Source organism: Gopherus evgoodei, chromosome 23 (assembly GCF_007399415.2).
Source record: "Gopherus evgoodei ecotype Sinaloan lineage chromosome 23, rGopEvg1_v1.p, whole genome shotgun sequence".
Lineage (NCBI taxonomy): Eukaryota > Metazoa > Chordata > Testudines > Testudinidae > Gopherus > Gopherus evgoodei.
In genome coordinates, this window is record NC_044344.1 from 2316812 (window position 1) to 2388900 (window position 72089).

General features: G+C 42.6%; 3 protein-coding genes across 3 annotated transcripts; all 3 read left to right on the plus strand.

Moving 5' to 3' along the window:
• The first annotated feature begins 2931 nt into the window (after positions 1 to 2931).
• Positions 2932 to 8935, plus strand: LOC115638871 (keratin, type I cytoskeletal 19-like). The gene is given in 10 exon segments (XM_030540893.1): positions 2932 to 3510; positions 4657 to 4739; positions 5618 to 5774; positions 6105 to 6266; positions 6730 to 6855; positions 7082 to 7238; positions 7241 to 7307; positions 7912 to 7991; positions 7994 to 8041; positions 8910 to 8935. Coding segments are annotated over 10 exon segments (1485 nt in total).
• Positions 8936 to 17186: 8251 nt separating this feature from the next.
• LOC115638869 (keratin, type I cytoskeletal 19-like) lies at positions 17187 to 24077 on the plus strand. The gene is made up of 8 exons (XM_030540890.1): positions 17187 to 17765; positions 18914 to 18996; positions 19884 to 20040; positions 21239 to 21400; positions 21862 to 21987; positions 22216 to 22442; positions 23051 to 23181; positions 24052 to 24077. The coding sequence occupies exons 1-8, from the start codon at positions 17187 to 17189 to the stop codon at positions 24075 to 24077; spliced, it is 1491 nt and encodes a 496-aa protein (XP_030396750.1).
• A 24770-nt stretch (positions 24078 to 48847) lies between these two features.
• LOC115638865 (keratin, type I cytoskeletal 15-like) lies at positions 48848 to 57840 on the plus strand. The gene is made up of 8 exons (XM_030540883.1): positions 48848 to 49468; positions 51929 to 52011; positions 52810 to 52966; positions 53664 to 53825; positions 55300 to 55425; positions 55641 to 55867; positions 56701 to 57089; positions 57815 to 57840. The coding sequence occupies exons 1-8, from the start codon at positions 48848 to 48850 to the stop codon at positions 57838 to 57840; spliced, it is 1791 nt and encodes a 596-aa protein (XP_030396743.1).
• The last annotated feature ends 14249 nt before the right edge of the window (positions 57841 to 72089 follow it).

Sequence of the window (72089 nt, forward strand, 5' to 3'; positions counted from 1 at the left end):
GGTGCAGCAGGAAATTAATCATTTTGGTAACACATGATGCTGCAAGTTTTGAAGCAAAAGGACAGTTTGCTGTCACAGAGAGCAGGAGAGAGTCGGAGCTGGGAGTGACCAGACAGCAAATGTGAAAAACTGGGATGGAGGTTGAGGGTAATAGGAGCCTATCTAAGAAAAAGACCCAAATATCAAGACTGTTCCTATAAAATCGGGACGTCTGGTCACCCTACGAGTAGCAAACGTAAATGCATTTCCCTCTCGGATCCATGGCAGGGCCTGTACGTCAAGCAACGGAGTCTTTAGCTAACTACAAATGTACAAAAATCTCCCTAAAATACTGAAGGTGGAATTGACAATGAACCTCTGTTTGTGCTGCATGTAATTCAGGCAAGGTTTGCTGTGCTGGCAAGAAAGTGGAGCTCTGCTGTGGTAAAATGATACCTCTGAAAGAGGGTTCAGAATGTTACCCCATCCACAAAAGCTGCTTACCGAGGACAGCTATTGGCTAATTTCTTCAGAGATCCTATACAGCAGAACCAAAGCTTCAAGCAATAAAAGCATTATATTAATTTCTGTTTGTTCTCGGAGCCTCACCCTGACTCCAGTTATACTCCAGAGTACAAACAATGAAAATCAGGTTTTCCTCCCTGCAATCTTCCTCATGACTGTGTCTTTGCTGACTTGCATTTGGGGAGTGAGTGGGGCACATTTCTGAAGGGAGGACTGGTTTGTGTTTGTAGCACCGTAGCCGAATTCAGGACCCCTGCATGTAATTCTTGGCTCTGCCACAGTTTCATTCTCTGACCTTCAGGCAGTCACTTCCTCTCTCTGTGGAATGATTATTTTAATACAGTTGGGGGTTTCCATGTATCGCATAATTAATGAATGTGGCATCTACAGCCTTGTGACAGGCATCCTCTTTATCATTTGAAATCTAAATAAATAAATCAGTCACTTAAATGGGGATCATAGTACCCTAATTTACATGAATGGGATGCTGATAAACCCATCAAGATTTGGGAGGCACTTGGATATTACGGGATGAGAGCCATATAACTGTGTAATACAGAGAGCTATTCCTACCAGTAAACAGGAGATGGTTTGGGAGGCATGAATTTGGAGGGATTATCTTTCAAATCCCAGAGGAGAAGGACTTGGAGAATTAGATGCTCACAACAGCAAGTAGTTTTTCAATAAGCCTTTATTCTCTATATTGAATCCCTTTCTCTGTCTCATTCAGCGCAACACAATATAGGAATTTAGCTTCTCCTTATACAGAGAGATCCTGATTGCTCCTAATCTCTAGGTTAGGGCTTCCGATCCCTGGCACAATATCTCATGCTAGTGAAGTCTCAGCTGTTCACAGATGACTGGTTCCAGCTGGGTGTGAATAGTCTAATCATTTTGCAAAGAAGTCCCTCTCTTCTGGAGTGGCAGCTGACACCCTCTCGCCTTCTTCTCTGACAGCACACAGTCCAGCTAAATGAGGTTCACCACAACTTCTCCCTTAATGAGCTAACTGTGGGGAGGAGGAGGGGGAGACTGACCCCAATTACTACTAATAGTTGTTTGTAAATTGCGATGTTAGGGAAAGTTGTGCCTTTGTGCACTTGAAGAGAAAAGCATCCAATCATTAAGATGCCCTCTTGGCAAATGTTACTGGCCTTTTCGGTAGTATGCCAGTTCTGTGAATTCTCTTCTAGTTCCCACCTGTATCTCATAGCGGTAGCGGTGTCCAAACTCTCAGAGCAAATCAGAAAGTTTTAACACCAATTACTGTGCAGTTCAGAAATGAGAACAGCTCTTCTCACTTTCATTTCCCTGCACAGTATAGATTCTTAGACATTAGCAATGGAAATGACCTATTCAGTCACACCTAGTCCACCCCCTTGAAGGCAGCCCAGTTGTTCCTCCAGTACTATTAGAGGTCCAGCTTTACATTCTCTATTTCATGATTTCCCAAGAGTTTTTTCAGACACACAACAATATTAACAGGGAAATTGTCCATGGACAACCCCACCCCCATTCACCACTGCATGGACCATCTCCCCTTTCACTCACCGTCACAAAACGTCCATCTGGCATCTACAGCAATCACTTTACATGGGAAAAGTAACATTAGGAAAGCATTTAATGTATTTTTTGCTTATTTTAATGCAGTTTTCAGCTGAATACAAGCAGGAGGGGAACCAGTTAACCAGCCAACTCTCCACAGACCTCCAGCAAGTACTCCTTGTGGATCGTCAGTGATCCACAGACTACAGTTTGGGAATTCCGTGCCTACTTCCACAGCCTAACAATTCTCTTTGTTAGGCGTGTACTGGACCTAGCATCTATCACAGTATGAGGAGGAGACCGGAATATTTATATCATGATATCTCAGATCTTTCCACTGAGAGGTTCATCACTATTTTCACTTTACTAAAGCATGACTCCATGTTTATTCATTCATTCACTTGATCTTCATATCTACACCCCAGCATCTGATGTGAAAAACATGCTTATTAAAGAGAAAATAAAAATTAAATAAAATAATAACATATAAAGAGCTATCTGTTGCAATAAGTTGTGTTATTTCTCCCTGTATATAATTTAGGGCAGAGTTTTTTCCTGGCTTCTTCTTGCAAAATTTTCATCATAAGAAATCTGATGATTCATGAAACATCATTGTGGGTGTATATTTGAAACTAGCTACTAAAGTGTAAATTAAACTTCCTTGTGTACTTGGATTTCTGGAGGGAAACTCTTTGGGAAATTATTCTTGGCATGAACAGCAAGACTAGCCAACCCCATGGGAAGAAGAAACACCCTATTGGTGACACCCACTGTGGAAGGTATAAATAGAGATCTGTGCGGAGAGAAAATGTGCAGTCTGATTTTATATCAAGCTGTGCCTCTTGCTTTGGGCTTTGGGTTGGATTCTTAATCGCTGTCGCTATGAGCTACAGCACCAAGCAGACTGTTACTCTCTCTACCAAAGGGAGGAGTAGTGGTGGTGGCTGTGTGGCTGGAGGTGGTGGTGGAGGAAGGACCTCTTCAGTCTCTTCTGGAAGATATAGCTCTTGTGGGTTAGGCAGCAGTAGAGGCTTTTCGGGTAGGAGTTACAGTGGTGGAGCGACTTGTGGAGCGGGACTGAGTGCTGGTAGCTTTTCTGGAGGTAGCTATGGAGGTGTCTTACCAGGAGGTTTCCCAGGATATGGCTATGGAAGTTGTTCCAGCATTGGGTTCGGTGGTGGCACTCCCTGTGGATATGGAGGTGGCTTTGGTGGTGCAGTTGGTGGTGGCTTTGGTGGTGGTGTTTATGGAGATGGCGCATTTGTCACCTGTGATGAAAAGCTGACCATGCAGAACCTTAATGACCGCCTGGCTTCTTACCTGGACAAGGTGCGATGCCTGGAGGAAGAAAACGCTGCCCTAGAGTGCAAAATCAGGGAATGGTATGCCCATCATGGACACACCGGTGTACCAAAGGATTACAGCTGCTACCACAAGGAAATAGAGGATCTTCAAAATCAGGTGACATTTTTTGGCTGTATTCCCCATTCTAAGAGCTTCCCTCTGAGTCTCTGTTCAGATCCTATTTCACTTCTGTAAAATGTTCTTTGCAGACATAAATTAAGGCAACTCCTTCTCTGAACTACGAGTGAGGGTGTGAAAACTTATGAGTCCATTTACAATTTGCCTGTTCTTGACCAGATTTTTACAAAGAGAGAAAGGTTACATAGGCAGGAGACAATCTGGGCCTGGTCAGTACTCCTCCTGAATGAAGTTTGTAACAGGATGTTTTAATGTATTTATACCCAAAAGGGAGATGGGAAGAGAAATTCATTCATTAATCCACTGACTTATCTGCATTATTAGATAGTGTCCTGTCCTCAGTTTTCCCAGTTTCTAGTTAAAATCCCATTTCTATTTCAACTAACTTTGGGTTCCTATCCAGAGGTGGGGTAGGAAAGGGAAATATTCCCTTAAAGAACAATAAGAGAAAAAGAATACTTTGTTACCACTAGTTTTGAACGGGCAATTAAATTTTTGTAAAAAATATTTTCCAAGTATATTCTGAAGAAGGATTAGTCAGATAGGAAAAACAAAGCAGACAGATTCATAGGGTGCAGGAGAGAGATACATGCCAAATGCTGAGCTGTAATGTAAGTCTTGCAATGAAAAAATATAAACTCGTAGTTACGAACTCTAGACCAAGTTTGAAAATGTGAGGTTTGTTATAGCAGGCCCCAGGGAGCACTAATTATAATTGCAAAACTGTTAGCATCTTAACTGTGTGTTTTTACATATTCATTCATTTCACCTATTTCACTACATACACTTGGGCATTTCCCCATAGAGCAGAAATTTCTGGGGCGGCAAGCCATGGGGGGTGCTCTGCCGGTCGCCGTGAGGGCGGCAAGCAGGTTTCCTTTGGTGGCATGCCTGTGGAGGGTCCACTGGTCCCGCGGCTTCGTGCCGCCGAACCCGCGGGACCGGGGACCTCCCGCAAGCAAGCCGCCGAAAGCAACCTGCCTGCCGTCCCTGGGGCAGCAAAATACCTAGGGCCTCCCCTGATACTGGGAGAGTAAAAAGACTGAAATTTGCAACGTGACATTGAGTATAACAGAGTGAAGAGACTTCAGGGCTGAAAATCCCCCGGACTCTCTTCTTTTCCAGATTGTTTGCGCTACCCTAGACAACAACAAGATCATTCTGAACATTGATAACAGCAGGATGGCAGCTGATGACTTCAGACTGAAGTGAGTACCTCTCTGTACCAGACAAACCTGTCATTCTCCTCTTGTTCCCTTGTATCCTAGTCCCAAATTGACAAATGAAGAAATCCCCCAACCAAGAATTACTGGATTCCTGATTCATAACAGGTTGTATTTTTGTGAGATTTTATTCTTATTAATTATCTGTATTAGAGTAGCAGCTATGAAGCTCAGTCATGGACCAGGACCCCATTGTGCTAGGCACTGCACAAACACAGAACAAAATGACACTCACCGCCCCCAAAGAGCCAACAATCCCATTAGAAGACAAAGACAACAATGTATACAGACAGACCAAGGGGGGAGCACTCGGTGAACAATGACACAGAAGTGGGGGTCGCAGATTTTGAGATGGCCTTTGGTTTTTGACCTATAGTGCTAGAATAGGGGCATTTCCAGGACAGAGTGTTTGAGTCAACAAAGAGTTTGCTTGTGGGTTTAGGGGGCTAAAATATAGGGACAATGGATGCATGTTGGCAGGAGTCCATTGAAGGTAATGGGCTATGCAGATTTATACACACTGAGATCTGGCCCATGATTTTTAATAAAGAAAAGAGTTTTAGATTATTTCCAGGGGAAGTGCAGAAAAATTGGGGCGTGACATCTTTGTAGTAGTTCCATTAGAGAGGAGAGGGGCAAAAAAAGCTGAAGAAGAAGGTATTTGGTGAACCAAACCCCAGCCTTTGAACACACAGATAGACTAGGCAGCAGACCTCGTGTGTTATACTTCATGCACAGCTATAAAGGTAAAGATGAAAGAAGTGAAACTCAGATCCATCCATAACCAAAGTGCAGATGCCAGGAATCTTCAGTGGTGGGTTCTGCCAGGGTCTGACTTTTCTGTCATTCTGTCCATGGCTTAGGTATGAGACTGAGCTGGCCCTTCGCCAGAGTGTGGAGGCCGATATTAATGGCTTACGCCAACTTCTGGATGAACTGACCCTGTGCAGGTCTGACCTGGAGGCGCAGCTTGAGTGCCTGAAGGAAGAGCTGTGTTGTCTGAAGAAGAACCATGAGGAGGTAGGAACTCATTCCCGTATATAAAAAATTTAATTTTGTACATTACTTACTACAGGAGTCAGGAATTCCTTAATTTGCTGTGAATAACCATCACACATCCCAGTAAACACCCACTGTTTCTTTACCTCAGGAGTGCTCACTGTGGAGTTTGCTTGGAAATCATCTGTGGTTTCCCCATTGGGCTGGGTCTATACTGGAGAAGATGCATCAGAGACAGTTGTTGTGACTGTCAGAAATGGGCCCCAGGATGTAGAGCCTCACGGACAGTGGCTTGCTGCTCTCAACTCATTTTTTCCTTTTTAAACAAGCTGATCTGCGTTATCTTTGCAGGAAATCAATTGTCTGAGAAGCCAGACCACTGGTGATGTCAGCGTGGAGGTCAATTCTTCTCCTGGCCCAGATCTGAAGAAAATCCTAGAGGAGATGAGATGCCAGTATGAAACAATGATTGCGCAAAATCGCAAAGAAGTTGAGGATTGGTATGAATGCAAGGTAAATTCATCACAAACTGTAACTCTCTCAAGCAAAAATACAGGAGCTATTTCAGAATCATACAGTCACACCATGGGGAGAATTTATTCCTGTATCATAAGTTCCAAACATGATCAGCACAGGGGTATAGTGACCTGGTGCACAGGGGATGGAGGCCCTGTGCATGTACGGTGCGTGTGTCTCATGGAAGAATAGGGTTTGCTACATGTCATTATTGAGGGGTGTTGGTGGAACAATGGGCAAGCCTGTCAGTTAGGACAGAGGAGAATTGCTGGTGAAGTTGTGAGGGGTCTTAGCATTGGAATAGCAAGGGGAGTTACAAGCGATAGATGAGATCGATTCCAGTGTGCAGAAAACTTGCCCAGGAACTACCCATCTTACATCTTTTGTTACCCACTCCTAGACCCACCTGACAATTAAAAAACCCTTCTGAAGCTCTTTATTCTGTGTTTCTGGTTTTCAGATTGAGGAGCTGAATCATGAGGTCATCACAAGCAGTCAGGAGGTTGAGTCGTGCAACAACCAGGTCTCTGAACTTAGACGTCAGTTGCAGACCCTGGAGATTGATCTGCAAGCCCATCTTAGCCAGGTATGTGATGTCGTCACCATTGATATCTCACCTGTGACACACTGACATCTGCATTTCTGGACTGATGGGGACCAGCCCAGCTGGCACTCTACGTAGCCGTGACGATATCGCTGACAAAACCGATCGTTAGCACGATTTGCTTTTATTATCCTCAACTTCCTGCATCCAAATGTTTTAGTTTAGTGCATGGCTATAGTACATGTGGTTTTTTTGCTTCAATTCTTAGAGAGACAACCTGGAAGCCTCTTTGGCTGAAACCGAAAGTCGCTACAACAGCCACCTGTGCCAGTTACAGCAACAGATCACCTGTGTGGAGCAGCAACTGGCTGACCTGCGAGCAGAAATTGAGTCCCAGAACCACGAGTACAAGGTCCTCCTGGATGTCAATGTCGACTGGAGCAAGAGATTCACACTTACCGCTGCCTGCTGGAAGGGGGACAGCGTGACATTGTGTACGTAGACTACAGACACAGCGGGGCATAAAGCAAACACCTATGCTGTGATCTGTGCAATGTGTGAGATCTAAAATCACAGAGAGTGTGGAGATTCAGGGGGTGCAGAGGCAGTTGTGAAAAGGAGAGAGAATTGTAACAAGAGATTAACCTAAGTATTTCAAACCTGCATAAAAGACCAGTCTGAGATTTTGGCCAAAAGTCCAGGTCATTCCTTCTTTTATCCCAAGCATCTGGCATGTCCCCAACTCCACTTCGTTGTGAAACAAGTGCTATAAATAATTAGGCAAAGATTTTTCCTGATTTGGAAACAAGGGATACAGCAGACCCTGTTTAAAAAGCCCATTGGCAATGGCAGCCTATGACTAATTTATCCTTTGTGGCAAAGTTTGTGGGCAGAATGACTGGCCTGTAGTGATGTGGTTTTGCTTTTCTGCTTGGATGAGGTGAGTGAGGGTGCTGGGGAGCTGTGCCGGCCAGGTCCTGGCTCTTTGCTGGATGGGGAGTGATTGATGACAGGCAAAGTCACATAGCTCCACTGAACCTACAATCCATTGTAAGGTTGGTTTCTGTTTCATTCACCAAACATTCTTTCTTGTCATAGTGGCCCGGAAGGAGGGATTGGCGTAGCAGGTGGAATAGGAGGAGGAACGGTCATTAAAACTTCCCACTCCTACTCTTCATCTTCCATTCTCACCCCCATGTCACGTCTTGCCACCCTGGTGATCTAAAAGGTAAGAACTGACTTACCGTATAAGGGAAACTGTTTCTTTAGTCCTCTTCTTATCATAGGGCAAGAGAGAAGACTGTCAAACCCACTCTCTGTTAGGTGGTTCTGAGGTGCTGTGGCTCACCTTTCAGGACCCCGTTGTAAGGCAACCGGAGAGCCTGGTAGGACATGGTGACACAAGAGTGGTATGGTGTGGGGGAGTGTTGGCAAGAACAGGACCCAATGCAGCTGTGACTCTTCACTATGAATTATGAATGGTGCAAGTGAGGGAGAAGAGAGCTAAAAGAGAGGGAGGGAGGAAAGAGGGAAGAGAAAGAAGTAGCCTGAAGTGGAAGCAGGGAGAGAGAGGGAGAGAGTCTAGAGAACTTGGAGAAAGAGGCTGGAAATGGAGGCTGGTGTTTTGTAGGGAGAAGGATGAGGCAAAACGTCTTAAAACAGAGAGACGGAACCAACGAGGTGTTGGTGGGGGATGGGAAAAATGGCTCCAAGGCCACAAACAGTATCTCCGGGAGGTCCATCCAGCTGATGGGGGAGCACAACAATGTACATTTGCAATCTAGGAAAAATAAAACACCCTTGGGGGTGGAGGTGAGCTGGGTGTCTAGGGACGGACGTGGCCAGGGGAGGGCAGAAGGAGCTGTGCTCGTGCATTCCCAGCACAGCGGCTGGCTCGCCCGTGGGATTTATATTCTTTTCTTGTATTCTAAACACATAAACAATTTGAGGGAAGTTCTGGAGCTCATCAGAATTTATAGTCAGCAGAGTGTCTGTGTGAAGCCCCCACCCTCAGGGTATATCTCAAGCCTAATGCTGCAGGGAAGGTTTTACTTCCTTTCTAAGCAAAATGACGGTTTCTATTTCTCTCTTTCCAGGACATGGCAGAAAGGTTTGTGACTAAGAAGAGAACCCAGCATCTTCCAGTGCAAGACCCAGCGAGCAAAGACCCACCCACGGACAAAGCGAGAGCTCAGCCCGCACATTCACTGTGCACCTCTGCAAAGAGCATGGAGAAGAGCTCTTCCGAATTACTCAATGCTGCTAATGCCAACACTACTGTCCTAAGAGGCCCATGTGAGCTTTGGTCCACCTTCCTGCCTATCATGCTATTTGCTTCTTCCATTCTGTGATGTTCTGTGTGTCCAATCACAAGAATTATTTACTTGAGATAATCTGTACAACTCTAATAAAATTTTGCTTCTGCCTGATGCAATAAGAAACCTGTGTCTGGGAAATGAATTCCTCTATCAAACTTTCCAGTGGTCTCTGGTACCAAAAACACAAAGCCATGTGCTTTGACTTACGAGGAAAGCGTGTGAAACTGGGTTTATTTAGTCTGGTGAAGAAATGAGTGAGAGGGGATTTGATAGCAGCCATCAACTCCCTGAAGGGGGGTTCCAAAAAGGATGGTGCTTGGCTGTTCTCCGTGGTACCTGATGAGAGACGAAGGAGCAATGGTCTCAAGTTGCAGTGGGGGAGGTTTAGGTTGGATAGCAGGAAAACCTTTTTCACTCAGAGAGTGGTGAAGCACTGGAATGGGTTACCTAGAGAAGTGGTGGAATCTCCTTCCTTAGAGATTTTTAAGCCTGGCTTGACAAAACCCTGGCTGGGATGATTTAGTTGGGGTTGGTCCTGCTTTGAGCAGGGGGCTGGACTAGATAACCTCCTGAGGTCTCTTCCAACCCTAATCTTCTATGATTCTATGCTCAGATAGGTCTCTTAGACTGTGCCATAGTCTCCAAAGGGAAGTGGTGGAAACCTCATCCCTATAAATTAAGGAGAACAACTTTGCGTTGGCCAACGGGGCTGAGGGAATGGACTAGCTAACTGGGCGCGTCTTTTCCAGTCCTAACTTCTATGTCAGAAACTGCCTGTTACTGTATAAACTGCTATTGTTCCCAGTCTATATGTACAGCCCATACGGGCAGGTTCATGTGAGTTTGTGGATTTCTTTCGGGATACTATGCTACACATTAGGTTTTTTAAAAAAAAAAAAAACGGGGGAATTGAGCACAGCAGAAAGAATCGGGCTGACAGCTGTGGAGACTGAATGCCGCAGTATAATACGAGAAGACAGGCCTGGTGACTTCTAGGCTGTCCCCTAAGAATGGACTAAAGTAACCAATTCCCTTCCTAGAGGTCATTGGGCTATTCCTCTGAACTAAGCTGATTTCAGCCAACTGAACTCAGCTTAGTAATCTAAAGGTGGAAGATTATGTAAGCCATTACCAACCCACGAACAATCCAGTCCCACTCTGAGCCACACACTGGGTTGGGTTCTCAATGGGTTTGTGACAGCTTCTGTCAGAACCTGATCATCTGTGTTTGTGCCCCTGGGGACTCAGTGGAACCAGACACATTTTCTCAAATTCTAAGATTTTGTAAAACTAAAGATTCATATGTCCCTTGATGCTTCAACCACCATTCTAGGGGACATGTGTCCATGCTGATGACGGGTTCTGCTCGATAATATTCCAAAGATTGACACATGTTCATTTTCATCATATCAGTCACATGTCACCAGCAGAAAGCTGTTTTTCCTTTTTGGTGGTTTGAGTTCTGTAGTTTCCACATAGGATTGTTGCTCTTTTAAGACTTCTGAAAGCATGCTTTACACCTAGTCTCTCTCAGATTTTGGAAGGCATTTCAGATACTTAAACCTTGGGTCAAGTGCTGTAGCTATCTTTCGAAATCTCACATTGGTAACTTCTTTGCATTTTGTCAAATCTGCATGAAAGTGTTCTTAAAATGGACAACATGTGCTGGGTCAGGTCATCATCCGAGACTGCTATAACATGAAATATAGGGCAGAATGCAGGTAAAACAGAGAAGGTGACGTACAATTCTCCCTGAAGGAGTTCAGTCATAAATTTAGTGAATGCATAATTTTTTTAACAAGTGTCATCAGCATGGAAGCATGTCCTCTGGAATGGTGGCTGAAGCATGAAGGGGCATACGAGTGTTTAGCGTATCAGACACGTAAATACTATGCAATGCCAGCTAGAAAAGTCCCATTAGCTCTTCCTCTGCCTACATTTCCGTGGGTCCTGGCCAGACAGGCATTCTGACCCTGGAGGTATCTACTTAGACCCTGGTCTTGAGTTGCTGGGAATATAGCCTGCATGTCCCTGCCAAAGAAAGCCAGGCGGAAGAAACCATAGGTGCTTGAACTACCAGTGCTGGGAGTGCTACTTCACCTCCTGACTTGAAATAGTTTTCATTAGATCCAGGGTTTACAGTTTAGTTCAATGGCCCTCAGCACCCCCACAACAAAAATTGTTCCAGCACCTCTGGCAGGAACCACCGAGTGAGAGAAGTGTCTCCTGGTAGTGTCCCTCAGGAAGCAGGTAGGAGAATTGCAAGAGGAGGTGGCTGGTCTGAGTAGCATCCACAAGCATGAGGACTTCATCAACAGGACACATGTGAAGACATCAAGATGGAGGATGCTAGCTGACTAGAAAAGACTACCGCAGCACTAGAAAAGAAAGGAAAACCAGGTGCTCTGCAGGGAGGAAACTTAGCTGCTGGCCAGCTTGGGCAGTAGGGCAAAGATCCACCCCTCCACCCAAGTCCCCCACTCATTGAGGTCAAGAACTGGTATGCTGTACTACCAACAGTAAGAGAGGAGCAGGTCCCAAAGGCTGAGGAAGAGGAGCCATCTGCCCCAAGGCTGGGTGTTCACAGTCCCCACAAGATGTAGGGTGGTGGTGGCTGAGGACTCCCTTCTGAGGGGAACAAAAACATCCATCTGCTGACCTGACCTGATGTCCTGGGAGGTGTGCAGCATGCCTGGAGCCCTGATCTGAGACAGTACACAAAGTTTACTGAGGCTCATCTGTCCCTCTGATCACTAACCCATGCTGCTCATCAGCGCTAAGTGTGCAAAATGCTTTACAGAAATAAAAGAAGACACAGTCCTTGCCTCAACAAGTTTCTAATCTAAATCAGACAGTCAGAGGAAATGATGACAACAGACTAAGATGAAGGAGGGAAGGGATGAAGGAAAGTGACAACAAATAGAGGAGACGTGATTCGTGTTATGTGAGGAATGCTGTTTATAAGCGTTGATTTTTTTTTCTTTTCTCACTGCAAACAATTACAGCAAGAGATGACGAGCAGCTGACTGAGGCACAGGCTTAGGCTGAAAACCATAAATTTTGAAGAGGAATTTAAAGGTGGAGTGAAGATGTTCAGTGCGCTGGGACAGGGAGGCTGTTCCATGAGTAGGAGGCAGCATGAGCAAGGCACTAAGACGCAAGTAGGAGAAGGCAAAGAGAACAACAAGGAAGAAGTGTGGGCTGAGCACAAGGAAGGAGTCTCAAGGCTCAGTGTGGAATGGATCTTGGGAAGCTGTCAGCACTGATGCCAGCAGTTGTGATTAAAATGATTTGTGCTCTCACTGAGAGGCAGAATCCCCAGCCCATTCACAGGGGAGCAGAAACGAATACGCATTACAGCATCAGCAAAAAGAGATCTCTGTAGGGACAAATGAACAGATGCTACAAGGTGTGAATGAGGAGATCAAGAGGAGACCGCTAGTCACACAGAGTGCAAAGTGTTTGCAAAGAGCATCTATTAAATACTGGGTGCTGAAAATAATTATACAAGAATACGTGGAGTCTAGATTTTGTTGAATACTCGTATATTTTATGGTACGATGTAGATACTCTAACTTCTCCAGATAAGTCTGTTTGTAATGTAGATCTGTTTTTTCTGTATTTATTTATTATACAATTTGTAACATTTCTAAAGATATATGTAAGTGTAAACTGATGATTACCAACCCTGAGGCTGTGAGCTCTCAAGACTGGGACTGTTTGTTTGTTTGGCCAGTGCCTAGTACAGTACGGCTGTTCCGCTGGTGTGGGATCTGTACATGCTACTGCAATAGAAATAACAATAAATAATAGTTATAATTCACACCTCTTCTTGTCTATTGTCTCCACCTAGTCTAACACTGTGTTAGTATCAATGGCTGGAAATGTTCTATGCTGTAAAGTGGTCACATGAATGACAAATCGTAAATGTATTGTACAATATTTCAAAACTATTAAATACAAATAGAAGAATCATTTCAGAATCTATCTATCTATCTACCTGGCTGTCTGCTTGCATTGGACTGACCACCTAATGTCTGGTGTTTGAAGCACTTAAAATAGTCCAGCTCTGTTGCTCACTTCCCATATTCACACAGTGCTCTACCAGTACATTTCCGTGTTCAGCTGCAGGCTCCGGCATTGCCTCCTATTCCAATCCATCAGTGCACACACAACCCAGCAAGAAAATATAAAAGGAGGGTGAACTGGCTTTGCCTTCGCTCCCATTTCATTCTTCCTGATATTCCCTAATGTAAGTTTCTTTGGATTCTTCTTTGCCATGATGATCGATCGACGATGATGCCCCCAGTATGTAAATGCCAGGATTCTTTATTGCATCATGAAATATCAGCAGACTCTGCAAGCAGATTAAAGCCTCCAGACAAGAAATCGAGGAGGTTAGGGATAAGATTCTATGAGTAGATGATTCTGTTCTTGTTGCACACGCTTTACCACACCTGCACTTCATCACTAACAAATGTGCTGAGATAACTCAAAGCTACGAACTAACCACCTGTGTGAGAGAAACTGAAGTAATGTACAATATGGGCACCTTGGAAGGCATATTTAAGACCTAGGACCACAATCAATGTTGCCACATTCAGCATGGTAATGATTTCATTTACCTGCTTGGTATTTTGTCAGACATGGTCATTACTGACCTGTGAATCATTAGCCCGATAAAAAGGCATAGTCTGAATTTGAAAGGTTGCAACAGTAAAACTGCAGTCAGCACAGTATCCCACACCCACCCACATGCAAAAATCAAAGTCCACAGTTACTGTAGAGTCCTGATTTCCAACTTACTCTCTGTCACACATCAAAGAACTGGAAAAATTTAATAGATGACGCCTGGCAGCAATTATGCAAATTGTAGAAGGTAATTCTGACAAGTGACAAGATAAAATCATGTCTAACAAGGTTGCACAAACATCAAGGAAGCAATGCTTACGAAAGAAAGCTCTGCTGCTTTGGACACACCCTCCTCACGGAGCACCCAGGGCTCGGAGAGAAAATATTCTATAGTGGACTTTTGATGAACAAAAGAACCAGACAGAGAAAGAGAGAGAGATGTCCTGAAAATTAACTCTGCCCATTGTTATAAAAAGCCATCGGTGCGAAGGTGCAGCAGGAAATTAATCATTTTGGTAACACATGATGCTGCAAGTTTTGAAGCAAAAGGACAGTTTGCTGTCACAGAGAGCAGGAGAGAGTCGGAGCTGGGAGTGACCAGACAGCAAATGTGAAAAACTGGGATGGAGGTTGAGGGTAATAGGAGCCTATCTAAGAAAAAGACCCAAATATCAAGACTGTTCCTATAAAATCGGGACGTCTGGTCACCCTACGAGTAGCAAACGTAAATGCATTTCCCTCTCGGATCCATGGCAGGGCCTGTACGTCAAGCAACGGAGTCTTTAGCTAACTACAAATGTACAAAAATCTCCCTAAAATACTGAAGGTGGAATTGACAATGAACCTCTGTTTGTGCTGCATGTAATTCAGGCAAGGTTTGCTGTGCTGGCAAGAAAGTGGAGCTCTGCTGTGGTAAAATGATACCTCTGAAAGAGGGTTCAGAATGTTACCCCATCCACAAAAGCTGCTTACCGAGGACAGCTATTGGCTAATTTCTTCAGAGATCCTATACAGCAGAACCAAAGCTTCAAGCAATAAAAGCATTATATTAATTTCTGTTTGTTCTCGGAGCCTCACCCTGACTCCAGTTATACTCCAGAGTACAAACAATGAAAATCAGGTTTTCCTCCCTGCAATCTTCCTCATGACTGTGTCTTTGCTGACTTGCATTTGGGGAGTGAGTGGGGCACATTTCTGAAGGGAGGACTGGTTTGTGTTTGTAGCACCGTAGCCGAATTCAGGACCCCTGCATGTAATTCTTGGCTCTGCCACAGTTTCATTCTCTGACCTTCAGGCAGTCACTTCCTCTCTCTGTGGAATGATTATTTTAATACAGTTGGGGGTTTCCATGTATCGCATAATTAATGAATGTGGCATCTACAGCCTTGTGACAGGCATCCTCTTTATCATTTGAAGTCTAAATAAATAAATCAGTCACTTAAATGGGGATCATAGGACCCTAATTTACATGAATGGGATGCTGATAAACCCATCAAGATTTGGGAGGCACTTGGATATTATGGGATGAGGGCCATATAACTGTGTAATACAGAGAGCTATTCCTACCAGTAAACAGGAGATGGTTTGGGAGGCATGAATTTGGAGGGATTATCTTTCAAATCCCAGAGGAGAAGGACTTGGAGAATTAGATGCTCACAACAGCAAGTAGTTTTTCAATAAGCCTTTATTCTCTAATATGGAATCCCTTTCTCTGTCTCATTCAGGCAACACAATATAGGAATTTAGCTTCTCCTTATACAGAGAGATTCTGATTGCTCCTAAATCTCTAGGTTAGTGCTTCCAGATCCCTGGCACAATATCTCATGCTAGTGAATCTCAGCTGTTCACAGATGACTGGTTCCAGCTGGGTGTGAATAGTTCTAATCATTTTGCAAAGAAGTCCCTCTCTTCTGGAGTGGCAGCTGACACCCTCTCTGTCTTCTCTGACAGCACCACAGTCCAGCTAAATGAAGGTTCACCACAACTTCTCCCTTAATGAGCTAACTGTGGGGAGGGAGGAGGTGAGACTGACCCCAATTACTACTAATAGTTGCTTGTAAATTGCGATGTTAGGGAAAGTGTGCCTTTGTGCACTTGAAGAGAAAAGCATCCAATCATTAAGATGCCCTCTTGGCAAATGTTACTGGCCTTTTCGGTAGTATGCCAGTTCTGTGAATTCTCTTCTAGTTCCCACCTGTATCTCATAGCGGTAGCGGTGTCCAAACTCTCAGAGCAAATCAGAAAGTTTTAACACCAATTACTGTGCAGTTCAGAAATGAGAACAGCTCTTCTCACTTTCATTTCCCTGCACAGTATAGATTCTTAGACATTAGCAATGGAAATGACCTATTCAGTCACACCTAGTCCACCCCCTTGAAGGCAGCCAGTTGTTCCTCCAGTACTATTAGAGGTCCAGCTTTACATTCTCTATTTCATGAGTTCCCAAGAGTTTTTCACACACACAACAAATATTAACAGGGAAATTGTCCATGGACAACCCCACCCCCATTCACCACTGCATGGACCATCTCCCCTTTCACTCACCGTCACATAACGTCCATCTGGCATCTACAGCAATCATTTTACATGGGTAAAGTAAATTAGGAAAGCATTTAATGTATTTTTTGCTTATTTTAATGCAGTTTTCAGCTGAATACAAGGAGGAGGGGAACCAGTTAACCAGCCAAATCTCCACAGACCTCCAGCAAGTACTCCTTGTGGATCGTCAGTGATCCACAGACTACAGTTTGGGAATTCCTGCTCTACTTCCACAGCCCAACAATTCTCTTTGTTAGGCGTGTACTGGACCTAGCATCTGTCACAGTATGAGGAGGAGACCGGAATATTTATATCATGATATCTCAGATCTTTCCACTGAGAGGTTCATCACTATTTTCACTTTACTAAAGCATGACTCCATGTTTATTCATTCATTCACTTTGATCTTCAATATCTACACCCCAGCATCTCATGTGAAAAACATGCTTATTAAAGAGAAAATAAAAATTTAAATAAAATAATAACATATAAAGAGCTATCTGTTGCAATAAGTTGTGTTATTTCTTCCCTGTATATAATTTAGGGCAGCGTTTTTCCTGGCTTCTTCTTGCAAAATTTTCATCATAAAGAAAATCTGATGATTCATGAAACATCATTGTGAGTGTATATTTGAAACTAGCTACTAAAGTGTAAATTAACTTCCTTGTGTACTTGGATTTCTGGAGGGAAACTCTTTGGGAAATTATTCTTGGCATGAACAGCAAGACTAGCCAGCCCCATGGGAAGAAGAAACACCCTATTGGTGACACCCACTGTGGAAGGTATAAATAGAGATCTGTGCGGAGAGAAAATCTGCAGTCTGAATTTATATCAAGCTGTGCCTCTTGCTTTGGGCTTTGGGTTGGATTCTTAATCGCTGTCGCTATGAGCTACAGCACCAAGCAGACTGTTACTCTCTCTACCAAAGGGAGGAGTAGTGGTGGTAGCTGTGTGGTTGGAGGTGGTGGTGGAGGAAGGACCTCTTCAGTCTCTTCTGGAAGATATAGCTCCTGTGGGATAGGCAGCAGTAGAGGCTTTTCGGGTAGGAGTTACAGTGGTGGAGCGACTTGTGGAGCGGGACTGAGTGCTGGTAGCTTTTCTGGAGGTAGCTATGGAGGTGTCTTACCAGGAGGTTTCCCAGGATATGGCTATGGAAGTTGTTCCAGCATTGGGTTCGGTGGTGGCACTCCCTGTGGATATGGAGGTGGCTTTGGTGGTGCAGTTGGTGGTGGCTTTGGTGGTGGTGTTTATGGAGATGGCGCATTTGTCACCTGTGATGAAAAGCTGACCATGCAGAACCTTAATGACCGCCTGGCTTCTTACCTGGACAAGGTGCGATGCCTGGAGGAAGAAAACGCTGCCCTAGAGTGCAAAATCAGGGAATGGTATGCCCATCATGGACACACCGGTGTACCAAAGGATTACAGCTGCTACCACAAGGAAATAGAGGATCTTCAAAATCAGGTGACATTTTTTGGCTGTATTCCCCATTCTAAGAGCTTCCCTCTGAGTCTCTGTTCAGATGCTATTTCACTTCTGTAAAATGTTCTTTGCAGACATAAATTAAGGCAACTCCTTCTCTGAACTACGAGTGAGGGTGTGAAAACTTATGAGTCCATTTACAATTTGCCTGTTCTTGACCAGATTTGTACAAAGAGAGAAAGGTTACATAGGCAGGAGACAATCTGGGCCTGGTCAGTACTCCTCCTGAATGAAGTTTGTAACGGGATGTTTTAATGTATTTATACCCAAACGGGAGATGGGAAGAGAAATTCATTCATTAATCCACTGACTTATCTGCATTATTAGATAGTGTCCTGTCCTCAGTTTTCCCAGTTTCTAGTTAAAATCTCATTTCTATTTCAACTAACTTTGGGTTCCTATCCAGAGGTGGGGGTGGGAAAGGGAAATATTCCCTTAAAGAACAATAAGAGAAAAAGAATACTTTGTTACCACTAGTTTTGAATGGGCAATTAAATTTTTGTAAAAAATATTTTCCAAGTATATTCTGAAGAAGGATTAGTCAGATAGGAAAAACAAAGCAGACAGATTCATAGGGTGCAGGACAGAGATACATGCCAAATGCTGAGCTGTAATGTAAGTCTTGCAATGAAAAAATATAAACTCGTAGTTACGAACTCTAGACCAAGTTTGAAAATGTGAGGTTTGTTATAGCAGGCCCCAGGGAGCACTAATTATAATTGCAAAACTGTTAGCATCTTAACTGTGTGTTTTTACATATTCATTCATTTCACCTATTTCACTACATACACTTGGGCATTTCTCCATAGAGCAGAAAAATTCTGGGGCGGCAAGCCATGGGGGGCGCTCTGCCGGTCGCCGTGAGGGCGGCAAGCAGATTTCCTTTGGTGGCATGCCTGTGGAGGGTCCACTGGTCCCGCGGCTTCGTGCCGCCGAACCCGCGGGACCGGGGACCTCCCGCAAGCAAGCCGCCGAAAGCAACCTGCCTGCCGTGCCTGGGGCAGCAAAATACCTAGGGCCGCCTATGATACTGGGAGAGTAAAAAGACTGAAATTTGCAACGTGACACTGAGTATAACAGAGTGAAGAGACTTCAGGGCTGAAAATCCCCCGGACTCTCTTCTTTTCCAGATTGTTTGCGCTACCCTAGACAACAACAAGATCATTCTGAACATTGATAACAGCAGGATGGCAGCTGATGACTTCAGACTGAAGTGAGTACTTCTCTGTACCAGACAAACCTGTCATTCTCCTCTTGTTCCCTTGTATCCTAGTCCCAAATTGACAAATGAAGAAATCCCCCAACCAAGAATTACTGGAATTCCTGATTCATAAGAGGTTGTATTTTTGTGAGATTTTATTCTTATTAATTATCTGTATTAGAGTAGCAGCTATGAAGCTCAGTCATGGACCAGGACCCCATTGTGCTAGGCACTGCACAAACACAGAACAAAATGACATTCACCGCCCCCAAAGAGCTGACAATCCCATTAGAAGACAAAAGACAACAATGGATACAGATAGACCAAGGGGGGAGCACTCGGGAACAATGACACAGAAGTGGTGGTCGCAGATTTTGAGATGTGCCTTTGGTTTTTGACTCTATAGGTGCTAGAATAGGGGCATTTCCAAGACAGAGTGTTTGAGGCAACAAAGAGTTTGCTTGTGGGGTTTAGGGGGCTAAAATATAGGGACAATGGATGCATGTTGGCATGAGTCCATTGAAGGTAATGGAGCTATGCAGATTTATACCAACTGAGAGTCTGGCCCATGGATTTTTAGTAAAGAAAAGAGTTTAGATTATTTCCCAGTGGAAGGGCAGAAAAATTGGGGCATGACATCTTTGTAGTAATTCCATTAGAGAGGAGAGGGGCAAAAAAAGCTGAAGAAGAAGGTATTTGGTGAACCAAACCCCAGCCTTTGAACACACAGATAGACTAGGCAGCAGACCTCGTGTGTTATACTTCATGCACAGCTATAAAGGTAAAGATGAAAGAAGTGAAACTCAGACCCATCCATAACCAAAGTGCAGATGCCAGGAATCTTCAGTGGTGGGTTCTGCCAGGGGCTGACTTTTCTGTCATTCTTGTCCATGGCTTAGGTATGAGACTGAGCTGGCCCTTCGCCAGAGTGTGGAGGCCGATATTAATGGCTTACGCCAACTTCTGGATGAACTGACCCTGTGCAGGTCTGACCTGGAGGCGCAGCTTGAGTGCCTGAAGGAAGAGCTGTGTTGTCTGAAGAAGAACCATGAGGAGGTAGGAACTCATTCCCGTATATAAAAAAATTAATTTTGTACATTACTTACTACAGCAGTGGGGACCTGATCCTGATTAAAACACCAGGGCACGAATGCAACTATGACCAAGAGAATATTAATAATAATCTGCATTATTATGATATTGCTCCTTTCACAAATCCTGTTTCCCAATCATATTAATTCTAATTTGAAATATACAAAGGGTGGAACCTGTGCCGGAGTAATTGTCACAAGCAGCCCAAGAGCTCAGGTCCAGCCCTCTAAAGTTTCTGAACAAAGTAGGAGTTGAGTCTTAGGAAGGAATGTCAAGCTTCTGGGAGCTCCTGGGCTCTGCAGAAGGGGAAGGGGAGAGAGCTACCTCAGGCACTAGCAGTGAGTTGGATACATCTTCCACCTGATTTGTCACAGACCGATAAAATTACTTTTCTCTTCTTTGGCATGTTTCATCCAAAGAACTTAACTCAAAACAGTGCAAATGTTTCATTGCAAAAAGGCAATGAATCAGTATTAAAAACTCCACTGTGAGGTTGGTATTATTCTCTCTGTTGTGAAGCCAGGCTATCTAAGGAACAATTAAGAGAAGAGTCTGCCTAAGATCCCTCGGAGACTCTGGAGCAAATCGAGGAATAGTAGGTCAGGAACTCTAACCACTGAACCAAGCTCCCCTCTCTTAAAAGATAATAATGAAAGAGCCAACACATTGAGACTTGCCTAAACTAAGGCAGTGGAAATGGGCTGACTGGATTTGGAATATAGAAGAGACACACACAAAAATGGTAGCTGTTGTGAAAATATAATCTGTTAACAGCACAATGTGGCTATCACAGGAAAACACCTCTTATGCAGGATCCAAGTCACAAAGTGACACACAGACCCATGTGAAGATGAAGTATAAAACATGTCAGTTTGTCCAGCAAAAATAGTCAGGAATTCCTTAATTTGCTGTGAATAACCATCACACATCCCAATAAACACCCACTGTTTCTTTACCTCAGGAGTGCTCACTGTGGAGTTTTGCTTGGAAATCATCTGTGGTTTCCCCATTGGGCTGGGTCTATACTGGAGAAGATGCATCAGAGACAGTTGTTGTGACTGTCAGAAATGGGCCCCAGGATGTAGAGCCTCACGGACAGTGGCTTGATGCTCTCAACTCATTTTTTCCTTTTTAAACAAGCTGATCTGCGTTATCTTTGCAGGAAATCAATTGTCTGAGAAGCCAGACCACTGGTGATGTCAGCGTGGAGGTCAATTCTTCTCCTGGCCCAGATCTGAAGAAAATCCTAGAGGAGATGAGATGCCAGTATGAAACAATGATTGCGCAAAATCGCAAAGAGGTTGAGGATTGGTATGAATGCAAGGTAAACTCATCACAACTGTAACTCTCTCAAGCAAAAATACAGGAGCTATTTCAGAATCACACAGTCACGCCATGGGGAGAATTTATTCCTGTATCATAAGTTCCAAACATGATCAGCACAGGGGTATAGTGACCTGGTGCACAGGGGATGGAGGCCCTGTGCAGGTACGGTCGTGTGTCTCATGGAAGAATAGGGTTTGCTACATGTCATTATTGAGGGGTGTTGGTGGAACAGTGGGCAAGCCTGTCAGTTAGGACAGAGGAGAATTACTGGTGAAGGTGTGAGGGGTCTTAGCATTGGAATAGCAAGGGGAGTTACAAGCGATAGATGAGATCGATTCCAGTGTGCAGAAAACTTGCCCAGCCACTACCCATCTTACATCTTTTGTTACCCACTCCTAGACCCACCTGACAATTAAAACCCCCCTCTGAAGCTCTTTATTCTGTGTTTCTGGTTTTCAGATTGAGGAGCTGAATCGTGAGGTCATCACAAGCAGTCAGGAGGTTGAGTCGTGCAACAACCAGGTCTCTGAACTTAGACGTCAATTGCAGACCCTGGAGATTGATCTGCAAGCCCATCTTAGCCAGGTATGTGATGTCGTCACCATTGATATCTCACCTGTGACACACTGACATCTGCATTTCTGGACTGATGGGGACCAGCCCAGCCTGGCACTCTACGTAGCCGTGACGATATCGCTGACAAACCGATTTTTAGCAACGATTTGCTTTTATTATCCTCAACTTCCTGCATCCAAATGGGTTTAGTTTAGTGCATGGCTACACTACATGTGGGTTTTTTGCTTCAATTCTTAGAGAGACAACCTGGAAGCCTCTTTGGCTGAAACCGAAAGTCGCTACAACAGCCACCTGTGCCAGTTACAGCAACAGATCACCTGTGTGGAGCAGCAACTGGCTGACCTGCGAGCAGAAATTGAGTCCCAGAACCACGAGTACAAGGTCCTCCTGGATGTCAAATGTCGACTGGAGCAGGAGATTCACACTTACCGCTGCCTGCTGGAAGGAGGACAGCGTGACATTGTGTACGTAGACTACAGACACAGCGGGGCATAAAGCAAACACCTATGCTGTGATCTGTGCAATGTGTGAGATCTAAAACCACAGAGAGTGTGGAGATTCAGGGGGTGCAGAGGCAGTTGTGAAAAGGAAAGAGAATTGTAACAAGAGATTAACCTAAGCATTTCAAACCTGCATAAAAGACCCAGTCTGAGATTTTGCCAAAAGTCCAGGTCATTCCTTCTTTTATCCCAAGCATCTGGCATGTCCCCAACTCCACTTCGTTGTGAAACAAGTGCTATAAATAATTAGGCAAAGATTTTTCCTGATTTGGAAACAAGGGATACAGCAGACCCTGTTTAAAAAGCCCATTGGCAATGGCAGCCTATGACTAATTTATCCTTTGTGGGCAAAGTTCGTGGGCAGAATGACTGGCTTGTAGTGATGTGGTTTTGCTTTTCTGCTTGGATGAGGTGGAGTGAGGGTGCTGGGGAGCTGTGCCGGCCAGGTCCTGGCTCTTTGCTGGATGGGGAGTGATTGATGACAGGCAAAGTCACATAGCTCCACTGAACCTACAATCCCATTGTAAGGTTGGTTTCTGTTTCATTCACCAAACATTCTTTCCTTGTCATAGTGGCCTGGAAGGAGGGATTGGCGTAGCAGGTGGAATAGGAGGCGGAACGGTCATTAAAACTTCCCACTCCTACTCTTCATCTTCCCACTCTCACCCCCATGTCACATCTTGCCACCCTGGTGACCTAAAAGGTAAGAACTGACTTACCGTATAAGGGAAACTGTTTCTTTAGTCCTCTTCTTATCAATAGGGCAAGAGAGAAGCTGTCAAACCCACTCTCTGTTAGGTGGTTCTGAGGTGCTGTGGCTCACCTTTCAGGACCCCGTTGTAAGGCAACTGGAGAGCCTGGTAGGACATGGTGACACAAGAGTGGTATGGTGTGGGGAGTGTTGGCAAGAAACAGGACCCAATGCAGCTGTGACTCTCTCACTATGAATTATGAATGGTGCAAGTGAGGGAGAAGAGAGCTAAAAGAGAGGGAGGAGGAAAGAGGGAAGAGAAAGAAGTAGCCTGAAGTGGAAGCAGGGAGAGAGAGGGAGAGAGTCTAGAGAACTTGGAGAAAGAGGCTGGAAATGGAGGCTGGTGTTTTGTAGGGAGAAGGATGAGGCAAAACGTCCTTAAAACAGAGAGACGGAACCAACGAGGTGTTGGTGGGGGATGGGAAAATGGCTCCAAGGCCACAAACAGTATCTCCGGGAGGTCCGTCCAGCTGATGGGGGAGCACAACAATGTACATTTGCAATCTAGGAAAAATAAAACACCTTTGGGGGCAGAGTGAGCTGGGTGTCTAGGGGACGGACGTGGCCAGGGGGAGGGCAGAAGGAGCTGTGCTCGTGCATTCCCAGCACAGCGGCTAGCTCGACCCGTGGGATTTATATTCTTTTCTTGTATTCTAAACACATAAACAATTTGGGGGAAGTTCTGGAGCTCATCAGAATTTATAGTCAGCAGAGTGTCTGTGTGAAGCCCCCACCCTCAGGATATATCTCAAAGCCTAATGCTGCAGGGAAGGTTTTACTTCCTTTCTAAGCAAAATGACGGTTCTATTTCTCTCTTTCCAGGACATGGCAGAAAGGTTTGTGACTAAGAAGAGAAACCCAGCATCTTCCAGTGCAAGACCCAGCGAGCAAAGACCCACCCACGGACAAAGCGAGAGCTCAGCCAGCACATTCACTGTGCACCTCTGCAAAGAGCATGGAGAAGAGCTCTTCCGAATTACTCAATGCTGCTAATGCCAACACTACTGTCCTAAGAGGCCCATGTGAGCTTTGGTCCACCTTCCTGCCTATCATGCTATTTGCTTCTTCCATTCTGTGATGCTGTCTGTGTCCAATCACAAGAATTACTTACTTGAGTTAATCTGTACTTCTGCTGAAAAAGTGTCTCTAATAAAACTTTGCTTCTGCCTGATGCAATCAAGAAACCTGTGTCTGGGAAATGATTTCCTCTATCAAACTTTTCAGTGGTTTCTGGTACTGGGTTAAACACAAAGCCATATGCTGAGATAGGTCTGTTAGATTGTGCCTTAGTCCCCAAGGGGAAGTGGTGGAAGCTCTACAATATGAATCATTTAAAACTGGTCTGGAGAATAAACGATGTAGAACAATCTGGCTTTGGCAAAAGGGCTGTGGAAATGGAAGAGTTGATTTAGCAGGTTTTTCCCTACCCTAATGTCTATGGTTATGTATCAGACACTTCCTGTTACTATCTGAGCGAATATTCATTGGATACAGTCCCATTTTGCAGCTAATGCATGAGGGTCTATGCGAGTTTCTCTGATATGACTATGCGAAATTTTAGTTTTAAGAAGAGGAGAATTAAGTGCAGTTGGAAGTGTCTGAATGACACCTTCGGAGATCTACTGAACAGGCAGCTTCAGTACAAGCTCCCACACACTCACACTAATCACCACCAATATATTGCAGTGACAATCTCTGTTAGGGGTTAGATGAAATGTTGTTCTCTATAAGCCGTTGCATCTCTCCTGAGATCACCAATGAACAGGCCTATTTTGACAATGTTGACACCTTCTCACTAAGAAATGGACTGAAGCAACCGATTCCCTTTGTACAGGTCACCAAAGACTCATGGGACCACTCCTTTGGTCACTACCACTCCAGCCTAAACTGAACTCAGGTTAATAACCTAAAGATGAAAGGTTATGTAACCCATCCCCTGAACAATCCAGTCCTACTCTGAGACACACACTGGGTTTGGTTCTCAATGGGTTTGTGACAATTTCTGTCAGAACCTGGTCATCTGTGTTTGTGCCCATGAGGACTCACTTGAATCAAACACGTTTTCTCAAATTCTAGGACTTTGTGAAACTATAGTTTCAACCCAGAAGTGAAAGTGGGACAGTGGCCATCTTGAAAATGTTCGTTTTATGGGTAGAAATTAGATAGGGAGAAAAGAGGCCGAGAGAGAGAAAGAATGTAAAATGTAGTATGAATGTTTATAGGTGTAGATCTATTCATCATATGCATGTTTTATATAAATAAAATGGAAGCATTTAAAAAGTTAATACAAATTTTAGAGGTATTACTGGTTCCACCAATATTCCATGTTTTAAATAATAGGAATGTTGCTAGAACTGTTAACACCTTTACAACTTTTTAATGTATCCGCTTACAGACCTCTTGGAATAGTGGCAGAGAAGGAGGGCAGAGGCACAAGGAAGGTGCTCTGGCTACAACTGATGATGGTGAGGAGGGCAGAATGTAGTTAAGGCAGTTGGGCCACTTCCTTTAGATGCGGTACACAACAATCAGTGTCCCATGTGCCCACTTTGTGGCAAACAGGAGAGCTGTGCTTGGAGCAAACACAGTATTATGGAAGCATCATAAGTTGTTAGCATTTTGCCAGCACAGTCCAAGAAAGAAAGCCAAAACTGTACCCCATCCCTCAACAAAAACAAAGCCAATACCCCCTCTTGCCCTCCACAACAGCACCACGTAAACACAGCATCCCACAGTTGTACATTGCACACAGGAAGTCACAAATATCATCTGCAGTAGCAAGAACTTTGCTGGCCTTCGTTTTAGAGCAGGGCCCTACAGATGTTTCAGTAATATGTAATGGCACAATGTGGTGAATCAATAAGTATGATACTGTGCCACGTGGAAGTGAATATTACATACACAGAAGTGACAGATGCCAACGAGGCAACTGCACAAACATAAAAAGAAGTGTGTGTGCATAAGCATGCATGTGCACGAGACCTGGGAGACTACTCATATCTGTGAGAATCAGGCCCCTCGTAACTGCCACTTTTAGCTGTCTGCTGTGCTGGGGTACAAACTGGTATCCTCTGAGGACAGTCACTTTATGTTGGAACATGCCTGCTATTGGGGAGCTGCATCAATAACAGCAATGTGGAGAACTGATGGGGAGGAAAAGACTAGTGCAGACAGAGCCCTTTGACGTGCAGAGCTATCCAGACTACTAACCCTTATTTACATGCACATTGGAAAACATAATCCCAAGTAGACATACAAAATGATGGAGTCTAAATTTGCTGTCAAGAAAGAGCTCTTGGAGTCACTGTGGATAGTTATCTGAAAACAGCTGCTCAATATGCAGCAGCAGCCAAAAAAGTGAACAATGTTAGGAACCACTAAGAAAGGGATAGAGAATAAGACATTAAATATCATAATGCCATTATATAAATCCATGGGATGCCCACACCTTGGATACTGCGTGCAATTCTGGTTGCCACATCTCAGAAAAGCTATATTAGAAATGGAAAAAGTAGAGAGAAGGTCAATAAAAATTATTAGGGGAATGGAACAAGCTTCCATATGAGGAGAGATTAAAAAGACTGGGACTATTCAGCTTGGGAACGAGACAGCTTGTCATAAACATACAGTTAAGGGTTAATTCCTCTTGTACCTGTAAAGGATTAAGAAGTTCACCTAGCCCAGCTGACACCTGGCCAAAGGAACCAATGGGGGGACAGGATGTTTTCAAAGAGGGAGGAGGGAAATCAGTCTGTGTCTGTTCAGAAAAGTTTGTGCTGGAGTGAAGGATCCAGGAATCAGCCATCTAACATTTCTTAAAAGTAATAAATATTTAGAGAAGGAATGTATTAGACTATGTTTATTTTCCTTTGTGACTTCGTTTTGCATAAGAGGGAGAATCAAATTGGGTGTCTTCGTGTAACTAAGGTTTTTGTCCAGAGGGACATCTTCTGTGTTTTAAATCTGTTGTCTGTGAGAGTAGCTTGCATGCTAATTTCACGGAGGTATTCCTTTCACCCTCTTCCTTTAATTAAAAGTCTTCTTTTAAAAAACCTGATTATTTTTTCCTTGTTTTAAGATCCAAGGGTTTTTTGGATCTGGGCTCACCAGGAACTGGTGGGAGATGAATCATTCTCAACCCTGCCAGGAAAAAGGGGATAAAGACTGGGGAAATATTTAGGGGGAAGACTGAGTTTCCAAATGACTCTTCCATAAACATTTGTTTAAACTATTTGGTGATGGCAGCTACTAGATCTAAGCTGGTAAATAAGCTTAGGGGTTATCTCATGCAGGTCCCCACATCTGTACCCTAAAGTTCAGAGTGGGGGGTGACACCTTGATATAGCTAAAGGGTGATCTGATGGAGGTCTATAAAATCATGACTGATGTGGAGAAAGCGAATAAGGAAGTGTTATTTACTCCTTGTCATAACACAAGAACCAGAGGTCACCCAACAAATCTAATAGGCAGAGGGTTTAAAACGAACAAAAAGCAGTATTTCTTCACACAACGCACAGTCAACCTGTGGAACTCATTGTCAGAGAATGTTGTGAAGGCCAAAAATATAACTGGGTTCAAATAAGAATTAGATACATTCATGGAGGATAGATCCATCAATGGCCATTAGCCAAGATGGTCAGGGATGCAACTCTATGCTCTGGGTGTCTTAAGTCTCTGGCTACCAGATGTCAGGACTAGATAACAAAGGATGGATCATGCAACAGATGCCTGTTCTATGCATTCCCTTGGAAACATCTGGCATTGGCTACCGCTGGAAGACAGGATACTAGGCTAAATGGACCTTCGACCTGACCCAGTATGGCCACTCATATTCTTATGGCTGTGAAAAAAAATCAAAATGTGTGTGTGAGGGAGGAGGGGGGCAGATGAGCAGTCATGAGACAAAGAAAGATTCTAATGAAAACACAAATTCAAGGAATCCATTTGTGCTTGCCCAATTTTGGCAGGGGCAGGGGTTCTTCTACCCCCATACAGAAAACTCACTTCTCTTTAGCTAGAAAAAACAATTTTATAATTAAAATAGATTGAATCACCTGAGAAAAAAACATGGGTTTAAACCAGAGAAATAAAAGATTAATTCAATCCAACTAGTTTTGTGAGGACCCTTGTGGACTATAGTTTCCATGGATGCTGAAGGCTTGGCCACAAGGTTCCACCATGTGTACCCTTTGCTTTGGGAAATCTGAGTGCCAGTCCAGTTCAGACTTTCTGAGATCCTGAATATCCTGAACAGGACTTTGCAAAGATGTAAAAATCAGCCCAGGGTCAGCCTAATGGACAATACATAAACAGAATGATTTTGCTAAATCTGAGCAGAAATATTATGGCTGCAGTGGCTAAAATCAGGTCTGGAAAACCTACCTTATGGTGAGAGACTCCAGAAGCTCTAACTATTGTATTTATCAAGACAGAAAGTTAAGAGGTGACTTGCTCATGGTCTATAAATACACTGGGAGAAGATTTTGGATAGATTTCTGATTTTTTTTAATCTAGCGGACAGAAACACAACATCCAGAGGCTGAAGGCTAAAGCTAGACAAACGCAGGCTGGAAATAAGATACATTTTTAACAGTGAAGGTAATTAACCATTAGAACAACTTATGTAGGGGTGCAACTGAGTGTTCATCACTTGACGTCTTTAAATCAAGATTGGATATCTTCCTAAAAGACATGCTTTAGCTTAACAATAAGTTATGGGCTCAGGTGGTAAGAGTGGTCTCTTCTGGCAAAACTTTTTGTCCATGATGGTTTTTTTTAAAATAAAAAATGTGAATTCATATCAATTTTGCCTAATTGTTTTGGCCGGGGGAAAAAAAGAGTTGAAATATTTTAGAAAAAAACAAGTTTCATTTTGACATTTCCAAAATGAAGCATTTCTATTTTTTAATTCAAAATGACATTTTGTTTAAAAATTTACTTTAATTTTATTTTAAAAAATTAAAAAAGCTTAAAAATGACAGGAAATATTTTGTTGAACATTTTCTGTTTTACCCGAAATGAATTATCATTTCCCCCCAAAAAAATTTCAAAAAAGTTTCATTTCTGGCCAAGTTGAAATAATTTTTTTCTAATTTTTCAGTACCGCCAGTGAATTTAAAATCAGTTATTTACACATCTCTATGAAAAAACGTGAAAAGCAATTAGACATCAAAGTGATATTTTACACAACTGGCAAATTCACTACACTCACTTAAATCAATATTTGAAAAATTTCAGTCGTATCATAACATCTGGCCTGATCTCCACTCTGTCATGCTGGTCTTACAGCAGGTTAACTCTATGGACTTCAATCAATTTACATGGGCATAAAACTGGTGAAACAAAGCGCAGAATTTGGGCTTTCATTTCTGTGTCTTAATTTAAAAAAATATAGGTGCATAGGAATGGTGAGCACACCCTGGAAACGTTTTCTGAGACATTCTCCCTATCAGCTTTCTGCACAGGGTGGGGAATATGCAAGTACTGCAAGGTCTGATACAATATGTTGGGGTGGGCTGTCTCTCATCGACAATCACCCACAAAGAAAATCATTCAGAGTCAGGTGTCCTGTCACTTTGATCATACAAATTGCATGATGGAACCAGAAATTACCGTTAACAAACACAAGAGAGCCACCTAAAGGGAGGAAATAGGAGGTGTTTGAGGACAGCAAGTTTTTAGCATATATTGCATGTTCCAAAGCATGTCTCTTAGTCCCACAGACAGAGCAGTGTATGGGAATCCTCTGCTTAGAAATTAAGCATTACTTATAATGCAGAAACAGATAAACTCTCCCTAGAGGAACAAAGAAATCATCATATTTGGAAGAGAGCAGTGATCTTTTTGGTCTGGTATCCAGTCTCTGGCAGTGGCTAGTGCTGGATGAATCAGAGGAAAGTGTAAAAATTTCCTGGTATGTCATTATATTGCCTATACCATACCTTAGGAGGGATTGTCTTTCTGACCCCAGCTGGGGATCACTTTGTGCCCTGCAACAACAGGATTAACTGAGGACCTGGGGAGGGATAAGACTTTGGCTCTGACACACCAACAGAGGAAGCAAGACCTACCTCTGGTATATAGGGAGCCAAGAGAAGTCAGGGAGTTAAAAGAATACAAACTTCTTTGGCAAGGGGTGACATACTCTTCAAATGGACAGAAAAGTCTCAGTTCTTGCCAAATAAGAATGTTTCCCAGCTTTTGCCAGACGAAACAGGCTTCCTTAGATCAACAGGCAAAGCAGTGTGCTCAGACAGCGGCCTCTAGTGCTTAGCAAAAGTGCACAGAAAATATTAAACAAAGGCAAGAGACATCTTCTAATACCACTATTCACAGGGCACCTTCTAATTCAAGTGTGGGGAATGGGTAGAAGATACTGTGGAAGAGATACCTGCCTCTTTTAGCATTATACAGCTTCTGGCACTTTGTAATTCTGAGACCATCTATTTATTTTCCTGTGTTCTCATATTAGTACCTATTCTCTGTAGTATTTGAGTGCTTCTCAGTGCCGACCGCTAGTCTGATTTACAAAGCATGAAAAAAATGTGGGAGTATTTTAAAGTTCTGGCTCCTGCTGCTTATTTCTTCACTTAAAGTTATGAGGTCACAAAATGAAGATTCTGACTAAGGAGAATGAAAAAGTTTACAGTAGTGAAAAGTTGGTGAAAAGTTGGAGCCAGTTTTTCACAGGAACAAAGCCTCTGATAGTTTTGCAACTGTTTTTCACTGTTTTACACAAAAATCCAAAGCTCATTTCTGCCATGTGAAATGTAAAAATAGCAAACTAACCTGAAACTTATATTTACAATTTATTCTAGGAAGAAATTTCATTAGATTTTTGCAGGAAAAAAATGTGTTTGCTCAGCTCAGCAGGAAATGCAAAAATATTACCCTTTACTGAATCTGCATCAAAACTTGAAAAATCTTTTTGTTATGACTCAAATATATGTGATTTCAGGCAGGTAAATGTAAATTAAGAGCAGTTATAATCCAGAAACCATCATTATGTTTCCATGCAAATGCCACTAATGATAAATAACAAGAGAAATAGAAGTGCTTGATAGATACCAGGAGGGAAGATCATTTCTGATGTTTTTCAGATTTTTCTTATGATGTCAGAAGCTGTTTAACAGACAAATCTAAATGAATTCCCAGCCTGCCAGTGCTGTGCTTACGTATGCTTGTTTTAGCAGAATGGTTATCCTGCCCTGGTGTCCAACTCACCCAAACACTGACAGCTGTGCACAATCATAAAGAGAGAAAGAGAGGCTGAAAATGCTAGGTAAAGAACTAGAGAACAGTTTACTAAGAGTAGTGAGATGTATAGCAAGATTTTTAATACACCTCTATCCCGATATCACACTGTCCTCGAGAGCCAAAAAATCTTACTGGGTTATAGGTGAAACCATGTTATATTGAACTTGCTTTGATCCACCGGAGTGCACAGCCCTGCCCCCCCGCTCCCCCGCCCCAGGAGCCCTGCTTTACCGGGTTATATCCGAATTCATGTTATATCGGGTCATGTTATATTGGGATAGAGGTGTAGTTCCAAGGGGATAGTGTTTGATTAATAAAAATAATATAATATAATATAATATAATATAAACTGCAACAGCGTCCAGAACCTCATTGTACAAGGCTCTATTCCAACACATATGGAAACACAATCCCTGCCCTCTAATGACACAAAGTATGATTCTCCACAGTCCTGAACCTTATGTCATTGCTTATACCTGTGCAAAAGGGCTATCTAATGCTACCACTGACACAGGTGAGTGGTGAATTCTGATCTGGAGCACTGTACATCACTGGATTCAATTTACGCAGGTGTAAACGACAGCACAAGATTGAAGGTTCAGTTTTGTTGTTCCCATCGTGTTCTCTAGAGGGCACTGTGTTGTTAATGATGCATTGTCTATGTTGTTTCTTCAGGTAGGCAATAAAGCCATATTTTAAACTCCAGCTTTCAGGTGTGTTTGTTTTGCTAATTCTGGGAATTAAGAATCTCTGGCTGTTTAACAGAAATATGCTGGAAAGCAGATAAGGCCGTATCTGTGGAATGTGATAAAATGTAATCCTGTGGAAATCCCATCAACTGAAAATGAGGAAAGTGACTAAGATGATAAGATTCCAACTGCCTGCCTTGGCTGCCGTTGCCCCAGCCCAGTTACCCATCTCGAACAGTCAGGTCCATGAGAACTTTGAGATGAGCCTGACTTCGCCTAGGTTACTTTCTTGGGAGATGGTGTAAATTTATTTCCCACCTTCTGTGGGATTCCTGACCACATTCACCTTTGTGTGGCTAATGGAATTATTGCCGGCTGCTCTGGAGGCTGTGGTAGTGATTACAGCCAGCTGCCAGCAGCCAGAGACCAGATGACATTGGACAGGCCTGCTGGATTTATCGAGCGATAAACCAGTGCACTGTCAGAATGACTTTGGCATTTTTTACCTAGCAGAGATTGTGGCACGTGTTTAGGAATAAGCACAGTGTATTCCTGGCTGTACCAGCTGGGCTGCGTCTACACTGAGCAATTCATTTAATTCTCCAGCTCTTGACCTAGCACTGGTGTAGTTTTTCCCCTCTGTTGAGCAAATTATTGGACTTATTATTTATTCTTCGTGTTACTGTGGGACCTAGGAACCCTCGTCATGGACCATGCCACAACTCCCCTGTGCTGGGTGCTGTACAAACAAAGTAAGAGACGATACCTGCCCTAAAGAACTGGCGTGCTTCGGGGAGCAAAACTCTTTCCCAAAGCTCGGTGCTAGAGCTGGAGTCTGGCAGATACGAGTACTGAATACACCTGCCCACTCATAACCATCAACTCTCTGTTAGGTCGATGCATCTTCAAGAGGCTGCTCTCCAGCATTTTGTGAATACTAGTGTATACTAGATTACACGATTACATAACAAAGTAGTAAACAGATTAAGTCTACTGCATGAAACAATGGTTTATTCTCTAAAGGGAAAATATTTGGTTAGGATAGTGTATTCTTGTCTGCACCTACTAGGGGGCAGCAGCCTGCCTATGAGGGATGACGTGCAAAGCAATTTTTCATTGATGGGTGCCGGATGAATGTTCTATTTGATCTTCATCTTCTGAAACCAGTGAACACAGTGAGTGACTGCCTCCAACTGGGTGTGGGCCAGAAGCAATGGGCGCACAATCTTTTCTTGGAATTTGTATTTTTTATATATTATAAACACAGCAGAATTTTGCTGGTCTCTTAAAATACATTGTTTTAAAATATTAAATAATTAATTTGATATTGTTTTAAACACAGAGAGAGAGAGAGAATGAATAGTACCTTATTTTGCCATTAAATAATCCTAAAACCACCTGCTGTTGAAGTCCCTCTTTGGGAATAAGGGTATATGATCTTTGACCAGCTGCATCTGCAGATAGTGACAGTATTCACAATTTATTTCAAGGTCAGAACTAGAGCTGCTTGGGCATTTTTCAACAAAATGTGTTTTCATGGTAAAATGCTGATTTATTGAAACAAACTTTTCATGGGAATGGGTCAGTTTTGGTTAATTTCTGGATTCAAAACATTTTTGAAAAAAAGTTTTCAGAATGTCAAAATATCCTGTTTTGACCTTTTCAAAATGAAAAAAAAAATCTGGTTTTCCAGTTGAAAATGACTTTTTGTTGAAGCTAATTAGAGGTAAAAATGGTTGAAATTGAAAAAAAAATTCAATGTTATTAAAACAAAACGTTTCCATTGACCCAAACCAACATTTTGTTTGAATTTTCAGTCTTCAAAAATTTTCAAGATTTTGACTTTTTGTCCCAATTTGGGATGGGGAAACTTCCTGAAATCTCGATTTTTTTCACAGGATGGACAAACCATTTCCTGCCCAGCTCTTAGCTGTTTGTTGCTGGTGGAATGAGAGATAGCACAGGTCCTCAGAGGGAGAATAGTGTCTTATCTTCAGCCCCTTATGTGCTTGGAGAACCATGCTGTATCTTTAGCACAGAGAAATGCTTTTAATTCACTGGTGATTATGAGATACTAATAAAATTATATGGTTTTACTAAACAATAGGAGCTGGATTATAATGTGTAATTATGGTGATGAATCATAACCTTCAGGCTGATGAGCCATGGATTTTTTCTGTGTAGCAACACAGGCAAATTGAATTTTCCTGGCAATTATCCAGTCACAGGTGAACAGGAGGGACAAAGTATCACAGGGGCAGCCGTGTTAGTCTGGATCTGTAAAAAGCAACAAAGAGTCCTGTGGCACCTTATAGACTAACGGATATATGCAGGGACAAAATACTCTTATTCACCTGAAAACACAATCAACAGTATTCACCCCAAGATATATTCAGCAGCCAAAATACTTAAGCTGCTCATGCCGATCTTCACTCCAAAACACAATCAGAAGGATTACTTTTCAAAACTTCTTCATAAATGTAGAACTCAGAGAGAGCTGGCTCAAGCCAGGCATAATGCAGGCACGGGCTGCTTCTCACACATAGGTCTGTCAAATCACTGCACTCCTACTCTGTCATACTCGCTAGTCCAGTTCTTAGCTTCCCAACCCCCAGCTTTTCTGATGCACCTGCACTTGGAACTGCAACACTCCCTGCTATTAATGCATAGAACCTGCATTTGTCAAATTGCCAAGGGGATTTTGTGCACAAATGGGGTCTGGGAGGAGGGACTGCTGGACTCATTTTATTTTCACCTGAAACTGGAAATGGAACAGAGTGATGCCACTGTGCCAAGTCACATAGAGCCTGATTCTTCCACCTTTACTTAAATGTTAAATAGTATTTTACTCCACACAAACAAATCTATTGAAATCAGTGGCCCTACTCATGGAGAAAGGTGAGTAAAGGTAGCAGAATTGAGTTAAAGGCAATTGCTGCATTGAAATAAAATGTGTAACATCCAGCTGATCTGGAGATGGCAGAGCTCTTGGCTCTCTCTTCTGTACTTGGTTCTGCAATTGGTAGTAAACAACGAGTGAGTCCAAAATGAAAATTCCATTGATCATCCTCCCAGCCTGCCCAAATGTCCCCCATTCCTGCCCTCACAACATTGACTTCATCAATATCAACCACTCTGCAAAGAAAATCACCTCCTTCCTTCAACTGCCTCCAAGCTCTGGTGTACAATGGAGAAGGCATGTTAGAGAAGCAAGAAGCAGACTTCAGAGACAGGCATCATGAGGGAAAAGTTAATTAACAGCTGAAAGTCATTTTTCAGTCTTTGTTACGGAAGTGAATTCGTCATTCGTTTTTGTTTATTTGTTTTGGGTCTGGGCTTTTCTGCAGGAGATGAGAGGTCAGTGTAGCTCAAGAAGGGGCTCTGATGGCAAACTAAATGAAATGAGATGCAAATATGAATGCCTCATTGAGAACAACCGAAGAAAGGTGGAAAGCTGGTACGAAACCAAGGTAAATTGCAGTACATCTGTTGCCGCCAAAGATTTGCTTTTTTCTATTTGGCCCCAAATCCCAATTTCCTGCATCACAAATGGGTTAAACTTGCCACAGGCCTACAGAGCCTGTATTTCCTTTTCAATTCTCAGGTACGGTCTTTGCAATCCTTCTTGGATGATGCAGAATGCTACTACAACAGGGGTGGGCAAACTTTTTGGCCTGAGGGCCACACTGGGGTTGCCAAATTGTATGGAGGGCTGGGTAGGGAAGGCTGTGCCTCCCCAAACAGCCTGGCCGCTGCCCCCTGTCTGCCTCCTCCCTGTCACACTCAGAACCCCTGACCCATCCAGCTCCCCCTGCTCCTTGTCCCCTAACCGTCCCCTCCTGGGACCCTCTGCCCCAACTGCCCCCCAGGGACCCCACCCCCTAGCAAACCCGCTCTGCTCCCTGACTGCCACGACCCCTATCCACACCCCCACTGCTGACAGGCCCGCTGGGACTCCCACGCCTATCCAACCCCTGTCCCCGTTCCCCATCCCCTGACCACCACCCCCAGAACCTCTGCCCCATCCAACCGCCCCCTGCTCCCTGTCTCGACTGCCCCCAGGGACTCCCTGCTCCCCACCCCCTTACCATGCTGGAGCCAGTCATGCCGCTGTGCTGCCCGGGAGGAGCAGTGGGCCAGAGCGCTGGCTGTGGGGTTGCTGAGGCTGCAGGGGTGGGGGAACAGCAGGGGAGGGGCTAGGGGCTAGCCACCTCAGCTGGGAGCTCAGGAGACAGGCAGGATGGAGTTTGCCCACCTCTGCACTACAACATGCAGCTGCAACAGATCAGGGCATGATTGTCTCTGTGGAAGAACTGGCCAATACACAGTGTGAAATGGAGAATCAAAACTAAGAGAACAAGATGTTCCTTGGCCTCTACACTTGACTGTAACAGGAGATCTGCCAGTACTGGGAGATGCTTGAGGAAGGATAGAATCATAGAATATTAGGGTTGTATATTAATTAAGATTCTTGCTCAAAAATGTAGCTAAATTGGGTTATTACAGCAGGAAATGATCAACATAAAGTTTATTTGCATAGGACAGCCTACTGATAGTGGCCAAACCATGCAAATCTTCACTTGATAATTGTCAGAAATATTACAATAAACATTATGATAAAGACACTAACTTGAATGATGGTTTGAAGTTACTTGCCTTCCAGGCTACCCTAAATCACATACCTCAACATACTCTTTAGTCTTAATTTTTAATTATTAAGAATTTGGACCTGCAGATATGTATTGTGGTAATATGTCTTTCTAACTAAACCATTCTAACTATAAGGACAGGTAAGTACTGCAATAGGCTATCAAGGAGGTTGTGGAATCCCCTTCATTAGAAGCTTTTAGGAACAGGACTAAACAAATACTTGTCATGGATGTTATAGGCATACTTGATCCTGCTTCAGCATGAGGGATGGCCTAGAACGATGATCTCTCGAGGTCACTTCCAGCCCTACACTTCTGTGATTCTATGTCAATGTAAATGACATGGGCAGTTGCCACTAACCAACTAATTTGTGATAAGCAAAATAAAGTGCAACTATGTATCACTTTTTTTAACTTCTGAAAAATTATTGTAAACACACACACACACACACTCACATAAGGCCTGTTTCTGAGCTCATTTATACTGGATTTACACCTGTATAACTCCTTTATTTCAATAGTGCTACTCCTGATTTACAGTGGTATAAAAATAGAGCAGAATAAGAGCAGAATGAGGCCTGTATATTTTATATAAACACACACACACACAGTCTGATCTCTGTTGCCATACACTTTTTCCAGACCTTTACACCAGTACAAAGTGTGCAATGTGGATGTAAAATGCTGCCAACACAGAATGAGAAGTGTTTCACACACACTTTGCACTAATTTACATTAGTGGTAAATTATCTATCTATCTATCTATCTATCTATCTATCTATCTAATTCTGCCCAAGCTTCCTAGTTAAACCCGAATAAACATTCTTAGAAAGTTTTTGAATTTTTCTGTTCTCACAAGCCATCCAAATGTTTGAGTTACGAATCTCTTCCTATCCCATATCCTAACCTGCCTACTTGTTTGTCTGTCCTTACTTTTGGAAATCCCCAGAGCCAAAACTCTCCTTCTTGAATGTTTGAAAATGACCTAGTACACAGTGCTAAATAAGTAATAAAACTGTGGCGTGAGATATTTTATTCCCCCTTTTTAGCAAAATTATGTTTTCTTCTGTCTCTCAGTAGGTTTTTCAAGACAGTGAATCTGGCATCCCTCAGTGCTAGCCCCTTCAAGCAGAACCATGGACAAAGTGAAAGCATACACTGCAAGTTCCATGCACACCTATGCAAAGAGCAAGGAGAAATACTTCATCCAGTTACTCAACACTGCTGATCATACCTATCCAAAGAGGCCAATCAGAGCTGATCAAATGGCCACCTTCAATCCTATCATGCCATCTGCTTCTTTCATCTTGATCTCTTTGTGTGCCAATCACTGTTACTTGAGTTAATCTTTACCATAGTTGGTAATCTGCCTTCTGAATAAAAATGTCTCTAATAAAACTTTACTTCTGTGTGATGCGACCAGAAACCAGTGTCTGGGAATTTCTTAATTCCTTTTAAAAAACGTTTTGTTGGAATCTAATTCAGATGCAAATACTCAGCCATATATGCAGAGTGTACAATGATGGGTCAATGAGACTATTAAACAGTCTCCCAAGTTTAGTGGTGGAAGTCCCATCATACGCACCATTTAAAACTGACTGGGCAAAACCCTGAAGAACATAATACAGAGAAAAATTCTGTGAGGGTTCTTGAGGTGGGAGAGATGGCCAGAGAATTCACTTCTTCTGCTAATTTCTATGATTCTGTAATGTTTATTAATCATTTCCTATAACCACATAACCTACTGTTTTAAACCATATATCTGTACAGACAACAGCTCAAAATGCATACAAGGGTTTGTTAATAGCAAACAAGCCTTGACAGAAAGCTATAGTCAAAGCTGAACCCAAGGGAAGAGTACATAAAGTTATAAAGTTTGAGGCCAGAAGGGACCACCCAACACCCACACACTAAATGCAACAATTGAAATTGGACCAAAGTATTACAGCTCACAAGAGACTAGACTACTATGTACCACAGATAAGGAGGGAACAAGGTGCATCAGTGTCCAAGGCTCCTGAAATGGAGGGGAATTGATTAAGCAAGATGGACCCAGATGATTCTGGAAGGCAACCTGCCCCTCATGCTGCAGGGGGAGCAAGGTCACTTTTTTTGTTTTTGTAATAGCTTATTTGCTGTAAATGGAAAATACAGGTTTAATAGCTGCAAGGTGATTCTGGGATGCATTTTAGACAAACTCCTAGCCAGAGCTGTCTTGATAGTTAAAGATTTCCAAGCAGGGTCACGCAGCAGCTTTTGGTAGCACAAGTGTGTGAGGTCCAGACAGAAACAGCTGGAGCATGGTTGTAGCAGTTGCTTCTCCTTACTTAGACACAGGCAGTTGGACTCTCTCAATCCTAGCTCAGGCTTTTATCAAACTTGGCCATTTTCTCCCATCAGTCCCTATGTCTCTCACAACAACCCCTACCCCCGCCCAATATCAATGGAAAACCTGACATGACAGAGGCGGAAGATCTTTTTGTGAAGATCCTTCTCTGTGAAGTCTCAAATTTGTATAGACAATTACAGACCTGGCTGATGTTGCTGAGTTTGCTAACCAGTTGCTACAGGCTCCATGTCTCCCTCCATCCTCTCTTTCCAGTTTTTCAATTTGCACCAAAATCAATAAGATTCTGCCCATTGGTGTCTAGAATATTCCCTGATATTTTAGAATTGAGCAGATGTGGCATTTCAAAATTATCATGTTCCATCCAAACAGAGAAATGCCATCAAGCTAGGCGTAGGCTATTATTATGCTGACGACACCCATCACTAAATCCTTCACCAGTCCCACCCCTGAATCTATCTTCACCTATCTCAAATATCAATATCTGGCTCTTTCGTAACTTTTTTCAGTTGACTTATTGACAAATGAATTTCTCTCAAACACTCTCAATTCTGGCCTCTCTTTTGTCTCTACTGTCTATAATCTTGGAGGCTCCATAGCTTTTCTTTGAACCTCATATTGTTAAAATCGATATTTCTGTCTACTATAACCCACACTTGGCTCTATTACTTTCATGCATTCTCTGTTCCTTCTTTGATTACTCCAATTTTCTCTTCTTTAGACTCTGTGGTACTCATAGACAAACTCCAGTCTGTTCAGAATAGGGTAGCACGTCCAGTGAGGGAGCATTGTTTAGTGCCCTGTTTCTCAACCGGTGGGTCGCAAACCCCAGATTGATCTAAAAGGCAAAAGGGGGTTGTGAGGTGTTGAAAATTTAATTATGATTTTAAAGCAAAGAAAATAAAACATTCCAGAATAACTTTAGGGTGGCCAAAACCTTTAAAATTTGTGACGTCAAATGTATTAATAGCGCCACCCATTTCAAGTTCACACACATAACCCTCTCCTGCTTTCTCTCTCCCTCACTCCCTATGCACCTTGAAGGTCAAGTATTCCCTGTGAACCTCTCAAAACACATGCACCACGTGCACGCGCACACACACACATACATACATCAATTATACAGGCTTATCATGGATACATTTTTACTGTTACTTTTATAGCAAATATAAAGAGGTAACACATTTTTTTGACTTCACATAAGGGATTGCCAACCCGAAAAGTGGTTTGATCATGGAAATGGGAGTCTTGAACACCTGAGCTCCTCATCCATCTGTGCCAGTGACTCACTGTGTAGCTTTATTTAAGTCACTTAGTTTATGTGGGTCTGTTTCCTCATCTTGAACAAGGATAAAAGCATTTTCTTGCCTACCTCATAGGGTTGTTGTCAGGATTTGGTTAATGTTTGTAAAGTGCCATCGAAATGCTAAGCATTATTAATATTCTCACCCTAAAATAGAAACGTGATTACATCAGCTGTTCAGCAAGACCTTCACTGTCTCCCTAGCTACTACAAAATCATGCTAAGTTTTGTTGTAACGTGTTGTTAGCTTGGACTGCTCAAGACCTGAATGCTTGTGTAGGAGGAACTCTGAGCTGGCTTCTTAAATACCTTTACGCTGTTTCACATCTGATACTCCTTGATGAAACATAGGAACCTTGTCTTATAACAGGCTTATTCAAAGTGATACAAGCTACAAAAGTGAGATCTTGGAAGAGTGTTGTCGTTTTCATAATGTAATAAAAATACTGTAATGATAAATAATAAGTAATAAATATTGTGTAATAAAATGTGTTTTTATGACATGCTTATATTTCCAAGATCAATACTTTTTATAATTCATACTCAGGTAAAGGAGAAAATCCCAGGAAATATTCATTTTTAGGAGGGGGTTTGTAAGACTTGACATTTTAGTGAAAGGGGTTCACAGGTTGTTAAAATTTGGGAACTGCTGCTCTAGCCCTGTTTATTCTCTTGGCTCTGTGAGTTCTGTCTTTCTGTTCCCAACTGTTTCATTTTATTTCAGAGATATACGCCACAGGGAGAACTGACATGCCTATGAACCAAGGAACAATCTCTAGACTTAGGATTCTAGTCCCTTTTTATCCAATCATGTCCTTTTCCCCTTGGCCAGTATATCTACAGATGCCTGCCTGTCTGCCGGGCTGGTGTTGATCTTCAAGCTATCACCTGATCGCTCGCATGATGGCATCATCTGGGAGACAGCTGTTTAGTCACAGCTGAGGTGAGCCCAATTCCTCATAAAAGACCAGGGTGTACTGTTGCTTAAAGCATAACCTCATTATAATAGAGTTACAAGTGACAATAGGCAGAACACAACCTGCAAGGTTGGGAGCAGAACTCACTAAATAGTTGAACACTAAACTGTCTGAGATCAGACAGTTAAATATTACATGTGACAAACTCCTGAACTAGCACTAACTGGAATGTTATCAATATTAATATATTGTATTGTGCAATGTGTTATATAATCATAGAAATGTAGGGCTGCAAGGGACCTTGAAATATCATCAAATCCAGAGCCCTGTGCTGAGGCAAGACCAAGTAAATCTAGACCAGGGGTGGGCAAACTACAGCCTGCGGGCCAGATCCGGGCCCTCAGGGCTTTGGATCCAGCCCGCAGCACTGCCAGCACCACATCCCTGCAGCCCCTGGAGGTGGAGGAGGGGCAGAGGGCTCTATGCATTGCCCTTGCATCCAGGTACAACCCTCAGCAGCTCCCATGGTCAAGAACAGGGAACCGCAGCCAATGGGAGCTTCGAGGGAGGTACTTGGAGGCGCAGCAAGGGCAGCACATGCAAAGCCCTCTGCCCCCCCTCCCCCAGTGCCTTGGCCCCGGTGCACGCCACTGCCACCCCGGAGCCGCCTGAGGCAAGCTGTGCTGGGCCAGAGCCCGAACCTCTCCTGTAACCCACCCCCCAACTCTCTGCCCTAAGCCCCTGCCTGCATTTTGCCCCTCTCCTGCACCCCAACCACCTGCCCTGAGCCCCCTTGTACACCCTGCACCCCTCCTGCACCCAACCCTCCTGCCCTGAGGTCCCTGCTGCACCCTGCACCCCTGTGCACCTCAACTCCCTTCTCTGAGCCCCCTCATATATCCCACACCCCTCCTCTGCCCCAATCCCTTGCCCTGAGCCCCTTCCTGAACACCACACCTCCTCCCAAACCCCACACTCCCTCCCTCCTGGAGCCCAACCCCCTGCCCCGGCCCTGCATACAAATTTACCCACCCAGATGTGGCCCTTGGCCCAAAAAGTTTGCCTACCCCTGATCTAGACCATCCCTGACAGGTGTTCACCCACCCTATTCTTAAAATCCTCCACAGAGGGGATTCCACAGCTCCTTTGAAAGCCTATTCTAGAGCTTAACTACCCTTATAATTGGAAAGTTTTTCCTGACAGCTAACCTAAATCTCCCTTGCTGCAGGTTAAGCCCATTACTTCCTGTTCTACCTTCAGTGGACATAGAGACTAATTGATCACAGTCCGCTTTACAACAGCCCTTAAGATATTTCAAGACTTATATCAGGTCCTCCCTTAGTTTTCTTTTCTCAAGACTAAACATGTCCAGTTTTTTTAGCCTTTCCTCATTGGTCAAATAAGTTTTCTAAATCTCTCCATTGTATTTAAATCTTTCCAAAAAGTATGGCACCCAAAACCAGGGCCGCCCGGAGTGGGGATGTGGGGGAAATGGGACAATTTGCCTCAGGCCTTGGGCGGTCTGGGTCTCCGGCGGCACTTCAGCAGTGGGCCCTTCACTCGCTTCAGATCTTTTGTGGCAGGTCCTTCAGTGCTGTCGAAGATGCACAGTGAGTGAAGGACCTGCTGCCACTGCCGCCGACGACTCTGAGCGCCGGCCAGTGAGTACAAGAGCTGCAGCGGGTGGTGCCTTTTCTTACGTCCGCTCCCCCGCTTTGCACAAGGCCCCCTGAATCCTCTGGGAGGGCCTGCCCAAAACCGGACATAGTACTCCAGGTGAGGCCTCACCAGCGTCAGGTAGATTGGGACAATCACCTCCCATGTTTTACAAATGCCATTTCTGTTAATATATTCCAGAATATTATCTTTTTTTGCAGCTGCATTACGTTGTTGACTCGTATTTGTTTAGTGATCCACTATAGCCACCAGATCATTTTAGTAATACTATCATCTGACCATTACTTCCTGTTTTGTAGTTGCACATTTAATTTTTCCTTCCTAAGTGAAGTTCTTTGCACTTGTCTTTACTGAATTTCTTCTTGTTGATTTCAGACCAATTCTCCAATTTGTCAAAGCTATTTTTGAATTCTAATCCTGTTCTCCAAAATGCTTGCAATCCCTCCCAGATTGGTATCAACTGCAAACTGTATAAGCTTATTCTCCACTCTATTATCCAAGTCATTAATGAAAATATTGACAAGTACTGGACCCAGGAAAGACCCCTGCAGAAACCCACTAGGTACACCCTCCAAATCTGAGGGTGAACTAGTGATAGCTACTCTTTGAGTATGGTCTTTCAACCAGTTGTGCACCCACTTAACAATAATTTCATCTCGATCACATTTTCCGAGTTTGCTTATGAGAATGTCATGTAGGACTGTGTCAAAAACCTTACTAAAATCAAGATATATCATGTCTACTGCTTCCCCCTATCCACTAGGCCAGTAACCCTGTCAAATAATGATGCTGACCTATTCGGAGTTATATTTGCAGTTAGTAGGATTATAATAATATACAGTTTGCAAAAGCATTTTTGATTCTTCAAGATGGAATATGCGATGTGAACGTACTATAACATCACTTTCTGCAGCATTTTCCTCCTTATCTAAAGTTCACACCTGTTCTCACACAGCATGTAGAATGTCATGGTTGTAACTGCTGTCTTTGTAAAGCAGTTGTAGTAAAGACACATTGTAAAATTAGATCGCATCACTAAATAATTTATTTCATACCCTGAAAGTAAAACAATAACATCTAATGAATACCCACTTACATTACCTAGATCAGGGAACCTAAGGACTACCGAAGCATGAACAAAGCCAGAGCAAGCCAGGCAGGTTGAATATTTTATGCTCCCTGGAGTATAGTTTGCCAACCTCTCTAATTTTTTTCTGTTTCTTTTTGATGCCAGTATAGTAAGGCGTGCTTTGGGTTATAACTGAGGTGCACTGGCCGAGTTGTATGGAAAATCCAGATCTGGAATAGCGGGGACAGTGCAAGCAAAGCGGTGCACAGACACAGGACTAGAAAAGCAGACGCACTGAAGGCCAGGAATTAAGTACATTAGCAGAGCTGTGTGGGGTACCGTAGCTGAAAATGGAGGGACTGCTGTAGGTGAAGTTTGGGTAGTATTGATAGAGCTGTGTGGAGAACCTTGCACAGTATCTGCATTCATTATGATTAATCAGTGCTAATTTTATGAACATCAAGTCCTGCAATTTGCAGACTGTATCTGATGTTTCCATTAGTTACTCAAGAAGCTTACTGCAATACATGTTGGAGCAAGATCTTCTGAACAGCCATAGGCAAAAATAAATTAGCACAGACAATCCTGCAAAAACCCTTCACTCTCAGAATAATTTGCTTTCTGGAGCTGAAAGAATAAATGTAATTTTGTTAGCACATTTCTACTTGCCTAGAGAAGATTTAAATTAATCCCATGATTTCTTAGGCTGATCTAACTCGCCAGGCCACGTGTGAGTGTACAGAAGTACTTCCCGCTGAGAAAGCTGCTCCCTTATTGGACTACAGCAGGAAAAAAATGGAAGAAAAGGGGCAACATTCTTTAGTTTGATGGTAAACTGGCAAACTTTCTCCTTAGAAACCATCCATCTCCATCACGTATTTCCTGGTGCTTTCCCTACTCTTTTTATGAGCAGGGGATCTTGGTTGCTTAGGGACATATTTACTTTGAATATTTATTTCCAACCATAATTTCCTATTTGTAATATCAGAGTAAGGTCCTTTGGAAATTATCATGATTTCACAGAGTATTATGAAATTAGCTGGACATAAACAGCTAGGGCAGATTCCTAAGCAAAATCAATCAATCAATCAAAAAATCCTGTTTTCAAGCAGAAGTTTCTGGTAACAGTTGGGGGGAAGAGACTGTCATATATAACAGCAGAAAGGTTTATAAAGTTTACCACAAGGTATTAGACGTGGTTGGATGTACTTGTACATATTTAACTTCCTCAGACAGACAAACAAGCGTTGGTGTATTTTTTTGCAAGTCCATTTCGTATACAACAGCCTCATGAACTGCCTAAATTAAGAGTCTCTGGGTTGTGGTGAAGTACACAATGGGGTTAACTGTTTGTGGACTTTGTCTTTGGTCTGATGCTCACCAGCTCTATCATTGATATGTACTGTTGGGGCCTGGGATAGAGGCAAAGAGGGAGAGAGAGTCGAAGGAAATCAACATCATTTTAAATCCATCACATGCATGTGGATTTAACAGCCATTTAAGTATTAGAGTGAGACTAAAAGAGTCTCTGAGACTAACTAAAGTACTGAAAGTAGGATGGAGTGTTATTAGGGATTTTAAAAAGACAGGACTAGGGGAAATCTCATGTCTGGAAATCTCATATTTTGGTTTCTTGTAATTATATTAAATACTTAATTGTGAAATTATTCATGTTTTTAGCATTATGTATCCAGTTTATATTGTGAGGAAAGAATTTAAAACATTTAAAAATCTTTATAATTTATTATTATTTTACAGCCCCTCCAAATGTGCTGGGCATGTCTAGACTGGCAGTAAGACAAAACCTTGCCCTGAGGAGCTTTCAACCTAAAATACATCATATAGGACAGGAGGAGGGAAAAGGATGCAGGTTCTTTAACTTGAGCAGACTGAAAGCCTCCATAAAAGTGATCAGGTTATTTCAGAGAACTTGATGCAAATACTTTTGCTCTTGTTGCACACACTCCAGAGAACCTTCAGTTCATTACCAACCCAATGTATGTAAAATAGGTCTAATAAAATGAAAGTAATGTACTAGCCTGCGCCTGGGAAAGCATATGTAAGACATAGCACTAGGATCAGTGGGAAACTCAGCATGATAATTGATTTCAGTTACCTTATGGAATTTTGTCAAAGAGGGCCCTCACTAACCAAAAATATGCTACCTGCATAAAAAAAGACACAGAAAAGACATTTTGCATATGGCAAATTGCATCTTTCAGTCAAGCACCAGTAAGGTATCACACAAAAAACCAAAGTTTACATTTACTCTGTTGTAGGTTGCCACCTTGCTTTCCATTTGTGAAACAAGGACAAGTTACCATCTCATCAAGGAGAATAAAATATTTCCTCACCATTATAACAAATGGCAAGATAAAATCATAAACAGTGAACTTCTGCAAAGAGAATGCATAATGAGCAATCAAGGAAACACAGAGGCACAGCTTTATCGGACGGACATGTCCCCAGATGGCACCCAGTGGGCTGAGAAAGAAAATGTTGTATAATGATTTGTTAAAGCAGCCAGAAACGAAGACGCAGAAAGAAATCTTGAAAAAGAACCTTGCACATTGTGACAGATGTCAATTCGTGATAAGTGACTGCAACAAATCAAATAGGTTGCATAGTCAGGGTAACATTTGCAAATCCATAGAGAGCTTGCAAAACAGGCCATCAGAGATACAAGGACAAATGATGATGACACTCTAGGCGTGTCTCACTGTGCTTTTAGCTGGTGGAGTATGGGGTGAAAATACTGTTCCATACCAGTTGCTAAATCTCACAACAGAATCACAACTCACTAAACCAGCAATCACAAAATATCACAAAGGCAGGATAGTGTTAAAAATAATTCAGTAATATCCAACACTCGATAGTGCAAAACCAGTCCAGTTTCCTCAAACCACAGCTGCCAGGGGATTTGTAGTCCTCTGAGGTTTAATTCCCATGAGGAAGATCACAAGAGTACTGATAGGTGAATTTTACAATGTTTAGAGGCCGATTTCAAATAAGCAATCCAGGGTTTGGATGTTGACCTGAATTTACTAAACCTCGTATGTATACAAATATGGGCTGGAACTCTCACAAGAACAGACTTCTGGGCTGCAGTGGGGTTGAGGTTCTGGATCTGGCAAAGGAAAAAGTTAATTAATCAATTAACAACAATTCATACCATCAGACAAATGCTTTTTGGAGGTGACTGATTCTGGAAGCAAGCTGTTATACTCAGTGTTGGTTGGCCATTTCCATGACAATACTCAGAATACTCTTTTAGCTTTCTCAGAAACAGGGCTGGTGTCCAAACACTCAGTGAAAATATTAGGATTGTTTGGGGGTACTGCCTCTCCACAGACTGCTACAACAAGCATGCTTGGAGAATTTTTGAAGCTACCCACACCTTTTGATCCCCTACTTTAGCACAGAATTTCGAAATTTAAGATAGAAAAGACCTATAGGCCATACGGTCCTTACCCCTTTAGGATCAGAGCAAGATTCTTCCATAAAGCATCTTTGCTAGTGCTTTGTCCAGTGTAATTTTAATTGATTCAAGTTATGGGACTTCCAACGTTTTCCCTGGATACTATTTCAGACTCTCTAAGATCTCTTTACTAAGAGAATACATAACACTCTAACAATAGATGGAATTGACACTTTCTACCACCCTAAGAACTTTCAGCACTATGGTTTATGAAAACTCTTCAGCTTAATACAGCTTCTCACCGCACTGCAACTGATTTTATAATAACGTTATAGTACAACTGATTTTATTATGATTTCATATTGAATGTCCCTCTCCTAGATAAGAATAGTTAAAGAGATATGTGCTGCAAATAAACTGTAATTTATTCTTTCTCTATAACATTCTGAGGGCTGTAGTATAGTTTTCTTCATAAGAAAAGTTGATGATTTAAAAATATTAATACAGATGCACTGTTTGGAATAGACTTCAGATACGTATAATAACTGTCTTGATACCGGGATTGTTGTAGCAAAAACACACACACTCCAGACAAGTTAAATAGCTTCAGTAGTAAAAATATATTGCAAAGTTTTATCCACTGAGACAAAAATAAGAGCAGAATGAAAATGGAAATATACAGAATATGAAAATATAAAAGAGAACAGAAATATTCTATAACTATAGTTAATTACAACAATCAAAGCAAACAAAATGGAAGAATAAATAAATACTCAACATGAATCTGAGGGCTTTGGGATTAATTTTCTCTATTTCATACAGGGAAATGGAATTTGGAAAAGAACTTTATTGACCAATTATGCCAGAGAGACACTATTCAGTAGTTGCCTTTTGCAGTTTATTGTACTACAGAAACCTTCTTGCTATGATGAAAGAGGTGCAAATGAGATGAGTGAGGCAAGGCACTGCACTGAACTATCTAACACAGAGATCCACATTAATACATCCATCCCACTGCAATTACATTTTTTTTGTCTCCAACAAAGATACACTGAAAAAAATCAGCAATGTGTCCTTGATTGTCTTGATATTAAAAAATCCCTTTGGCAAACTTTTCTTGGCATCAACAATATGGTTACCAAATGCCCTGGGAAGAGGAAACACCCTAATGGTGACACCCAATGTGTAAGGTATAAATAGAAATCAGAGGACATCAAAAATTTACAGTCTGAGTCTTTATCAGGCTGTGCAACTAAACTTGGGCTTTGGGTTGGACGCTTAACTGCTATCACTATGAGTCGTAGCACTAAGACTACGATTACCTCTTCTTCAGTTGCTGGAGGTGGCGGTGGAGGACGTATCTCTAGTGGAGGTGGTGGTGGGCATTCTTCAAGCTCTACTAGAAAGATAACCAGTGGTGGAAGCTTTTCTGGTAGAAGTTATGGTGGAGGAGGTTCCAGATGTGGTTACGGAGTGGGAATAAGCAGTGGTGGTTATGGAGGAGGAATAAGCAGTGGCAGTTGTGGAGGGGGAATAGTTGGTGGTAGTTATGGAGGGGGAATAAGCAGTGGTAGTTATGGAGGGGGCTTTGGATCAAGTTGTGGCTACGGGGGATTTGATGGTGGTTATGGAGGTGGCTTTGGTGGGGTTGGTGGCTTTGGTGGGGTTGGTGGCTTTGGGGGAGGTGGTGGCTTTGGTGGTGATGATACTGGCATCCTCTCCAACAATGAAAAGCTGACCATGCAGAACCTTAATGACCGCCTGGCTTCTTACCTGCGTAAGGTGCGAGCTTTGGAAGAAGAAAATGCTAATCTTGAGAATTTAATCAGGGAATGGTATCAGAGGCAAGGTCCAATTGTTACATCAAAGGACTTTAGTCGCTATTATAAAGAAATTGAAGACCTTAACAATCAGGTAAGCTATTATTTTTCAGACAAGTTTTATTAATTATAAAGGCTTCTCTTTGAGACTATGCACAGCTACTTAGGCAGACAGCACGTAAAATATTTCATGTAGTATGAGATTACATACAAGCAATCAAAAATTAGGACATGCCAGCATTAAGGTTACCTGTACAGATGGAATCTTCGGAGGTTTTACTAAACTCTAACAAGTATCTACCAAGCATGTGCAATCTCAGATTTTCACAGGCTCATAACTTGGCCAGTTTTGGACTGATTTTACAGGGTCAGCAAAAGGCATGTCCTTTATGCCAGGGCACAGCCTCCTGCCAAATTCTGAGTATCTGTTCCAAAAGATGGAGGTGCTAAAACTCTACAAAACGTTAGAAAGAGCTTTTTTTTTTTACATAGACAAAACATTGTAATTTACCTAACCTTGTCTAGAGAAATAGCTGAACTGATTCTGCTAAATTATATATTTTTAAAAGGAGGCGGGACTCTGGCATGCACAAGCCGAGGGGCAAGCAGGGGCATCCCCCAATCTCCGTGCGGTAAGAGGGAGGAAGCAGTAGGGTGACTGGCTGCCGGCTCAGAGCTCCTGCTCTGCTCATCCCTACAGCTGCAGCCTGCTGCTTCTCCTTCCTTGCTGTTGGAATCCCACCTGTTGCCCCTGACTCACCTGGAAAGCAGCCAGTAGTGCTGGGACTCCAGCAGCATGGCTGGAGAGGTAGCAGGCTGCAGCTGTAGGGGTGGGGGAGGACCCTGCAGCCAGCTGTCATGCTGCTTCCAATCCTCGCTGCCCAGGCTGCGCATGCCGCAAGGCAGGAGATAAAAAACAAAACAACCTGAAGTAGACACCTGGCATGGAAAAATTCTTGTAACGTTTGGTAAAGTTATAAGCAACTAAAACAGTCTTGTACAGGAAAGCATCAGGCAATCTTAACTTTAGGCATCACTATGTGTGCCACTTGCAATACATATTGCAGACACAAATGAAGACCATTATAAAAAACTCTTTTGTGAGGATATCAATACACTTGTAATCCATTTATAATGGACCCTTTTCTCAACAGAACAACGTTTTTAAAAAGACAAATAGATTTTAGTCATGGTTCACGGGGAAAAATTTACTAATCTGAGTTAATGAAAAATATTCCTTATAGGTGAAGTTGGAACTAGGATGTTTTAATAAAATATTCTTAAATATAATAAGTAAAAGAACAATGCTGTTAGTCTGATGTAACAACAATTATCAAGCTTCTCTACTGAAGTATGAAAAGACTTTTTCCTAAAATAAAATAATAAATATTTCAGTGATCTAATAGCTCTAACCAGGCATTTGGAAAAAAATTGTTTTCAAAGTTTATTCTGAAGAACTTATAAATAACTGATACCAACCTAAGGTACAGGACTGAATAACAAACTTTGAACGTAAATAATTAACTCATACCACAAACATTAAATCATATTTGACAGCATACAGAATAGTCCTATCTATATCTATATACCTGTGTATATATTATAATATAACTCTCTCTATATAACTCTCTCTATAACTATAGATGTATATATTACTAAATATATTACTAAATATATTCATACTTAATCTTTCATACATAATCTTCACAGTTTAGATGACAAAAAGCAAAAGTTTTCCAAATGTCATCTTGTCAGTGCTATTTTCTCTCTCAATGCTATTTTTGGTGATAAAAAGCCCAAACATAAAATTACATGCTTTTGACATCATGGCAATGAATTAAAGTGTTGTAGGTCTTTTCAATAAAAGGAAGAGAACTCTAAGTGTAGAAAGTAGTCAGATACTAACTGATATCCAGCACATTATAGGGGCCTGATCATTGTTCCACTCATTCCCAGTTTCCCTACCTGCCCATACCTCACTCGCTTGCATGGGAGATGGTGGAGTGACTCTGCAAAGGTTGCTTCCCAATCTTGTCCTGCTATCTGCAATGTGAATAGCCAGCACAGGGTGTGTGCATTATGGCCCCGTGTGGGTGTGTAGGATAGGCCACAAGATGAGCCTAATTTCTAATCTTTACACAGAACCGAAGTTAGACCTCCAAGATGTACGAATATTCCAGTATCCTTTATTTGAATGCACCTGTTGTTACATGCAATGATAATAATATTTTTTTTTTGCACTGTTATTTTGCGGGTTATGGGGTGTTTGTTTAATTATTCTCTTAAACAAGGTTTTACATGTTTTACAAGAGATGTAAATCATTAGTGCAGTGAATGTCTCATTAATATATACATCTTCCAAGACTGATTTTCATAGGAAGAGCACCATTGCATTTGCCTTGCAGGTGAAAAAGAAGCAACAGACACTTTTTTCTCAGATCTTTGGATTCTCCCACACTATTTATATATGATACTGCACTTGTTTGCTCCCTTTTTCTCTGTGTCAGACAAAAGAGACTGCAGGGCTGAATGTGATCTGTCACCTCTTTTTCAGATTGTTTGTTCATCTGTGGAGCTTAACAAGGTCGTTCTGAACATTGATAACACTAGGATGACTATTGAAGACTTTAAACTGAAGTGAGTAGCTCTCTTCCTTCCTGCCTGACCCAGTCATTTCCACCTCTTCGCATCAGTTCCATGAATCCACTATCCAAAGCTATCTTACAGGGGCTTACAGTATTTTACTTCCAACTACATGACAGAACAGTTATTGGAAAGAGAAGTACTCCAGCAACCACTTGGTTTTTATGAGTTACACTATCATTTTTCTCTAGAGATGCTTTAGAACAGGGGCATTCCAAGGACTTCAGTTCTTTGTTACCCACAATTTTTCTTGTGTTTCTTAGGTATTACCAATGTAGGATCAGATCCTCAGCTGGTATAAATCAGCATAGCGCCATTGACAACAATGGGATTTTGCTTATTTTTACCCACTGAGGATCTGACCCTCAGTTTTACACGGTAACTGAATAAAAAATTGATGATTCCTCACTGAAAACAGGAGACACTGGTAGGTGATATCTGTACAATGCCGACAGTGAGTGGGAACATGGAAAAGACTGAGGAAGGAGTACTAAAAATCCAGTCCATGACATTGAACTAATAGGTCAGATGGTCAGGAAGTGCTGTGTGTCTGAGCCTGCACTCACCTACACCGGTGTTAATTAGGAGTAGCTCCATTGCAGCCAATGGGATTAAAACAGTGTAAAGTCAATATAAATGCAAAGAGAATCAGGAATAAGCAAAGAGATTAAAATAAGGTAGAAAAAGGCAACTGGGTGATGAGGACCTGTTCATAAACAAACCTGACAGTGCTAGTACGGACCTAGTATTCCTCTGGCACCGCTGTTACTGACTTTCTTCTCTCTGGTTTAGATATGAGACTGAACTGGGTCTCCGCCAGAATGTGGAGAGTGATATTAATGGCTTACGCCCCCTGTTGGACCAGCTAACCCTAACCAGGTCTGACCTGGAGTTAGAGTTTGAAACCTTGAAGGAGGAACTAATTTGTCTCAAGAAAAACCACGAGGAGGTAAAATCCCCCCTTAAAATAATAATTAATGAAAATTCAATATTCAAAGAGTTTCCTTGGCTACTAGTCGCCAAATTTTTGATTTTGAGTGTCCAGCTTGAGACATCCTGGGTCTGATTTTCAGAGCTGATTGCCCACCGCTCTCACTGACTTAAGGGATGGCTAGGTGAAGTCTACTTTGAATGTTAGACCAAACTAGATTAGGGAAATGAGCAGCTTTCATTCCGCAAATTCAATTCACTGGTGAAGCCAGGGAAGAAAACAATAGATTTCATGTCTGTAAAAGCCACAAGGAAATATTTAAGCTTCTTGTGGAAATATTTTTCATGGAAGAAGTGTGATGCATTAACTGACTACCATAATGAACACTCAACATGCAAGGTCCGCAACACACTGCAAATCAAACACCCCACAGGAGGCAGAGTTGGGGCTGAGCATACAAAACTGGCCCTTTCACAGACTAAAACAGTGTTGGCCATTGTGTAGCTTAACTAGGGAGTCAAAGGTGTGGATCCTGTTCCTCTCCTGGCATATGACAGAGGAGGGTCTTGTGAGACATAAAGGGTGAATGTCAGAATCTGGCCACATGAGAAAGGGTTGTGTTGGCAGTGGGAGGGTTGTCTTCAAAACCTTCTTTGCTAAAATATGAGCTCAGAATGAGGTATTTGTTTTGGGGGGGCCTGGGTTTTCATTGCAGGAAAGTAAAGGACTGCACGTACAGATCAGTGGTGATGTTAGTGTGGAGGTCAATGCTGCTCCAGGCGAAGATCTGACAGAAATACTAAATGACTTGAGAAGAGAATATGAGCAAATCATTGAGAACAACCGTAGAGAGGTGGAAAAATGGTATGAAACCAAGGTAAGTTGCAGTAGCTATAACTATATCTCTTACAAAAAGACTTGACATACTTTGCTAGCACACACAAGTATAATAGTGGTAGGACAATTGTTCACATGTTACTTAATGCAGATCATCTTTAAATTATGCTGACAGTTTAGCACGAGAAGTTCAGAATTGGAGCGAAAGGGTTTGCTGCGAGCTAGAATTCACAGAATCATAGAAATGTGGGGCTGGAAAGGACCTTGAGAAGTTAAGTCCAGCCCTCTGCACCTATGGCAGGACCAAGTGAACCTAGACCATCCCTGACAGGTGTTTGTCCAACCTGTTTTTAAAACCCTTCAATGATGGGAATTCTACAACTTCCCTTGGAAGCCTGTTCCACAGCTTAACTGCCCTTATAGTTAGAAAGTTTTTCCTAACATCTAAACTAAACTTCCCTTGCTGCAAATTAAGCCAATTACTTCTTGTCCTACTTCCAGAGGACAGGGAGAACAATTGATCATTTTTTACCACAGCCCTTAACATATTTGAGGACTGATATCATGTCTTCCTTCAAGATTCCTTTTCTTAAGATAAAGCATGCCCAGTTTTTGTTAACCTTTCCTCAGAGGTCAGGTTTTCCAAATCTTTAACCATTTTTGATACTGTCCTTTGGATTCTTTCAAATTTGTCCTGTCTTTCCTAAAGTAGGGCATCCAGAATTGGACACAGTTCTCTGGCTGGGGCCTCAACAGTGCGGAGTAGAGTGAGACAATTACCTCCCATGTCTAACATAGAACGCTCTGTTAATACACCCCAGAATGATATTAGCCTTTTTTCACAGATGCACCACATTGTTGACTCAGGTTCAATTTGCTATCCACCAGAACTCCCAGATATTTTTCAGCAGTACCACCATCTAAACAGTTATTCCTCATGCAATTCTTCTCAGCTTGGTGTCCCCTGTGGATTTTATAAGCACTCCTTCCACTCCTTTATCCAAGTCACTAATGAAAATATTGAACAGCACTGGATCCAGGATTGGCCCCTGAAGAACCTACTACATACACCATCCAAATTTAACAGTGAATCATTGATAGCTACTCTCTAAGTACGGTCTTTCAATCAGTTGTGCATCCCCCATTTAGTAATTTTATCTAGACCACATTTTCCTGAGGTGAACCAGTATATATGTGGAATCCCTGTATTAAACAGCAAGGGAAATTCAAACCAGGCCTGGGGTGCATTGGCACTGCAGAAATGTGTGTGGAAAGTTTACACAGCCCAGTTTACATTATTCATAGACTCAGACTCATAGACTTTAAGGTCAGAAGAGACCATTATGATCAACCAGTGTGACTTCCTGCACATTGCAGGCCACAGAACCTCACCAACTCATTCAGTCTCTAGCCAGATTTACTTATTTTTGTAGATGCTTTCATGATGATAAATTCACCATATTCACTCTGTAATTACAGCGAAAACATCTTGATTGTGTATTTGCATTTTTCAGATTGCAGAAGTTCATCACGAAGTCCACTTGAGTGGTCAGGGCATAGAGTCAGGCAACAAACAGGTCACAGAGCTGAGACGTGAATATCAGAACTTGGAAATCGAGCTGCAGTCCCACCTCAGCACGGTATGTAACAGCATTTGCTTCTGTATCTCACAAATGAAACAGGACATATGGATTACACGCATGATGGGAGACCAGCCATAGTTAGTGCTGGTACACCTGTTGCTGTGAAGGATTTGCCTTATTCTTTTTGCCCTGGAGAATCCCAGTTTTCTGCATCAAAATAGGTTAAGCTTGCTACATTCCTACAGACCCTGTTCTTCCTATTCAATTCTCAGGTACAGTCTTTGCAGTCCTCCTTGGCTGACACAGAAGGTCGCTACAACCTACAGCTGCAACAGCTCCAGAACCTGATTGTCTCTGTGGAAGAAGAACTGGCAAGTATCCGATGTGAAATAGATAATCAGAATCAAGAGTACAGGCTGCTCCTTGGTATCAAGAACCAGCTGGAACAGGAGATCGCTCAGTACCGGCATCTACTTGATGAAGGAAATCAAGACATTAGGTATGTAAATTATTGAGATATCAGGGCATTACATGAAACCTCAAAGCTGGTAATTCCTGAGTGTGAATTATGTACTGAGGAGCAAAGAGAATCATGCAGTGTGAAGAACTGGTACAACAGATTCTGCAGTCACAAAACCTGCAAGGAAAGGGGCCTAATTTCATGCCACTGAGTGATCCTCCACATATTTGGAGATTTGTTTCATAAACCATAAGGTGCTCCAAAACTCATGGCATTCTTGGATTTTAGAATTGGAATAGAAATCTTATGAGTAAAATTATAATTTAAAAATTGTTCTTCTGCTGTACTACTTTGGGCTGGGCAAGAAATACCATGAAAAGAGCCCTTTTCCCATTCTTTTGCTATTTTTGATTCTAGAAAAAGCTAGGAAGTACAGAGGGAACAGTGAAAATAGAAAAGAATTTTAGTTTGAAGTTCTGGTGAAAATTCAGGTTATTTTTTATTTTACCTGAAGCAGTTGACCTGTCCTTAATTCTGATTGGTCTTAACCCATACCATGAAACAAGTAAAAATTAGTTAGCTTTATGCATTTCAATTTTGGATACCAGTGACACAGTAGGCTTTCAGAACTGGTGGGGCAGCAGAACCAAATCCGGCAAAAAATCTCTGAGCAGGGCCATGGGAAAATTCAACCTGTGGATTTGAGGTTGGTGGGGGGATGAATTTGAGTGTCATTTTCTTGATGATCTGCACTGGCCCTGGGGGTTGAGGGTGCTGGGTAATGGACAGGAAGAAGAGTGCTGGTCAGGCTTCCATGCATCTTTTGTGAAATGATTTGTTGTTTAATTCACTTTTCTCTTTTCCTTTTACAGTGTTTCACGAGAAGGAGGTGGCATTTCTTCAGGAGGAAGAATCATTGGAGGTGGAGGATCAGGAGGCAGAACCGGAGGAAGTAGCCTTACTTATGGAAGTAGCACAGGGGGAGGAAGAGGAGGTGAAAAAGGAGGAAGTTTCACTGGAGGTGGAGGATCAGGAGGCAGAACAGAAACAAGAGAAAGTAGTGTCCATTATGCTGGAGGTAGCACAGTAAGAAAAGGTGAAAGTTACTCAGGGGATGGAACAGGAGGATCAGGAGGAAAATCATGTGGTATAACTGGAGGAGGAGAGAGAATTTCAGGAGGTAGTAGTAGTTCTTCCCACTCCTATTCTTCTACCCATGGCCACTCATCTTCTCAGCCATCCAAGTCTGGTGAAATCTACGGTAAGAACTTGTTTCCTTGTTCTTTACACTCTAATTCAAACAGTAGGCTAATTGCTCATTTGGCTCAAAGGATTCCTTGTGTGGGGAACACTGCAATGTTTTATTAAGTCTCTTTTTTCTTCAAAGTGTACATGAGGCTGTTGGGGAGACTGAGGTGAATTGGATTGCAGTATCGTTGATATGCACCTGATACACTGCACTGCTCTGTACCTCATTTTTAATCAGGCCCAAATACTCTTTCTTTTCCATTATCTAGGTGTCACGGAGCCTCAATGAGAGTGAGCAGGATGAGGTTCAATTTGCACATGGCAATAATGATATTAGTTGGTTGGGTGGGATCTCAAAAGTACAGAGGGAAAGTTTCTGCCCTAGCTGCAGAGGAAGTTTGCAATTTGGGAGTGTTCTTCGACTCCAAATTGTTCCTGATGGCACTGTTGGCCAAAAACACCCTTTTCAGCTATATCTGGTTAGATGATTGCAATATTTTATTTCAAACCTAACACAATTCTTCAAATCTTTAATTACAACCACAGCTGATTTTCTTCATCTCATTTACTTTCTGCAGAACCCCATCAAAAATAAAAATTTGTAATAAAGCTCTGGAGTACCTACAGCCATCCTAGCATTTGTCCCCAGCCTGTTTTCTGTGTGTTAAACAGTAGTGCAAAGAGATTCCCCCACCCCACTAAACAAAGTAATGGCTCCTTCTCTCTCTCTCTCAACAGCATACTCAAGAAAATCCTTTGATTAACCAGGCATATCAATGATCCTCCAGCCAAACACCATCCATTTGAGCAACTTCAGACAAAGTCAGAGTGAACTCACCACATTTTCTGCATGCCTAAACAAAGAGCAAGGAGAAATGCTCCTAACAGTTATTCAGTGCTGCTGCCATCTATCCACAGAGGTCCATCAGAGCTATTCAGATGGGCTACTTTCCTGCCTATTGCTCCCTGCTTTTTCCATTCTGTAATTCCATTCTGTAATGTTCTGACAATCTGTACCAAGGTTGATAATCTGCTTTCCATGAAAAATGTCTCTAATAAAACTTTATTTCTGCTTGACGCAATCAGAAACCTATGTCTGGGAAGTATTTTCCTTTAACACACTTTTTGTTGGTATCAAATTCAGATGCAAATACCAATCCATCCTGACACAGAGTATATAGGAATGGGTCAGTTATACATTGCAGTAGCTGAAGGTGTTATACTTAAAGCAAAAGAAATACATTGAGAGAAAATATACCTGCATCTCTTAGTACTCATGTACTTCAATCTCAGATTATCCAGCGCATTTCACACTGGCCTTTTTCTGATTGTTCAGTGTAGATTGTAAACTCCTTGGGGCTGGCACCATGTCTTCATCTTTTAGTAATGAACCAACTACTCCTATGGCACTCAGCAAATAATAAATAAACAAGCATAAGGAAGTACTGCTTCACACAAGGCAGGTCTCCCTGTGGAATTCACTACCAGGGGATGCTGTGAAGGCCAAAACTATAACTGGGTTCAAAAAAGAATTGAATAAATTCATGGAGGTTTAAAACAAACATATGGAAGCACTTGTTCACATGCACAGTCAAACTGCGGAACTTGTTGCCAGGGCTTATTGTGAAGACCAAAAGCATAACTGAGTTCAAAAAAGAATTAGATAAGTTCACGCAGGAACATCAATGGCTATTAACTCTGGGTGTTCCTAAAACTCTAACTGCCAGAAGCTGGGAATAGATGACTCAATATTGGATTACTCAACATCAACAATTGCCCTGTTCTGTTCATTCCCTCTGAGGTATCTGGCACAGGCCGCTGTCAGAAGATAGGATACTAGACTTGATAGACCATTGGCTTGACCCAGTATAGCCATTCTTATGTTCTTAGTGCCAATCTAGAACAGACTCCATAAGATCACCCAACTAAGTGAATCAAGACTGTGAGAAATCAGTGCTGGTCCAGTCTGCAGAGATAACAGTGACCCAGGACAGCGTGATGGTTGGGGTGAATACAAGACTGACTTACACAAACTCTTACTTCCTTACTATTTGCCCCTAGTCACCACCCTGAATAATGGCTCTAAACATTCACAACTAACACCAACTGGCCATGACTCAATGAGATCTGAGTAATGATACAGCCCAGATGTGAGATTTAAGCACTGATCCAGTTTTGGCTTTGTGGGATCTTAAATGAATAAAACTGTACAGTGTAAACTTGAAAATGTGGAATCTAGTGATCAGTTTGTACAAAAACATTCAATTTAAAAGAAAAAGGAAGAAGACAAGAAAAATCATTCATAATCCCAAATGATTTAGCCAAATACAAACAGAAATACCATAATTGTAGATTTTAAAAGTGAAAAAAGCCACATGAAATGAATTTGTTACCTAATTAGTAATTATCATCACCCAATTAACCTGCTGCAGAAGAGGATGGATCTATATAGAGCCAATAAGAACTGGGATCTTTTGCAGGGCTTCCCTCTCATTATTATTTTCTGTTTCTTTCCTAAAGAAAACCTTTTTGAATCTGAGGTTGTATCCCCCTGGGATCCTGCATGACTCAGTAAAACTATGGGACCTGAAGAGAAAATACTGTTAAACAAACTCAAAATTGATAGCTACAGGGAGAGAATGGGGGAAGTCAAGGGAAGCCAGTTTTATTGTAAATATCGCAAATACTAAAGCATGTCTTGGTCCCTCAGACAAACAGAGATGGCTGCATGTGAATCTCCTTCTCAGAAAAGAGGATAGTTCTGTAATATAGAAACCAAGAAACAGTTTCCCTTGAGGAAAAAAGAATTCTCATGTTGGAAGAAAGCAGTTATCTGTTTTGTCCAGTATCCTGTGTCTGACAGTACCTGGACAGCACACATCAGAGGACGAGGTAAAACTTACGCAGGGCATCCCAATTTCCCTTCCTATATTAGAACATGGAAAGAATGTCTTTTTTAACACAGCTGGCTATCAGTTTCTTCCCTGAAATGTCAGTATCGATTGAGTACTCAGGGAAGGATAATATTCTGGCTTGTTATTGTATAGACCTTATTCTAGTGGCTTTGTAAAGTTCCTTCTGAGATGTTACCACTGATGGCATCATTTCCACTGTCTCTGTTAACTAGCGTACACGTGAAAACAGACAGAAAAGCTTATTTATACACATTTGTGAAAACCATTTGCACAGCATTTGTAATTTGATAACGAAGTAGAGAATGCTTTATCACCAGAAAGCAGGACCGGATTAACCTTTTGTGGGCCTGGCGCCAAACATATTTGTGGGCCCCTGTGACTGGAGTCCCAGGGGAGCCAACTGAGGTCACTCAATTAGGGTGAACTGCAAAGAATGTGGCAGACAATCCCCAAAGCTGGTGGATATTCCAATACTTAGATTTACCAAGCAGCACAAAACAACTTCTATAATACCTCACTGGTTACCCAGAAGACAACAACACAGTTCCTTTAAAGCAACCCAGCCTCAGGTCTCCACCAAGACACCCAAGTCAAATATGTTGAGGATTACTGAAAATCTTGATTCATCATACAAAAAAGTTCTACCAATCCCAAAGGATCAGACTCATTACCTTCCAGGTTAATGAATATTCCAGATCTTACCCAAATACACGCTACAGCCAATTCTTATTAACTACACTAAAATTAGAGGTGAAAGTAAGCCGGTACAGGACGGCGTACCAGCAAGAGCCGGTATACAGCTGACCATACCGGCAGGGGGCAGCTTCCCCAGGCCAGCAATTTAAAAGGTCCCTGGGCTTCGGGCAGCAGCTGGAGCCCCTGGCCCTTTAAATCGCTGCCAGAGCCCCGCTGCCGGAGCCCTGGGTAGCAGTTGTGAGCCCTGGGGCTCCAGAGACAATTTAAAGGGCCCTGGGCTCCACCATGGTAGCGGCAGCCAGGGCCCCGGGCCCTTTAAATGGCCGCTGGAGCCCTGGGATAGTGGAAGCGGCTGAGAGTCCCAGCACTCCCAGCCACTGCCTACTGCAGCTGGAGCCCCAGGTCCTTTAAATCTCGATTTAAAGAGCCTAGGGATTTAAAGCCCCCACTTCTTCCGGTTGAGGCCCCACCCCTTCTGGTTGAGGGCCACCCCCACTGCTCAGGACCCCAGCCCTGCGTACCAGTAAGTCTCTTAAGAGAAAGTTACTCACCTTGCGGTAACTGAGGTTCTTCGAGATGTGTGTCTGTGGGTGCTCCACTCTAGGTGACGATGCGTCCCGGCGCTGTCGATCGGAGATTTTCGGTAGCAGTGCCTGGTTGGGGCGCACGCACCCAGATGGTATCTCCCGTCTAGTTGGAATCTTCCTGAGTGCGTGCGCCCCACACCCTCCTCAGTTCCTTCTCTACCGTGGAGAGTCATCCTAGTACTCCAAAGTAGAGGGGAGGAGGGCGGGGAGTGGAGCACCCATAGGGACACACATCTCGAAGAACCTCATTACTTCAAGGTGAGTAACTTTCTCTTCTTTTTCGAGTGCTGTCCCTGTGGGTGCTCCACTCTGGGTGAATGTGTAGCAGTACCCACTATGGTTGGTGGGACTTTGGAGATGCGGCAGGGAGTACTGAAGATAGTACTGTATGGTCTACTATTGTGTCTGCCGTGGTGTCTTGCGTGAGAGCATAGTGTTTTGCAAACGTGTGTTCGGATGACCATGTAGCCGCTTTGCAGATATCAGGAATGGGAACGTTGTGTAAGAAGGCAATGGATGAAAACACGGCTCTAGTGGAATGAGTTCTAATGTCGTCGGGCGGTTGAAGATTCTTCGCACGGTAACAGGATCTGATGCAATCAGAGATCCACTTGGATAGACATTGTTTAGAGACAGCCGTGCCTTTTGATCTTTCAGCAATGGAAACAAAGAGTCATGGAGACTTGCAAAATGGTTTAGTCCTGTCTAAATAAAAAGCAATTGCTCGCCTGATGTCAAGAGTATGCAGGGTTGCATCCTGTGGAGTTTTGTGAGGTTTGGGATAGAAAGTAGGTAAATATATAGGTTGGTTGAGGTGGAATGTCGATACCACCTTAGGAAGAAATTTAGGATGTGGGCTCAAAGTGACTTTATCTTTGGAGAAGATTGTGGAGGGAGGGTGGGTCATCAGGGCACTCATTTCACCAAATCGCCTTGCTGATGTTGTGGCAACTAGGAAAGTCACCTTCATGGCCATATGGAGGTGAGAGAAGGTACCAACAGCTCAAATGGAGGTTTCATGAGGGTATGAAAAATGAGGTTAAGATTCCATGTAGCCACTGTTGGGTGAATTCAGGGTAGAGATTTTGCAGGCCAGAGAGAAAGTGTCTAATGGTGGGATGTGTAAAGAGTGAGTACCCATCCAATAGGTCATGGAAGGTGGTAAGTGCCGCCAGGTGCACTTTGATGGAGCTGAGCGAGAGTCCGTCCTGTTTTAGTTTCAGGAGGTAGTCTAGAATGTTAGGGAGGGTCACGTTGTTGGGTGCTAAATGTTTATGTGAGCACCAAAGAACGAAACGCTTCCACTTCTGAAGGTAGGTTTTACGAGTGAAGTCTCCCCTACTGTGCAAGAGGACATATTGGACCTGCTCGGAACAGGCTAGTTCATGGGTTTGGAACCATGAAGGAACCAGGCTGTGAGGTGGAGCTTCTGGAGCTGAGGATGAAGGACTAGTCCGTTGTCCTGGCAAAGGAGGTCTGGCCTGTTGGGGAGAGCCGTGGGTGACGAGAGGACATGCAGCAGAATTGGAGCAGAAAGTCCAGCGAGGACAGGGCTAAATGATAGAAGAGAAATGATGATGAGGACTGGAGGAGAAACAGACAGGTGGTTCAGGAAGAATTGCAGACTGGGGCCCTGGAGTAAGGAAGGTGAAAGTCACTGTGGGAGCTGATCCCAGGCCTTTAATGTCCAGACTCATTAGTGCACCCAGGGCATTTGCTGCACACACAGGCAAAGAGAAAACAGTTGTACAGCACTGCTGATGCTAACAGAACAGTTCAGATGGGACACTTCCTAGCCTATCATGCTACCCGCTTCTTCCATATCTATACACACACACACACTTCCTTGTGTGAGAGCTGTCATCTGGCCAACACACTCAGGATTATACAGGGGACTTCCAGACTTAAAAGCACAGTGAGGTGCTATAGCTTGAACTAAAGCTCCCTAGCTGAGGACTGTTAACTCCTCATATCATCACAGAAACACAGGAGGTCATCTAGTCCAACTCCCTGCTCAAAGCAGGACCAACCCCAACTAAATCATCCCAGCCAGGGCTTTGTCAAGCCGGGCCTTAAAAACCTCTAAGGATGGAGATTCCACCACCTCCCTAGATGTATTCTGTGGATGGGGCACAGAGGGGAACCTTTAATACAGACTCAGGCAATGGGTTACACTTTCTCTGAACACTCAAACCCATTTAATTAGACTCAAAGGTTGGACCTGAGGCTGGGAAGACTCTAGGTCTGAAAAGCTAAGAAAGGGTGGAAAGAGGGCCAGTTAAGCAAAAGTTGGAGATTAAAATATGAAAAAAAAATTCTTTCCTTTCTAGGAAACCTAAAAGACATTTAATTAGACTTATGGATGGGATTTTCTCTTTCTTTTCAACTGGATACATACAATTACAATTAGTGAGAAAGTTCTAGAGCAGCATTTCTGAAACTTTAGCAACCTGAGGACCCCTATTTTGTTTAAATTTTTTTGCGAACACCGAAGCCCCCCGTTCAGCTGTTCCATGGCATGCAGGAGGCACTGGGAGGGAGGGGGAGGAGTTGATCAGCAGGGTCGCTGGCCCTGGACATGACTCGTGGACCCCCTGGAGTACCTTTGTGGACCCCCAGGGGTCTGTGGACCCCAGTTTCAGAAATCCTGTTCTAGAGTATTTCTAAACTTGGATTTGAGTTTCTTCTCCTGCCATTTTGCTAACGTGATACATTTCACAGCCCAGTGCTGCAGGATAGATTTGATTTCCCCATCATGCAAACTAATAATTTTCTCTGTCTTTCCCCATGACAGACAAGAAAATGTTAGGACTAAGCAGCAATACTGGTATCTTCCAGTCCAAGACTCTCTTAACAGCCCCAAGGACAAAGTGAGAGTGCACCCAGGGCATTTGCTGCATACATATGCAAAGAGCAAGTTGTTGTGCAGCACTATCGATGCTAATAGAACAGTTCAGATGGGACACTTCCCAGCCTATCATGCTACCTGTGTCTTCCACTCTATAATGCTCTTTTCATCCAATCACTGTCAATTAAGTCAGTCTGTACCATGACTGGTTACCTACCATTTGCTGAAAAACATTCTCTAACAAAACTACTGCTTTCTTATGAAAATTAGAAACCTGTGTCTGGGAAGTGATCTAATTTAACAAAATTTTTATCAATATTCCAACTCAGGTACTAAGACCAAGCTATAAATGGTATATAAAGTTGGGCCAATTACACTTTCCCACAGAAAGCTGTCATGTAATAACATCAGTCAGACAATGTATGAATAAAATTATTAGACTAGAAGAAAAATACTGTTATTAGACACAAGAGTGACACCGAAAGGGAGGAAATAGGGGATGTCTGGGAAATTCAGTTTCACAGTAAATTTGGCACATTTACATTTCAAAGCATGCTTCTCATTATTGAACACAAGAAGTGAGGAGACAACCGGAATCCTTTGCTTAGAAAAGAAGAGAGATTTATATGCTTGAACAAAGAAACCCACCTTTAAGACACAGAAGCATTCTCATGTCCCCGCAGTACAAAGCACATAGGGCCAATGGTCTATCTAGTCCTCTGTTCTGTCTCTGACAGTGGCCAGTCCTGAATACATCAGAGAAAGATCTAAAACCTCCAGATTATACCAAGTTATATTACCTAATTATATTATACCTTGGGGTGCAATGTCTTTCTGACCTCAGCTGATGATTGGTTTAAGCATTAAGAATGTTTTAAAACCCAGGAAATTAGAGTTCACAGGCTTGTTTTTTAGGCTTTCTCTGGAACCATGATTGTGATCCCTACTTAAACTCTGCTGAATTAATTACTTGTGAAACAGGAAGAAAAGCTCATTGCTGGACATATCCATAAACAACTTAGCATATCATTTTATTATCTGTGACTGAAAGAAACTATCTTCACAATTGTATCCAGGTGGCTCACCTGATCCCACCCATTATGGTATCACGCAAGCCATCATGGCTGAATTCTTATGGCATGGTGTGACTGGGTATAATTTGTCTGCTGCTGTATCAAGACACAATGGCGTGAACTCAGCTCAGACAGGAAATACAGCTTGAACTCTCAGCTTTCAGGTGTTTGTTTCAATATGTTTTTTCCTGGCTTAACATAGTTCTATGTACTTGAGTATACACACAGTATGCTCATGTGGCATCCTCTAGTGGCAAGCACAGAAAATTTACAACACAAACTCTTTAATATAGTCCCAAGCTTCACAGGTTGAGGGACCATCATTCACATATAGAGAAAGAGACAGCCTCATGAAAGTAACATCGTAATAGCTACCATTAAAAGACTATGAAGCTTCTACCAGCTCCTTGTTCTGTATCCTCAAGATACAACAGTCTTTCACACACCCTGTGACCTTTTTCCTCCACGAATATGTGCCCTTAACCTCCCAGAAAACATGCCCTCTAGTTCCTGATCCTAACCAACCCACTCCCATCCTCTCCACACTTTGGCCAGTATATGAACAATATAAGTTTTGAAACATTTAAAAAACTCAGCTCCTGCTGCTTCTTCCCCACATAAAGGCATAATTCTCTGTTAAGACATCACACTTTTTTGCTAGGAAGTTGATGACATCACAAATAAATGATTCTGAAATAGACCAGAGAAAAAATTTCTTAACCAGTTCCTCAAACCAAGAACACTTTGTGGTTTCTCTCTGAATTAATTGCTATTTTCCACAAAAAGTAAGAGCTTATTTTTCATTAGCAAATGTGGTGAAAGTTGTTTATGAAAATAATTTATTCTAACCCTGAACAAGTGTGTAAACACGCATTTGCTATTTCTTTCAGGGTCAAATTTCACTAATGTGTTTGATGAATAGAAATGGAGGAACAAATTGCTTCTGAGAAAATTCACATATGAGCTCATGAAAACATTGGCTTTTAATGCAAAATATACTAATAAAATTGTTACATTTTTCACAACTGCAGTGTTGTGATTTCAAATGGGGGAATAAACAGAAGGAGCAGATGGACATTCATAGAAAAAAAGATAACGGAAATGACACTGGCAATAAAGAACAAGGGAGAGAATTAGAGGAAGTTCTGGTTATTTAGGCATGATTGTCTCTGAATCTTTTCAGATCATTCCATAAGGAACCAGGAGATCTAACTGAAGCCAGAGTTTGCCAGTGCTGTGTTTGTGTGCACTTGATTTAGCATGCATGTTATTCTGTCCTTGTGGCCAGCTTACCTACATACTGACAGAGGTGCACAATCATAAAATGAGGGGGAGCCTGATCCTGTCAATTTAAAAATGAGGGCACTTTTATTAAGAATGAGGTTTAATGGATCTGTCATGTGTTTATAATGTAGTCCTCAGGAGAGGACTGCATTTGTTACTGTTGCTTTGTGTTATGTTGTTACTGTCTCCAAGGGAGGAGAGACTCTAAATTTCAACCTTCAGGTGTGTTTGTTTTTCTTGAATCTGGGAATTAATAATCTCTGCTTGTATAACAGAAACATGCAGGAAAGCAGATGAGGCCATGTCTGTGGAATGTGATAATACATGATCCTGTGGGTAACGTGCTAACTGAAAAGGAGAAAACAAAGATAAGAAGCCAGTGCCTTATCCTGAGTGCATAAGGGTTGAGCTTGGTGAGGTACCAGACTGCCACCTGTTCATGAGTTGGCACAGATTATATTCCTCTCTCTTTCCCTGTAGCAGACAACTATCTTCTCCTCTGTGACTCTGACAGCATTGCTGCTCCATGCAGCACAATACGCTTTCGGCCACTACAGTCTGCTGATCTCAGAGCATGAAAATCAGGCTAAACACTGAGGGACAGATCCTCAGCTGGTGTAAATTAGCATAGCTCCTCTGAATCTGATTTACACCACCTGAGGATCTCCCCCAAAGACTGAAACGAGACTGTAACTCCAGACTTAGCTTACAGCAAATAGACATTAAGGATAAACTTGCCAAGAAGAACTTGGGAGACCTGATTTTTCTCTTAGAGGGGCCAACACAAGTTGGTGAATGAAGAGACATCCCCAGTATGGTTCCTAGCTATTACCTCCTATATACTGCACTGAAAATGGCTATACATTGTTTTGTAGGAAACGCTGCGTTCACTCAAGAGTGTGCAATTCGTTTGAAGGGTCTATGAGGGCACAAAGCACATAGCTATAGAATACAAAGCATACTTCTGCAGTGACCTCAATGATAGGCAATTTATGCTGGCTGTATATCCAACATCTGTGGGAACTGAAGATGAGAGAGGGATACAAACCCATTAATAGTTAAAAATTACTATTAAAACTTTTATGGGAAAATTTTAGAGAACCAATGAAATTTCAAACAGGGTCACTGTCCATCCTAATTTAATGAGATACCCCTGATTTTGACAGCTGACTTCCATCTTGCATTAAAAGCATCTCAAAATACCATATCTTCAAGGCTGAGATAAAGTAATGATGCTATGCTGCTCTATCACAAAATGATGACTACAGCTGATGGAAAATTTTCCATCAAAATATTTTTTGGGGAGAAAATGGCTTTCTGAAATTGCCATCTCTGGGATCTAGCTATGGACATGAAAATCTTACATGCAGGGGTCAGTTTTAGTCAAAAAAGAATGATAGAATAGTAATATCATGATTAGTGAAATGAAAGTGGTTTGTATTCCTTACCAAGCCCTACCCTAGGCAGCAGAATTTAACGTAGGCTTTTTAGTAATTCTCTGGTTTGGCACAATTGCCAGTGTTAATATAATAATGTCTAGCAGATGTGTGCAAGGAGGAAATCCACTGTATTGGTCATGGAAAACTATGCCTGCAGACTGCCTTTCTGCAAGTCAGCATAAGAAATTTGTATCAACGGAGATATCCTTCCATGCACAGATGATTGTGTAGTAACTAGGGGTGTGTATTCCGATCCTTCATTGAAGTCTCTTTGGAAAATCTAACCTTAAATGCCTACAATGTCTCATACTCCCACTATCCAACTGTAACTCAAATTCAATTTTTTGCTGTTTGCATAGGAGAGAGAAATTTTCTATGAGCTGACAAACAGATCATTCCAGAATTTGCCTGCATTTCCAAATATATGACTAGACAATCATGAGCTGATCTGGATAAAATCATAGTCTGGTCTAATCTCCTTACAGAATGCCAGATAAGCCTTTTTTGAGGCAACTCCCCCTTCCAAGCAACTTGGTTACTTAAAAAAGATCTTTGTGACTCTCCATGCTTTTGACAAGAAACACTGGAAACAAAATACTGCAAGGAAAGCTGCTCATATAGTATTTTAAATATGTATTATATCAATAGAAATAATAAACATGATAATAGTCAAACTAAGGAAGTACAGGAATTCTTATATGAAAATTATTTTTGTTAAATTTCAAGCTAAGCATCCACAATTCTGAGTAGAAATCCAAACAATTTGGGATCTTCTTGAAATTAGCCCATCATTAAAACAAACCCCAAGAGACAATGCGCCTTTACGACTGGTGCACCGAATAGGCAATTTCAGGTCCACATAAGATGACTTCTAAAAGCTTGTTTAGTAGTGCCTAGAGAGAACTGTATGCACTCTGTAATTAATTCTAATAGCCATTATCTATGAACCTACACTCAGAGGTACAGAAGAGTGGCTGGCTGCAGGGAATATCTTTTGACTGGAATGTAGTCTTGCCTGGTTGAACTAACACGAGGGTGCATCAGAGGCATTTCAAATCAGGTAAACCGATTTGTTCCTATAGCATTTATGATCTCAGGTCAAACCTGTCCCACAGCCTGATGACAGAGAGCCTACCACACAAATTGAAGTTTTACTCTGACTTTCACTGCCCCAGACACAAATCTACCAGGGGCCAAGAGCGTTCCATAAACCCATAATAATCTCTCACATAGAGAAAATAAAAATAAATTACTTTCAGGTGGAAATTTGACATTTAACCAAAATTTAGCATTTGCATTTTTGGTTAATTCCACAATAGCATTTTTAAGGAGTGCTGAACCACACCTTTTTAAGGGTTTCCAGGCAGCTGCATTTAGGGGCAGCAGCACCAAAAGCAACTGAAGTTATTTGCTTAACAGAGGGTAGATTTTAGGGTTTAACAAACAAACTATAAAGAGACTGTAAAGTGGACAATCTCTCCAGAGACTCCCACATACATCCAAGTTTCAGCTACAGTTAATGTAGCCAGGCAACTCAGGAAGGCATCTATACTGTGATCCAATTGGGTGTCTGACTTGCACCCTGTTGGCATATATAAATAAATTCTTCAACATTTTTCTGCATGCTTCTTTAAAAAATGGAACACTCTTCCAGATACGCAGAGAAGGATTAGAATGATTAGTAATGCCACCTTCCCTACCTTGTACTTGTGTTGTCAGATGAATACCTGGGCTGCAGTGTGCCTTGTCCCAGCACCTGACCAGCTGCTATGAGAACAAAGACCTGAAGAGACATCCTTGCTTTCCGGCATAGCGGCCTGTTCTCACCTACCTGTATATTTGTGTAATGTCTTGCACACTTTTGAACATGGTCCTGAATGGTACTACCAGAATACAAATAAATAATAATAATAAACAATAATATAGCACTTACATGGCACATTGAATCCTCAAAATATTTTACAACCATTAGCTAATCAAATCTGTGCAAGATCTCCCCACATGCTGTTTTAGCAAGCATCCCCTCCTTGCCTATTTTGCTTTCCTCTGTGTCCACATAGGCTTTTTTAGTTTCTGCTTATTTTAGCTGCCCAAATCCCAGGAATATTCAATGGGACAAGAGCTCCCTACTCCCTTAGGCTCTTTTCAAAATCCCAGCCTAAAAGTATTTTTCCAGCCCTACATTTGTAGGATTCTATGATTCTATATTGCACACAAAAATATGTTAAAAGAATGTTATTAAGATTGCAAAATCAAGCACTTGAAAAATTGGAAATTCCAGAATTCAGGCTTCCTGTGCACCTTAATTCGGCTCCCTTTTGTGTATGCATTATGATATAATCTTTATTACATAGCCACATACTATTTTTTGCACAGGACCCCTGCTTCATTCAGTTTAGGGCCCCCTTTCCCCTCCCACCCCCAGCGCCACATTTCAAGTCCCTGCTCCAAACCATGGAAGCGTTAGAATTCTAGAACTCTTCAAAGAAATGGTTGTCATAATTTTTTTAACATGGGCCATGTTTTTCCCTGGTCTCATTCTTGGAAACTATTGAACTACTTAAGCTTGGCAAAATAATATGCAACTGCAAATGGGTCTCATAATGGGAAGTGTCATGCAACCTTACTAACAAGCAGCTCTACCAGCTCTGTCTACAATATCTTAGAGATGCAGAGAAGTCATCATCAAACCATTCTGGACATGAAAAGTTTGCAGCTGCTACGTGACTATGCATTCCTGTCCTCAGCGCAATGCCCAGGTCCAGTGAGGTTGTGGTCTGTCTCCTACCTGATGAATGTGCAATCAGGTTACAATTAACAGAGATATAAAAAGTTGTGAAATGCAACTAATGGGGATGGTGGGGGAGTAAAAGGCAGAAGAGAACTACAGCCCTGCAGGTCACTTCCTCCATACTCAGATTTTTTGATTTTGGGCTTCTGCTCTAAATGACTCAGGACAGGGCTGTAATTGACATGTGAACCATGCAAAATGTTTGTTGAGTTCCCTGCAGCCCTGGAAAGGTTTAATCTAATTGGCTCTGCCAGCTTCCTCCAAACAGGTTTTACTTCTTGATGCTTGCTGAAACCTGACTTCTGGGACAAATCAACATGTTTGTTTCAGAAGTCTGGCTCCTAATAATAGTCTCCAGCCTCAGCACATCCATGCCAGTATTTACGCAGCAGAGGACAGATTATACAAGATGTATAAGAAAAATTCAGGGACTTATTTTTCACTGATCATAGCACCAGCTCCTTTCTCTCCACATGATTTTTAATCATTCTGTATGGAAATCCATTTTAGAACAACATTAAATACATGAATGCAAACTAGGTACTTTTTAGAGTGCGCCAGCACATTAGAACTCTTTACAAATCACATACCTCTAATGCACTTTGTTCCGCCACGTAAACAACCCCTGCGCCCCACTAACTTTCAGTGGGAGTTAGGCACTTAATCTGTTTAGTTCAGAGGTGGGCAAACTACGGCCCGCGGGCCGGATTGTCCTGCCTGGCCCCCCAAGCTCCTGGCCTGGGAGGCTAGCCCCGGGCCCTCCCCTGCTGTTCTCCTTCCTCGCAGCCTCAGCTCACTCGCTCCACTGCCATGCTCTGGGCAGCGCAGCTGCAGAGCTGGACCTGATCTGGTCTCTGTGCTGCGTGGTGGCGGCGGCGTGGCCTGGCTCCAGCCAGGCGGCAGGGCTGCAGCGCCGTCAGCCACCGGTGCTCCAGGCAATGCGGTTAAGGGGTCATGGAGCAGGGGTGTTGGAGAGAGGGCAGAGGAGTTCGGGGTGGTGGTCGGGGGTGGGAATGTGGATAGGGGTTGGGGCAGTCGGGGGGGAACAGAGAGTTGAATGGGGTAGCGGTCTGAGGGGGCAGTCAGGAAGGAGGGGGGTTGGATGGGGTGGCAGGGGACAGTCAGGGGACAGGGAGAAGGGATGGTTGGATCAGTCAGGAGCCCCAGGCGGGCTGTCAGGAATGAGAGGAGGGGTTAGATTGGGCAGCGGAGGTCTGGGGGTGGTCAGGGGACAGGGAGCGGGAGTGTGTGGATGGGGTAGGGTCCCAGGAGGGCCTTCAGGGAACGAGTGGGGGGGTTGGATGGGGCAGGAGTCCCGGGGGGGGGGACAGATAGGAGGTGGGGGCCGAGCTACAACCCCCTCCCCTAACCATCCCTCCA

Bases quoted from the DNA above. Each gene is read 5' to 3' on its own strand.
- LOC115638865 (XM_030540883.1), top strand. From the start codon at position 48,848: ATGAGTCGTAGCACTAAGACTACGATTACCTCTTCTTCAGTTGCTGGA. The intron at 55,426-55,640 runs GTATGTAACAGC...TTCAATTCTCAG, and splicing joins TGCAGTCCCACCTCAGCACG to GTACAGTCTTTGCAGTCCTC. The intron at 57,090-57,814 runs GTAAGAACTTGT...CTCTCTCAACAG, and splicing joins CAAGTCTGGTGAAATCTACG to CATACTCAAGAAAATCCTTT.
- LOC115638869 (XM_030540890.1), top strand. From the start codon at position 17,187: ATGAGCTACAGCACCAAGCAGACTGTTACTCTCTCTACCAAAGGGAGG. The intron at 17,766-18,913 runs GTGACATTTTTT...CTTCTTTTCCAG, and splicing joins TAGAGGATCTTCAAAATCAG to ATTGTTTGCGCTACCCTAGA. The intron at 22,443-23,050 runs GTACGTAGACTA...TCCTTGTCATAG, and splicing joins GGAGGACAGCGTGACATTGT to TGGCCTGGAAGGAGGGATTG.